Consider the following 72,089-nt stretch of genomic DNA (forward strand, 5'->3'; position numbering starts at 1 on the left):
AAAACCTCGGGTGATGGCAACTACCGATCACCAAACTTCAATATAAGAACAAAATGGTTACAACTTCGGATGATAATGAGCTGAATACAAGGATCACTATTGTTTCGAGTGTCTAAGTGTGTGAGAGTTGCGTTGTATGTCGTGTGTTCTTCCAAATGAGGAAGAGTGGTATTTATACAAGTGTAGGTGACCTATTTTAGGTAAAAAGACTAATAATCAGCTCATTACCCCTTTAGAAATAAAAGACAATCTAGCCTAAATTGCCGCCCTTAAATCAAGCTAAGTTTCCATATCCTTTGCAACGTCTATCTTTGATTAAGCTCGTGCTATAATTGTGAAGACGCGTCCCTTGATTATGATGCTAAGAGCGTATCCTGCTAGATGTTCCTGCAAAATAATGTTGTATTACACGAAGGTAACTATTAGCATGAGGATCCTTTCAATGGTCCATGATCCTGATCCTGAAGTCCTGCTGAGGATCACTGTCTGCCAAAGAAACAAGGATCACTGGTTAGGATCACGTATAAGGATCACGTATGATAAAAATCCAGCCCTAACAATTGCCCCCAAAATATAAGGAGTTTATTGTAAATAAGCGAATTATATTTTGCTCTGATCTTTATCTTCAACGGACTACTCGGATAACTAGCCGTTAATATCGAATTAGCCGTTGCAACCCTTACGTCATAGATGTGACAATCCCTGCAAATCATGATTATAAATAGGAGATAGGGTTAGGATCACTTTGCATTTAAATTCGAGATATCTTCCCTTTATAATCGCTACCGAAGATTGATCAGGTATTCTCTTCTTCTCTCTTTTCTTTCTTTCTTCTCTTGCTCTGTTTTCTGCTTTTATTCTGTTTCTGTTCCGTCACAAGCATGTTGCTCCGGAATTCTCCACACAAGGATTCCAAGAAGAGTAGTCCCCTAAAAAGCCAAGGGATCATCAAGGATTCTCCTACGGAGAGGTGTTGCTTTACTGACGCTCACGTAGACAGAATTCGTCATTGCTTTCCGGCGAACGCAGTTTTCAAATCCTTCACACCTACCGCTTTGAGCGACTTTGTTTCAGACGTCTGGGTGGCTTTTCCTGCTACTCCGTTTGCCATAGGGTACTCGTATCCTTTTCCAACCTTCACCCAATCTTTCTTTTCCTTAACCGGCATCTCCTATATCCAAGCCATGCCGATGATCTGGAGGGTCCTGTATACCTTCGAGAGGATCATCGAGCAGAAAGGAATTGATTTGGGGATGGCAGAGTTGGCTGCACTTTATGATCTTACCACGTTTGGTTTTTGCCGATATCTGCTAAAACGGAAAGCTGGGGAGGATCACCCTGTCTTCAAGGTTACTAAGAATGACACAAACTGGAAGCGTCGCTTTTTCTTTGTTAGAAGGGATACCATCCCAGATGGGAAGGATCTGCCCAAGGAATGGGCCACTCATGGTAGGGTAGAGGATCCTGGAAGGATCACTGTCAGACTTGTCTCATACGATGAGGATCACTAACGTCTTTTTTTTTTATTTTTTGTGCAGCTATATCCATTGCTTATCTTAAGTTAACCCCTGCTGCAAGAGAAAGAGTCTTAGCTTTTAAAAAGCTTAATCCTGAGGTCAGAAGTTTCCAAGTCTCCGTCCAAGATTCACAGGAAGTATCCTCCGCATCTGCCACTATGTCAAGTAAGTATCCTTGTAAAAAGTAAGTTATATGCTAGATTGTTTAATTAGTAAGGGAACTTATCTTGTTTTGATTGTGTAGGTGTTGGGAAGTCTGCCAAATCTGCCAAGTCTGCCTCCAAGTTCGGGATTGATGAACTTGCCAACGTCAAGTCTTCACGAAAGAAGGCTTCTGTTGCCAGTCCCTCTGCTTCAGCTCCTAAAGCACCTGTTAGAGGTAAGGGGAAAAAGAGGAAGGCTCCTGAGGATCTTCAAGGATTTCCCCTGATCCGTCAACAGTTTCTTGACTATGTCAATGAGGTAAGGATCGTTGCCCCTGTTGGTTATCCTTCTTGAATATCCTGCTTGTATATCCTGCTTTTTTGAGGATCACCTGATCCTGAAGTTACCTTTTTTCTCTTTTGCAGAAACTTGCTGAGATTGAGACCTACCTTGGCCACGTCGAGGATCAGGAGAGCCAAATCGCCGACCTCCAACAAATGGGCGTGTTAAAGGATCTCAAGATAGCCGACCTTGAGAAGGAGCTCCGGGCTACAAAGGATGAGGCTGCTCAAAGGCTAATTGACATGGATGGCGAGAAGCAGGAGATTATCCAGGATGCCAAGGTCTCTGCCGCAACTGCTATGTACAAGATACAACTACAAATGGCTGCGGAGGCTCAGGATCCTGCCTTTGACAAGAGCTCATGGGACGTGGAGGGTTGGAAGGCAAGATTGGCGGAGCTGGAGGATGAGGATGAGGCTGAGGAGATCCCCATGCTGGAAGGTGGTGATGCTGAGAAGGATCAGGATGGAGAAGCTGGTGGTGATGGAGCAGCAAAGGTGTGAGCTGCTGGATTGGGCGATGATGGATATTTCGAGACTAGGCCGGAGCCCAATTTTTTAGGATTGGTAGTGGTTTTTTTGTGGTTGTTGATGGTTTGTGAACAATTTCTGGTCTGTAATCTTTGAACAATAGTTTTTAGGGTAAAGGATCCTGGATCCTTCGAACAATAGGTAGGATTACGAAAGGTGGAGGGATCCTCTGTTTGGGGGATGAAGCCTTTGTGATCCTGCCGCTTTTACTTTCCTGCACCTGCTAAGACCGCATAGACAATGGACACCCTTTGCCAACCCATGTGGACGGGCCACGTTTTGCTGGTAGAAACGTGGGTTGGCAATTTTGACAACTTTTGAAGGGTTAATCCTTTCGTTAATAAATAAAATCTCAAACTTTTGTCGCTTATCTTGTGTTATTATCCTTTATTTATCTTTTTATTTTCCAGTTTGTTTTAGAAACATATTTGTTAGAGTAACGAGACTTGAGCAAACCATGTTCAAGAAATTTAGGATATGATCCTGGATCAAATATCCTATAATCGAAAATTTTCAAGGTAGTTTATTTTAAGGATCATAGGTTCAGTTGTCAAGGTCTAAAGGTTATTCAAATAAAAAAATAGTTAAGGATCATACCTGAGGATCCAAGTTAGGATCCTAACCTTTAATCGGGACAACCATAAGTAAGACTTTAACGGATAATAAGGATTAAGGATCCTTAATTGTTTAATCTTCGAAAACCTGAAAAATGGGACATATCTTGGGACTAAGCCATTGTAAAAGATAAATTAGTAGCTGGGGACATGCCCAAAGAATAACTGAGGATGATCCCGGAGGATCACTGGGGACAAGCCCAAAGGATAACTGGGGACAAGCCCAAAGGATCGTATGTAAACTGGAGTATGGCCCTTACTGGCGACTATCCAAACTTAGTGACATGAAAATGTCAAAACCTTAGCTAACGTGAAAACGTTAGAAACCTTAGGAACGGATGTATGGTACGTCTACCATTATACGTAGGATCCTAGATATAGCCAGTACGATGAGGTTGTCAGCCCCGGAAGTGGGTACTGGTCCCAAAGACGTGAACTATATCAGGATCATCGTGCGCTGCTGGCGGAAACTGGGGATAACCCCAAGGATAACTGGGGTTGGACCCAAGGATCTGCGGTGCTTTTGAAGATCTTTGACGATATGCTGAAGATACCTGAACTATCATAACTCAAATGGTTTGTGAGTAGAGGACGAAGGATACATGATCCTTATCCTTGGGTAAAAAGTAAGAAAATGTAATAGTTGTAGGATAAGCACGTTACCAGAGTAAGGATCACTGATATCACCGGGATCCTTTAAGGATACTTCAATATATGGGTCACATGCCTGAAGGATCATGGTCACATGAAATATTTCTTTAAGTGAACAGCATTCCAGGCTCTTGGTAACAAGTTTCCTTCCATGGTTAACAACCTGTATGCCCCCTTTCCTGCTTCAGCTTCAATCAAGTAGGGGCCTTCCCATTTTGGTGCTAACTTCCCGTCAGCAGGATTGATAGTATTTTGAAATGCTTTTCTCAACACCATATCTCCGACTTGGAACTTCCTGATTCTTACATTTTTGTTGTAAGCACCAGCCATTCTTTGTTGGTAGCTTGCCATCCTTATCCTAGCCAGATCCCTGATTTCCTCAATAGTATCCAAATCATGGGCTAGGATTGCAGCATTTTCTTCAGGATCACGAGCACTTGTTCTAGCAGTTGGGATCACCATTTCTGTTGGGATCACTGCTTCTGCCCCAAATACTAAAGAGAAAGGTGTTTGACCAGTGGCATTCTTGGGAGTTGTTCTATCAGCCCATAGCACATAAGGTAATTCCTCTGCCCATTTTCCTTTCTTGGATCCCAGCTTCTTCTTCAGATTGTTGATGATGATCTTGTTGGATGATTCTGCTTGGCCATTGGCTTGTGGATGAACTGGTGTTGATGTTATCATCTTGATTCCCCAACTGTCACAAAAGTTAGTGGTTCTGCTTCCAATGAACTGGGAACCATTATCACATACAATTTCGGAGGGAATGCCAAATCTAGTTATAATGTTTCTTTTAATGAAGGATATGACTTCCTTTTCTCTGACTTGAGCAAAGGCTTCAGCTTCTATCCACTTAGAGAAGTAGTCAGTCATGGCAAGCATAAATACTTTTCCACCAGGTGCTTTAGGGAGCTTGCCAACTATATCCATCCCCCATCTCATGAAAGGCCAAGAGGATGGTATGGGGTGTAGCAATTCAGCTGGTTGATGAAGGATATTGCTGTGTCTTTAACAAGGATCACATTTCCTAGCATATTCTACAGCATCCCTTTTCATGGTTGGCCAGTAGTATCCTGTTCTAAGGATCCTTGAGAATAATGCCCTGCCCCCAGTGTGGTTTCCACAATCTCCTTCATGGAAGTCTCTCAACACTTCTTCAATTTCAGGATCCTCAATACATCTTAAATATGGTCCTGCAAGGGATCGTTTATATAGCACATTATTTAAGATTGTAAATTGAGATACCTTGATCCTGAAAGCTCTAGGATTTTCTCCCACCGGGATCTCTCCATGTTGCAAGTATTTCATGATTGGTGAGACCCATGATCCTGCATAAGATTGAGCTTCTTCACTAGGGATTACTGCAGTATCCTCTTCTATTTCCATGGCCACTTGATTTTCAATAGCAGGAGCCAGGATATGGATGATAGGGATACTTATGTCTTCTGGAATTTTTAAGGATGATCCTAAGTTGGCCAATGCATCAGCTTCCGTGTTATCCTCCCTTGGTACCTGTGTTAAGCTGAAAGAGACAAAAGAGAGTGCCAATTCCTTGACTATCTCTAAATATTTGGTTAGTTTTTCACCTTTAACAGCATAGGATCCATTAAAGTGATTAGTGATCAATAATGAGTCTACATATGCTTTAAGATATTTCACCCCCATATCCTTAGCAATTTGCAAGCCAGCAATTAAGGCTTCATATTCAGCCTCATTGTTAGTTGCTTGGAACTCACAGGCTATGGAGTGGGGTATTATGTCCCCCTGTGGCGATTTTAGTAGTATCCCGAGCCCTGTGCCCTTGACATTTGAGGATCCATCAGTGTGTAGTATCCAAGGATCCTTGGTCTCATCCAGCTGTTGGACCTCCAATTCTGCTTCTCTTTGTAGATCACTACTGAAATCAGCCACAAAGTCAGCTAGTGCTTGGGATTTAATGGCTGTTCTTGGCTCATATCTTATATCATGGGCACTAAGCTTTACTGCCCACTTAGCCATTCTTCCTGACATCTCTGGTTTCCTGAGGACATTCTTAATTGGAAAGTTAGTTCTAACAACAATAGTATGGGTTTCAAAATAATGCCTTAACTTAGTTGATGCCATGATTAATGCAAGAATAAGTTTTTCGAGGTGTGAGTACCTGGATTCGGCATCAAGTAAACTCTTACTTACATAGTAGATAGGATATTGTGTACCTTCATGATCCTTCACAAGGACAGCACTTACAGCGGTTGAGGATACCGCCAAATATAAGGATAACACATCTCCTTTTTCGGGTTTTGATAATGCTGGTGCTGAGGACATATATTCTTTAAGGGCTTGTAAAGCATTCTCATGTTTCTCAGTCCATTCAAACTTCTTGTTCTTCCTTAGGATATCGTAAAATTCTTTACATTTTTCTGAGGATTTTGATATGAACCTGTTCAGAGCTGCTATCCTGCCTGTTAGCCTTTGCACATCCTTAGCATTGGCAGGGGACTTGATGTTTACTAGTGCTTTAATTTGCTCCGGACTTGCTTCAATGCCTCTCTGAGTTACCATATATCCTAGGAATTTACCTGCCTTAACACCAAAGTGGCACTTTGAAGGATTAAGCTTCATGTTATATTTATCAAGGATATCAAATGCTTCTTCCAAATCCCTTAGGTGATCCTCAGCTTTCTTTGATTTGACTACCATATCATCTATGTATACTTCCATAGTTTGTCCAATTTGATCTTTGAACATCATATTCACCAGCCTTTGATATGTTGCACCTGCATTTCTTAATCCAAAAGGCATGGCAATATAACAATACAAACCTGTTGGGGTCATAAAGGCTGTATCCTCCTGGTCAGATGGTTCCATCTGAATTTGTTGGAATCCAGATGATGCATCCATAAAGGTTAACAGTTCATGCCCCGCTGTTGCATCCACCATGGAGTCAATGTGGGGTAATGGGAAAGGATCCTTGGGACATGCCTTATTCAGATCGGTGAAATCGACACATACCCTCCACTTTCCATTTTTCTTTTGGACAACAACCACATTGGCTAACCATTTTGGATATTTTACCTCTCTGATCATACCTGCTCGAAGTAGTCTTTCTACTTCTTCTTGGATAATGGCATTCCTTTCTGGTGCAAACTTCCTCCTTTTTTGATGGATTGGTTTTATAGACCTGTTAATGCCAAGTTTATGAGTTATGATATCCTTAGATATACCTGTCATATCTTCGTGTTTCCATGCAAAGGTAGACTTTCTTCTCTTGAGGAAGGATATCATGTCTTCTTTCATCTTGCCAAGGATCCCTGATCCGGTGTAGATTTTTGATTCAGGATCACTAGGATCCAAAAGGATTTCGTCCACATCTTGTTCCCTTGCCTCCAAGACATTCCTCGGAGGATACTGTAATTGCTATTGCTCCCTTGGCTTCGAGGTTGGCTTCATGGATGAGGTATAACAATCCTTAGCCTCCTGCTGATCACTGTCGATCTTGATTATTCCCCATGGGCTAGGGAGCTTCACACATTGATGGTAGGTGGATGGGACTGCTTTCATATCATGTATCCAAGGCCTGCCAAGGATAACATTGCAACAAGACAAACAGTCAATAACGCAAAATTTCTGGTAATTATGTAATCCTTCCACGTAGATTGGGAGTTTGATGTCCCCCAGAGTTTTCTTCGTTTCCCCACTGAATCCTACAAGCACGGAGGATCTTGGTGTGATGTCTGATTCTGGGATTCCCATCTTCTTCAGAACATCAAGCTGGATAATGTTCACTGAGCTTCCTCCATCAATAAGGATCCTGCGGACAAAATGGTTAGAGATAAAGAGAGTGATAACTAAACTATCATGATGAGGATCCTGAATGTTAATGCGATCATCCTCATCAAACGTTATCATCTTCCCTTCTGAGACACTTGATGTTCTAATAGGCCTTTCTCCATTATCCATTTTTGACTCCTTTGCATGTCTTTTGGCCGCCGAGAAGGATGTACCACAGATGTCTGATCCTCCGGAAATAAAGTTGATCACTTGTGCATTTGCCGGAGGTGCTGGAGCCTTTTCAGGGATCCTTTCAGGATCCTGAGTCCTTTGCTTTTTTCTTCCCAACAATTCTTTTAGGTGCCCCTTGCTTAGCAGATATCCAATCTCTTTTCTTAAAGCTATGCATTCTTCAGTTAGATGCCCGAAATCCTCATGGTATGCACACCATTTTGACTTGTCTTTAGTCCCGGATGGTTTATCGTTCTTCCTGGGCCATCTAGCCTTTTCACCTAGATTCTGCATTGCAAGGATCAGTTCATGATTATCAACGGAAAAACAGTATTCTGAGATTGGAGGATAATCTTCATCATCCTCTTCTTGGTCAACAGCATGCACATTCTGGTTATCGTTTCTATGGTAGGATTTGAACTTATTGCTCTTGAAGGAGGATCCATGCTTCTCCTGTTTTGAGGATCCTACTTGTCTCTCCTGGATCCTCTTGTCATCCTCTAGCCGGATGAACCTGAGTGCTCGAGTTCTTACTTCATCTAGATTCCTGCATGGTGTCATAACAAGATCATCATAGAATAATGAATCCTTAAGCAGTCCCATTTTGAAGGCTTCAACAGCCGTAGCCATATCCAAGTTGGGGATGTCCAAGGATTCCTTACTAAATTTAGTTATATAATCCCTTAATGATTCATTATGATTTTGAGTTATCCTGTACAAATCACTAGTTAATCTTTCAAATTTTCTACTACAAGAGAATTGGTTATTGAATAAATTAACTAAATTAGCAAATGAAGTAATAGAGTAAGGGGGAAGACTTAGCAGCCACTTAAGAGCTGATCCAGTAAGAGTGGATCCAAATCCTTTACATAGGCATGCTTCCTTCAACTTTTCTGGGATAGGGTTGATCTCCATCCTTTCCCTGTATTGTGCTATGTGTTCCTCTGGATCCGTTGTACCATCATACAGCTTCATAGTAGGGATATGGAACCTTTTGGGTACCTCTGCATCACAAATTGGTGGTGCAAAGCGAGATACCTTGTGGCTTCCATCTGCAATCTCTGGGATAGGCTTGACTACCCCTGGAACACTTGAGATCATATCTTTTAGCTTCTGCAACTCCCTGGCCATAGCATGATTGGTACCTGTATCCTGCATGAATCCATGGTTAGTGGTAGGATAATTATTTAAAGTGTTACCTCCCATTGGGTTCAAGTTAGGGAATCCATATTGCTGGGATTCTGGAACAACGGAGGGACCAGTGGAAGCAATGGTCTGCATTGGAATGAAGTCCCCTTGATGGACATCTAGACTTCCTGTTTGCAAACTTTTTAGGGATCCTGGCATCTGGAAGGATCCTGGTGTCTGGGATGATCCTGGAACGAAGGAGGATCCTTGGCCCTGGAATGATCCTGGAACAAAGTAGGATCCTTGAAACTGTTGTGCCCCCGGATAGGCTCCCGGATTCATGAAGGATCCCAAATGCTGGGGGTAGGATCCTGCCGGCTGGAAGTGTGAGCCTAATGCCTGAGTCATTGCTGTCGATCCGTGGTGCAATCCTCTTGATTCTCCCATGATTTGCACGTCTGGAATTCCTGATGGCTGAGAAGTAATCATTGGAGTATCAAAGCTCAAGGATTTGGGCATCAGTGGAGAATGATCCTCTGTCGTTTTCTTCTGTCTTTTGAGATCTCCAATTTCCCTGAGGATCCTTTCATTAGTTTCATCCTGCCGCTGCATACGATCCTTCATCTGCAAAATCAAAGTAAATACATCACTAGTACTGGGAATATAAGAATTCATAGCAGAAGGAGATGGAGTTTTAGAAGTAGTAGGAGTTTGTTTCTTCTCAGCATTCTTCTGGGATCCTGCCGGTGGTGGAGGCAGAATGTTCTGGGACGAGGTGACTGCAGACATTGCCGTGGACATGTTTTTCAATGATGAAGCCATGTAATTCTTTGAAATGATTTCGAACAAAAGGTTTTCTTATGAATGAAGCACCAATTGTCCCACGGTGGGCGCCAAACTGTTTTGGTCAAAAATCACACAAGGATAATGTAACCAAACTTTATGTAAACGGGGTATGATGCTTGGTTAATTATAAAAGTAAAGGATCACTTTTATGAGAAATATGCAAAGACACAATGATTTATACGAGGAAAAAGCCCTTGATCAATATATGATCTCCGGCATAAAAAACCTCGGGTGATGGCAACTACCGATCACCAAACTTCAATATAAGAACAAAATGGTTACAACTTCGGATGATAATGAGCTGAATACAAGGATCACTATTGTTTCGAGTGTCTAAGTGTGTGAGAGTTGCGTTGTATTTCGTGTGTTCTTCCAAATGAGGAAGAGTGGTATTTATACAAGTGTAGGTGACCTATTTTAGGTAAAAAGACTAATAATCAGCTCATTACCCCTTTAGAAATAAAAGACAATCTAGCCTAAATTGCCGCCCTTAAATCAAGCTAAGTTTCCATATCCTTTGCAACGTCTATCTTTGATTAAGCTCGTGCTATAATTGTGAAGACGCGTCCCTTGATTATGATGCTAAGAGCGTATCCTGCTAGATGTTCCTGCAAAATAATGTTGTATTACACGAAGGTAACTATTAGCATGAGGATCCTTTCAATGGTCCATGATCCTGATCCTGAAGTCCTGCTGAGGATCACTGTCTGCCAAAGAAACAAGGATCACTGGTTAGGATCACGTATAAGGATCACGTATGATAAAAATCCAGCCCTAACATTGATGTTGCAACAGCTGTGCAAGCCTTTAAGATGGGATTGCAAAAGGACTCTCAGTTTTATCAGGATCTTGTAATGAATCCCTGCAGGAATCTTGATGAGGCTCGTAACAGGGCTCTGAGATATATTAGATTGGAGGATGACAAGAAAATGCAAGAGAGGATGAATGCATCCTCATCGTACGAATCGACTAACAGGAAATCAGAATCCTCATATAAGCCATATCGTTCCAAGCCGTATAGCAGAAATGATAACAAGAGAGTGAATGTTGTTGAAGACGAGGATCCTGAAGAATATCCTCAATTATCTGAATATTGTTTTTCTGTTAATATACCTGAACTAATGTATGCTATGCAGGGTTTAGGAGATAAAGCCAGGTGGCCTCGGAAGAATCAACAAAAAGCTGATTGGAAGGATAAATCCAAATGGTGTGCCTTCCATGAAGATTTCGGACATGTTACGGAGGATTGCATCGCCTTGAGGAAGGAAATAAGCTATCTTCTTAGCAAAGGATATCTGAAGGACTTGCTAGGAAGGAAGAAGAATAAAGGCCAGGATCCCGAGAAGGATCCTGAAAAAGCACCCTCACCTCCTGCGGATGCCAAAATAATCAACTTCATTTCGGGAGGATCCGATATTTGCGGGACTTCGTACTCAGCGGCGAAGAGACATGCAAAAGAAGCTAAGGCTGAGAGGGGGGATAAACCTGTCAAAATGACTACCCTCACAACTGACAAAATGATCACGTTTGACGCTGATGACAGGGATACTGTCCAGGATCCTCACCATGATGCTCTGGTAATAACGTTATATGTGGCTAACCATTTTGTACGCAGGATATTGGTTGATAATGGCAGTTCCGTCAACATAATCCAACTGGAGACTCTGAAGAGAATGAATGTGTCTCCAATGGATATCACTTCGAAGTCTACCGTGCTCGTTGGTTTCAGTGGAGAAGCTAGGAACACAGTGGGAGAAATAAAGCTGCCCGTATATGTTGAATGAGTCAATAAGATGCAACGTTTCTGTGTGATGGATTCTCTATCCTGCTATAACATCATCCTCGGGAGACCGTGGATTCATGATATGAAGGCCGTTCCATCAACATACCACCAATGCATCAAGATCCCTACCCCTTGGGGAGTTTTCAAAATCGATAGTGATCAGCAGGAAGCGAAAGAATGCTACTCATCCTCAATGAAATCCTCGGCTAAACCGAGTCCAGCATAGCAATTAAAGATGCGGGCCCAGGATATCATGGAGAATTCGGAGCAGGATGTGAAAAAAGTTATCTTGGACCAGGATAATCTTGATATCTCGGTGCTCGTAGGGACCAATATCCCTAAGGATATTGAAGAACAATTAACTAACTTTCTGAAATGCAGGATGTCTACATTCGCATGGAAGCATGAGGATATGACAGGCATATCGAAAGACATTATTACTCACAAGCTTGGAATTGACAGGTCATACAAACCTATACAACAAAAGAGAAGGAAATTCGCCCCTGAGCGGAATGCAATTATCCAAGAGGAGGTTGAAAGATTATTGAAGTCTAGAATGATTAGAGAAGTCAAATTCCCTAGGTGGCTAGCAAATGTGGTAGTGGTTCAAAAGAAGAATGGGAAGTGGAGAGTTTGTGTAGACTACACAGACCTGAACAAAGCTTGTCCAAAAGACCCATTCCCTCTGCCTCATATAGACTCGATGGTAGATGCCACTGCCGGCCATGAAATGTTAACCTTCATGGATGCATCCTCAGGATTCCAGCAGATTCAAATGGAACCTTCAGACCAGGAGGATACTGCTTTCATGACACCAACAGGTATTTACTGTTATACTGCTATGCCTTTTGGTTTAAAAAATGCAGGTGCAACGTATCAAAGATTGGTGAACATGATGTTCAAAGAGAAACTGGGGGACACCATGGAAGTATATATTGATGATATGGTGGTGAAATCTAAAAAGGCTGAGGATCACCTCCAGGATATAAAGGGAGCATTTGATATCCTGGATCAATACAACATGAAGCTGAATCCTGCTAAATGCCATTTCGGAGTGGGGGCAGGAAAGTTTCTTGGATACATGGTGACAAAAAGAGGGATAGAGGCGAGCCCGGAGCAGATTAAAGCTATCTTGAATATAAAGTCACCCTCGAACATGAAGGATGTTCAGCGGTTAACAAGACGTGTGGCAGCCCTGAATAGGTTCATTTCAAGATCCTCGGAAAAGTGTAAAGAATTCTATGATATCCTGAAAAAGAATAAGAAATTTGAATGGGGCGAGAAGCATGAAGCAGCCCTACAGGATTTGAAGCAGTATCTCTCAACCGCGCCTCTATTGATGAAGCCTGAAGATGGCGAACCATTATCCCTGTATCTTGCAGTATCAGGGAATGCAGTAAGTGCGGTACTCGTAAAGGATCATGAAGGTCAGCAGTATCCTGTTTATTATGTTAGCAAAAGTTTGTTAAATGCTGAAACTAGATATTCTCACCTAGAAAAACTAATATTGGCTCTAGTAATGGCATCAACAAAGCTTAGACATTATTTTGAAACACATAGGATTCATGTTAAAACTAATTATCCTATTAAGAATGTGCTTAGGAAACCGGAGATGTCGGGTAGAATGGCTAAGTGGTCGGTAAAATTAAGTGCCTATGATTTAGTATATGAACCTAGAAATGCGATAAAGTTTCAGGCTCTAGCAGACTTTGTGGCTGATTTCAGTAGTGATATTCAAAATGAAGTAGACCTAGAAGTGCAACAACTAGGAGAGAACTTAGAATCCTGGATATTATATACTGATGGTGCATCTAATGTAAGGGGTGTAGGTTTAGGTATACTACTAAAATCGCCACAGGGGGACATAATACCCCAGGTTGTTAGATGTGAATTCCCTGCTACTAACAATGAGGCAGAATATGAAGCTTTAATCGCAGGATTAGAATTGGCTAAGAATATGAATATCAAGAATTTGCAAGTATATGTTGATTCCTTGTTAATTACTAATCATTTTAATGGATCCTATGCAGTCAAGGGTGAGAAACTAATTGAATACCTCGGTATTCTTAAAAAATTAGCAGGATATTTCGATATTTTTACACTTGAACAGGTACCAAGAGAGGATAACGCCGAAACAAACGCATTGGCAAACTTGGGATCATCAATCAGGATACCAGAAGGGACCCCAATACCGATATTACATATCATGTATCCTGCAACGGATCCTCAGCATAAGGGAGTAGCTAGTATTCAAAATCCTGGAGTGGTGTATCCTGAAGGGGATCCTAAGTCCTGGACAACTCCAATTATGAGATATCTAAAGGAAGGACATATCCCCGAAGATGAAAATCCTAAAGCATTTAGGATGAAGGTATCACGATTCACTATTATAAATAATATTTTATATAAGAAATCTCTTGCAGGACCATACTTGAGATGCTTGGAGGATACTGAAGCCAAAGAAGTACTTCGGGATATACATGAAGGGGATTGTGGTAACCATACTGGGGGCAGGTCATTATTTTCGAAAGTATTAAGGACAAGATATTATTGGCCAACAATGAGAAAAGATGCCATAGAGTATGCTCGAAGATGTGATGCGTGCCAAAGACATAGTAACATATTGCATCAGCCTGCTGAACCGTTATATCCTATTGTTTCCCCTTGGCCATTTATGAAGTGGGGGATGGATATAGTAGGAAAATTACCAAAGGCCCTGGGAGGAAAAGTCTTTATGCTAGCAATGACGGATTATTTCTCTAAATGGGTTGAAGCTGAAGCCTTTGTCCAAGTTAGAGACCAAGAAGTAGTGTCCTTCATAAAAAGGAATATCCTGACCAGGTTCGGGGTACCAGCTGAAATCATTTGTGATAATGGGTCCCAGTTTATAAGCAAGAGGACCACTGATTTCTGCAAGAGTTGGGGGATCAAAATGATAACATCTACTCCAGTACATCCTCAAGCGAATGGGCAGGCAGAATCATCAAACAAGATAATTGTCAACAATCTGAAAAAGAGACTTGGGGCTAAGAAGGGAAGATGGGCAGAAGAACTACCATTTGTCCTATGGGCTGACAGGACAACTGTGAAGAATGCTACTGGGCAAACTCCATTTTCCTTAGTATTTGGAGCAGAGGCAGTAATCCCGACAGAAATGACAATACCCACTGTAAGATCAACTCTAAGTGATCCTGAGCAGAATCCTGAAGCCTTGTGTCAAGATTTAGACACTATAGATGAGAAAAGAGATGCGGCAAGGCTAAGGATGGCAGCATATCAACAGAGAATATCCAGGGCATATAACAAGAACAGTAGGACCAGAAGGTTTAAGGTTGGAGATTGGGTACTAAGAAAGGCTTTTCAGAATACTACCGATCCTGCCGATGGCAAGCTAGCCCCAAAATGGGAAGGACCATACGAGGTTGAATCAGAAGCAGGAAAAGGAACATACAGACTCAAGAATATGGAGGGGGATATGCTACCAAGGTCCTGGAATGCTATACACCTCAAGCTCTATTTCAAGTGAGTTTAGGATTTAATTTCTAACTCAGGATGGTATGAATTCTACCTTTTTTTAAATATGTTTGGTTTAATTTATTCTTTGAAACCCAATACTGACTTAAGCATCGGAGGGGTGTTAGCCAAGCTAACACCCACCTTAGTTTACAATTGTTTTGCAAGATATGTTTCAGGATGTAGCTCCATGATATGTGCTCAGGATAACTCGAAAGACTAGAGGATTGGCCCCCTCTCTCACGTTTAAGGGATACTGATCCCTTCACAGGTTTAAAGGTATTCACCTTTCTTCCGAATTGGGTTTAAACACCCCGCCTGGAGCGCAAGCTATTCAGGGATAGTTCAAGGTGGCGGGACCAGTCCATGTAAAAGTGGCTGACAATTTCGTCACTATTGGCTATATCCTGAATCCTAAAGGTATATGAGGATTGATCACCCTCTCACGAAAGGGTATTTTCATACTCTCTAAGGTTTATAGGTGTTCACCTTTCTAAGTCTTGGAGTTTATACACTCCCGCCTGTAGAGCATGAAAATTTGGGATTTTCCCCAGGATATAAGGATTTTATCTCCAGTATACCTTTGGGTTTTGCCCCTGGGACATAAAAAATTGCCTAAACGATGAAAACTAACATTCAGAAGATTTCTAAAGTATTTGAAGGCATTGTACACAGGGGACGTTCCCATTAAGGTGATGGTGCAAAAGCTAAAGAGATAGGATTTGGAACTAATGCACTAAGTACCTTGCACAGGGGACACCTTTATGGGAAGAATTGCAAAGGGATTGGAGTTTGGTAATAGTTTATATCCTATTTCTGGTATGATCTTTCCTTTGCGAACATCGTTTAATGACATTATGTTTTATAAAAAGGACAAATATCCTGATATATTCTCCAAGTCTTTTTCAGAATAATTGATTAGGATGTTTGAAACTAGTAATAGTTTGGGATTTTGATCATTTAAAAGTAGTTATTAATCAAAAACTTTCTACGAAGTTGAAGTGGTGTTCGTAAGTTCTAATAAAGAGTTTTACGATATATTACTGAGCATACTGATTGTCTTGGTCAAAAATCACACAAGGATAATGCAACCAAACTCTCTGTTAACGGGGAATGATGCTTGTAGTGATGGATAAAGTAAAGGATCACTTAAATGTAAATTGCACAAGTGACACAAGGATTTATACGAGGAAAAAGCCCTTGATCAATGAATGATCTCCGGCATAAAAAACCTCGGGTGATGGAAACTACCGATCACCAAACTTCAATATAATAAACAATGTTTACAACTTTGGATGGTAACGAGCTAGGTACAAGGATCACTATGGTGTAGTATGCTAGAGTGTGTAAGAAATGTGTTGTGTCTTCCGAATGCTTGAGAGTGCCCTTTATATAAGTGTGTGTGGTTGAATTTAGGTAAGTCACCTAACTACTAGCTCGTTACCCCTTTAGAAACAGAAGTAAATTTAGCCTAACTAAACGCCCGTAATTTGTGCTAAGTTTCCATATTCTCCACAACGTCTATTTCTGGTTATGCATGTGCGAAATTAGCGTGAAAGATTCCTTAATAACGTTGCCAAGACCAGGTCCAACTCGTAATTCCTGCAAAACAACATTAAATATAAAGAGAACAATCGTTAGTATGAGGATCCTTAGGATGATCCATGATCCTGATCCTAAAGCTCTTCTGAGGATCACTATCTGCCAAAGAAACAAGGATCACTTGTTAGGATATCATGTAAGGATCATAGGTCATTAAAATCCTGCCCTAACACTGATCAGGATATTTTATAAGATAACAGTATGAAATTTTTTGCAAAGCTAAGGGTTACATTAAGCAATGCAAAGTAACAGAAAATAGTCGAAAGATAGTTATATTATTAACAGGTCAAAAGTTGTGCTTTTGGTTTCACCTCAAACCGAGGCCCATCCACCAAAAGCACGATAAGTTCTTAACTAAATTTACTTAACAGATTGAAGGTTTCGTCTCAAACCGGGACCCATCCACCTTCAACTGTTATATTGTTCAAAATAAACTATAACTAACTAATAACCAAGGGCTTCGTCCTAAAACTCAGGATCCCTCCACCTTTGGTCATCATATTGTTTAAGTGCAGGAAATGTAAATTGTTCAAAAGCAGGAAAAGTAAATTGTTCAGACAACCACGACCATCAAATTAAAAAAGTGGGCTCCGGCCTAGGCATAAACATCCATCGTCGCCCACTTCGCTGCTTTCAAGGGGCAGTTCCCTCTTCCATCATGTCATCTCCAGCATTCATCCCAGCCTTATCAGCAGCATCTCCACCAGCATCCTTTGTAGCACCAGCATCACCTACCTTCTCGGTCACCTTAGTGGGTTCCTCTGCAGCAGGTTTGAAGGGAGGCTCCACGGGGTTGCCACCAAGATCCTTCAGTTTCGTCTCCCAGACCTTGATGTTCCAGGAAGGGCATTCAAAGCCCAAAGCCTTGGCCTCATATGCCATTTTTAGCCTGGCCTGGAGGAGGGAGATGACAACTGAATTCTTAAGGCTCTCCCGGTATGAGGCCATATCCTGCTCATGTTGAACCTGGGCTGCGTCGTATTTGGCTTGAGCTTCCTGGGTGATCTTCTGGATGGTGGACTAATGGTCTTGGGTCATGGCCTTGTACTTGGCTTCATAATGTTCCGATTTTGCAGTGGCGATTGCTGCTTGGTCAGCAATGGTAGCCTCAGCCTTCTTCAGTTGGCTCTCTAACATGACGTTCGAGCCACATGCGTCCTCATAAAGGAATACCAGACGTTCAAGGCCCAGTAAGGTAGGTAAACAGGTATCAGCCTAAATTAACATTCACAATTAGCATATGATGCAGGATATAAGCCGGGATACTAACCTGATTGAGGAAACCTGTCATGAATTTGCTGGAATCCACGAACCCATGATCCTCATATGGGAATACGTGGGGAGTAGGAGGATGATCTGCTTCTTTCCTCTTCCGGGAGCTAGAGGCCCGGGTCCTAGATGATGGAGGAGCTTTGGGAGCACTGATGGTCTTTGAACTGCTAGGCTTTGGAGTGTCGGTCGGCTTTGGGTTGGTTTCTTGTTTGACGGGTGCAAGGCTGGAGTAACTGTCCAACTCATCAAGTTGGAAGCCTTCAAGGTTGATGACCGGCGCTGTGTCAAGGGAGAAATGTTTAATTTATGTTATTTATATCTTACAATCAATCTGCTCACTTATACTTACCAGACATTTCTGAACTAGATTTCTAACTTGAGCTTGTGAGAGACAGGGAAAAGGTTCTTTCGACGGCAGGAAGACGGTAAATCTCTTTGATCCTGGATTGTGATTCTGCACTTGGGGGTGCTAGGTCTCTGAAATTCGCTGCATGAAAATTAGGATATCGGTCAGAATATAGTTAAGAATATATTTGGGGGTGCTCCTAAAACCCTAAATCCTACCCTTGGTTAGCCAACTAACTGGCAGGTCGAGACCTCCGTCAATGGAGTCCCTCTTCACGAAAAAGAACTTTCGTTGCCACTGATCTTCGTTCTTGGTGGCTTTAAGTATTAGGGGATTTTTGGAAGTGGAGAACAAGAGAAAACGCGTTGGAAGTTACGATGTGATCTTGACCGTCGCTTTATTTTAAATGCCATGAGTTATGGGATAAGATTTTCGAAATATATCCGTTGGATTGGTACACCAACAGATATATTTGGGGACAATTGTTATGGGTCATTTTCTAAGCATGCATATCCTGACCAATATCCTGCCTTTGTTTGTTCGCTTGTGGCCAGGATGCTGGAAGAGGATATTACTGACATCTTGGGTAATATCCTGAGATTCGTTAATTAACCACGTGCAGGTTGAAGACTAAGACTTACCAACGGTCAAAATGACTTCTTCTCCTCAAGACTCGGAAGAAGTTGTTGAAGAAGAGACGTTGAGCCCGAGAGACCAGGTCTACAACGTTCGATGAGGGAATATCCGGTGGATCCCGCAAGTTTAGGGTAGTTAGTTGGTTTATCTTTACTATAAATAGATGTGGTGGATCAGTTTAAGGCACACACTTTTACACGAACACTTCCATACACTCTTGCTCTCTAGCTCACAGCAATCACTACACTTGTACTCAGATCGCATTGTAACACTTAGTTGATCCGCACCACATCCTGCACTGTATCCTGATATTTGAAGCAATAAGAAGAACAAGGCAGCTGCGATTGTCAGCTCCCGAGGTTTTATGCCGGCGATCTAGATTGATCAAGGGCTTTCCTCGTACATCTCGTGTTATTTACTTTACTTTTTGCTCATTGTTTGATCAATAATACAGCTCGATATCCTGAGCCGTATCCCAAACACTGTTTTCATAAACAACTCAACAAGCACATTTTTAACACCAATTTCTAGCACACTACCTCACTTAACTAATTTGATCATTAAATTGCTTAGGTAATTTTTGACCAAAACACCTTCTATGAATGACACATGTCCAAAACTTGGTTTCTTTTATTATAGTAGATAGATATTGCCAACAAATAATTATTAATATTAAAATGGTAAATAATAAAAAATATATAAAAGAATAAAGTTATTCAAAACAAATATATATTTTAGAGTAAACTGCCATTTTGGTCCCTGTGGTTTGGCCAGTTTTGCCATTTTAGTCCAAATCTCAAACTTTTTACATCTGGGTCCCTGTGGTTTGCATTTTGTTGCCATTTTGGTCCAAAATTCAAAAACCCTATTTTTTGACTGTTACAACCTCCTATTTTGTCTTTTAGTTCAGGGGTATTTTGGTCATTTTGCTTTTCATTTTGCATTTTCTTTATTAACATCATCCCCAAATAAATAAATCATAATCATCATCATCATCCCCAAATAACTGACTCTCTCTCTTCTCTCTCTAAATCGATCAGATCCAGATCCAGATCCACCCACCATCGTCATCATCATCTCCGGCGTCGTCCCTACCGAAACTCAGATCCACAATCGTCATCGTCATCTCTGCGTTCCTCTCTCTCTCATGTTTCTCTCTCATTCGACTCTCTCTCTCTCTCTCTCCTGTTTCTCTCTCTCTCTCTTTCTAGTGGAATGTTGTTTGAAGGAGATGGTGTTGTGATGTAAGAGAGAGAGAGAGGTGCGATGGTTGCAGGGGGTGCGAGAGGGTAGTGGTGCTTGGCGGCGAGAGGGGGTGGTGGTGGTGGCAGGTGGTGGTGCTTGGCGAGATGGGTGATGACGTGTCGTTTGTTGATTTATGCAAGGTTACTTGAATCTGTGTTGGATTGGTTTTTGTTACTTGAATCTGTGCTTTTTAATCATTAACTTGAACCCCCTGCATCTGCTATGATTTATCCTCGACCCGATGAGTTGCAGGTGGTTTTTGTTTTTGCTCCACATGATATGTGCTCCACTCCCGCATCTCCACTCCCGGATTGAGTTGCAGGTGGTTTTTGTTTTTGTTTTTGCTGCATCCGCATCTCCCAACTTTGTTACTTGAATCTGTGTTGCATCTCTGTGATCTCGGTTATTGCTGTTGTTGTTCTGGCAGTGGCATTATTATTTATTAAGTTTGTTTCAAGGCTATGATGATCAGAGTATCCTGAGCAAAATTAAAGGGACATTGAAGATCCAACCCGCATCTTGGCGCGGCAAAATCCAGATGGCATAGTGAAGAAGAGTTTGACATTCTCTCACCAAGCAACTGTGTATTCTGCAGCCATGGCGGAACTCGTTTCTTCTTTGTCCCCATCCCCCAATTACAGATCTGAGCCTGTCTCCTTGCATTTAATTTATTTTCTCTTGAAAATATGATTTTTTTTTTAAATCCAGGTTGTGGTGGGTTGTGATGGTGGAGGAGGTGGTGGTGTTTGGGTTGTGCAGAGGTTGAAGATGACGAGGTTGAAGATGATGATAATCAGGGGTTTTTATATTTGGGTGTTTGGGTTGTGCAGAGGTTGAAGATGACGAGGTTGAAGATGATGATAATCAGGGGTTTTTATATTTGGGGGTTTTTAATAAAAGAATTGCTTTAAAAAAATTAAATGACCAAAATGCCCCTGCACTACATGACAAAATAGGAGGTTGCAACAGTCAAAAAATAGGGTTTTTGGATTTTGGACTAAAATGGCAACAAAATGCAAACCACAGGACCCAGATTTAAAACGTTTGAGATTTGGACTAAAATGGCAAAAGTGGCCAAACCACAGGGACCAAAATGGCAGTTTACTCTATATTTTAAAAACATTTAATAAAATGGTCATCCAATCCAATCCAATCATGTCAATGGTGTTAAACCCCAATTTAGAGGGTGTATATTTCCAAAACCCCTTAGGTTATGGGGTGTGGGATAAAATCCTTAAGGGCTTTATCAGGACACATCAGTGCCACGTCAGATCCACGTCAGTCAGGGGGCTTTATCACGCCCTTCCTTAACTTGCAGGGTGTGACATAACACCCCATATTAAACAAAATAAAAAAAAAATTATTGGATGAAATGCATGTCGGCCCCACCTGAACACAACTTCTTCCTCGTTACCATGGTGACAGACAATCCATGGCGTCCCGGTTTAAGTTGCAAGGTGTGGGCGCCCGGGGGGGGGGGGGGTATCGGAGGTGAGGTGGCACAGTGACGCCCTCCATGCCCTCCGCCTTAGAGAAAAGCAGAAAAAAGTTGAACTAATTTGAGTCTCTTTCTTTCTTTTTTTACGTTGCTTTATTTATTTATTTTATTTAATTATTGACTTGTACACTACATCTATATCTATATATCTATATATCTAAATAAAGCATCTCCCATGGATATGATGGTAATTTCTATCCCTAATTTTAAAATGGCATATGAAAAGGTAGTTAAAATCCCTAATATTTTTACCTTTTTCTTCCCATTATACCCCTCTTAACCTTCTTTCATCAATTCTAACCTATGATCAATATCAGAGCACGAGTCTCCATTTACAATAGTTGCTTCAGATTCCCTTCACTCTAATCAATTCAAGCCATTAAATGCCATAATTAACCATCTTGAATGCTAGAATCAACAAATGTTGCTTCAATTTCTCTTCACTGGTATCGATTCTTATCATTTTGATGTTATAAATCAGAGTGAGTTGTTAGAGCTTCATCTTTACTTCTATTTGTTTCAGATCGTTTGCGTTCTTGGACACCCACAATCTCAGGTACTATCATAATCACTTAAACCAAACTCGAAATTGTACAATTTTGGGGTTTTTGGTTCTTTAGTTATGTTTATGTGGGTTGTATATTGCTAATTATTATCTGATTTTTGTTGGATTACCCTTGATGATGTTCGACACTGAGAAGAAACTGGGACGACGTGCACTCAGGTAACGTTTTGGCTTTTGATAAGCGATCCTATTTAATTTTGTACTTTTGGCTTTTGATACTTCTGATAATTATCACCCCAGTTTATATTGGATTTTGTAGTTATTTATATGATATCTATTAAGCAGTCTCCTTTATGGCTTTCATGTATTTTACGTTTCTAATTTGTAGATAATCCCTAATTTCAGAATATACACCAGGTATGCCTTCTGGCTCAAAACATTCGAATTAGATGAATATGTATATTTGTATTTATCCATCATGCCACATTTAATTCCGTTATTATATTCATCAATCGCATATATGAGTGAAACCGTGATACAGATACTTGAAGTTAACGATGATATCAATTATTCACATGAATCACATACATTTTAAGGCTTATTTATGTTTTGTGCAGTTCCTGGTAGAACTAGCTGTATTTGGGTATGAATACATCAACTTGTACAAATAAATCAAAAAAATAAGAAACACTGGAACCGTTAATCAGTTTGTAAGGCTGCAATTGATTGCACCCTGACCCACCTTATGTTCTTTGCATTTTGTGGGGTCTTGGTGGGACTTTTGGTGGCCTGTTGGGTTCATTCTTGGACCCTCTCTTACTTGAGATTGGGGTCATGCCACAGGTACACAACTTGTATGCCAGCTCTAATTCAAGTTAATATTAGAAAAAATAAAATTTTATGACATAATTATACCATGTGAGAATATTGTTAGTTTGTTCTATCTTCTCATGTTACTATTAGGTTTAAAGTTTAAACGTTAATGGTTGACAAGAATTAATAGACGAGCTGAAGAACAATGATATCCAACTGCGGTTGAACTCGATTAGAATACTATCAACAATTAACCAACTGGGGTAGCCCAGTTGGCCACCGACACCCACCTCTTCCCAAAGGTACCGGGTTCGAGTCTTGGGAGTGGCATATGTCACCCAGGGTAAAAACTCGGCATGGGGAAGTCACCGCGGAGCTAGCTTGGTCGGGTAGTGGCTCCCGGAGTGAGATCACTCCGGCGGTTGGGAGGACCGTGCACTATCCCCCCCTACTATCAACAATTGACGGGTGATTATTGTTCAGGGGCATCAATCGACACAAGTAATGGTGTTGGGAATTGAGCATAGGTATAATTTAATCATACAGTCATTAACGTTGTCCGTTCGTTATTGTCTTCATTGTTCATTCATTTCATATTAGGTTCAAGATCGATTCTATCATATTCTGCTTGTTGTTTTCGTTACTAGGAGAAAAGCTTACCAGGTGGCCTAGGTACTTTTTTAAGTCCTGTTAACAAGTTTGAAGAAGTTCCTGCTAATGTGAGCTCCTGCCTTTTTACAAAATTGGTTATAATGTTGCTTTATACATCACTCAATGTAAGTGGTCTTCGTACTCATGGATCATTGCATCAACAAGAAATATGCTCCTTACAACATTTTGCTTCTATATACTGCTGGAGAATCACAGTGCATCATGCAGATGGAAAAGGTACCCCACTTTTTATCTACTTTGATTCTCATGGGGAAGTTTGTACTTTTTAATTATCTATTTTTGTGATACCGTGGATTAAGGCAGCATTGTTTGCTCTCCGGAACACACATGGCATAAATCGGCCACCCTTTGTTGAAGCTTATTCCTCTGTCTCCTTTTAATTTCGGTTTAATTTTAACTTTTTTTTTATTTTGATCTCATTGTGAAGCAGGAACATACAGAAGCAGTCGGTTTATGCTTTGTAAGGTGAGACCTCATGTTTTTGTATAACTTTTTATATAGAACCACTAATGTTGGTTTATGCTTTCACAAAAGTTAAGCTTTATAAAGTTGATAATACCTTCTTTAAATCAATAAAGAAACTGTGTTTTTCTTAATAATCTCGGTTTTAAATCTTCATATCAGGTGATTTGTTTTATAAGCTGAGATTATGGGTCTAAATTGGCTCACACTTTGCATTGTCTCGTTGTTTTTGAAATTTTGCATACAAGGTGCTTGATGAAATGCGGCGGCCAGAGCCAATGTAGGAGAAGGAGCCAGGGTGCATCAGAAGAGCCAAAGGTGGCTGTTGTTTATTTTATCTGTAAAAATCGACAGCTTCAACGGGTGGCATCGAAGTCGCTCTTGCGTCATCAGAGGGTTTTTTTTCCGTAATAACTGTTGCATTTGATTTGTAGTTGTTGTTCATTAAGTCACCATCTCTCAGTGGCGGCAATAAGTGGTTAGTGTCGTTAACTTATTGAAATGTTGGAGGTTGTGGATTAATAGAAATGATAAAGCTTTTAAAGGCACATCATCTTCTTTATTCAAGTTGGTTGAAGACATAAAAGAAAATTCTTAGTTGTGGTTGAAGAGTTGATTTCTTTGCATTGCTTTTTGGTTCATTTTTATCTTTTCTTGAATTGAATTCAGGACTACCCATGCAAATATTGACCTGTTTTGACCCATTTTCTGACCCACCTATTTATATACTCTTAAAACAAAAGGTCGGTGGGTCACATCATAACCACCGCCTTTTGTTTTTATATAAGATATATATTTTCCTAAACAATATAGGATAGCAATGTGCTCTGGTGGTTGGTTTGTTCACCTCCAAAGAAGAGGTCAGGATTTCGACTCTTGCTCCCTTATTTTTTAAATTTTATAAACTCACATGCAACTCTTGACTTTGTTAAAATTAGTTATTTGCATGTAGTTTAATATTGATTTATTTACTTTTTTTAACAACTTATGTTTCCTTACACTTACTTACTATATCTTAAAAACATTACAAACAAAGATTGGTTCCTACACTTTCTAAATTGACACCTTATTATGTTTATATTTGTTTCTTACGACGTTACACCACAGCGCGTGACACATGATTATACTTCGTTTTTTATCTATGTCTAACCACGTTAATGCCTAAATTACTTTTAAGACTTTACATCGCTATCTAAATTACTTTTATCACTCTACACCACAACGACCGAGACATATTATTTTTTTATCTATGTCTAATGATGTTAATGTCATGAACGTAACATGTGTAATTACCTCTAAGACTTTCCATTGCTATCTAAATTACTTTTACGACTTTACACCGCAACGATCAAGACATACTCTTTTTTTTTATCTATGTTTAATGATGTTAATGTCACGAACATAATGTGTATAACAAAGTAAAATAAATGTGTAATGTCAAGTGCGGGCACCACATGTTAATGTCATAATCGTACGCAATGACCGCAATGCTTATATATGTTACACTAAGTTAGATCGTATACGTCAGAACACGTGTTTTTATATAGTTAACGCATCACATAATGTGTCGCCAACTATAAACAACTAAGACGTCGCCGACGCAACGCGCGGCCTGTGACAAAAATCTAGTTAATCTTGAATATTAACTACTGGAATCAAGTGAGTCAGTTAAGTTGGTGGGAGCTTCTAAATCTCAAATGTCTACTTTGTTAATTATACCAAAAAATATATCACCACCATCATATGACCATAAAATTCCTTGACAATTATTATTTTCCCTTCTTTTTGTTTATACTGAGGTTTATAATTATTCATCTGATTCTTTTGCATTCATGTGATGTGTAAAGCTAGAAGACGGTGAAGTCGAGTTGCAATCTAGACTGTAGCAAGAAGAAGAAGCTAAAGAAGCTTTGTTAAGCCGAATACAAAGACTGACAAAATTCTAGACTGGCACTTATGGTTATATTTACAAAGCTATACTCTTGAAATATGAAAGAATGATATTTCACTTACTTTTTAAGAGGCACAGTCTCAGCTCGTGTTTGGTGATTTGCATAGCTATTCTTTTTTACCACCAAACATGCAGGCAAGAATTTTCAAGAAATAAGGCTCATTGAAGAATAGGTTCCACAACCTTTTTTTTTCTTTATTTAAATTGGTTAGTGCAATCACCCATGCACACATGTTACAAAATGGTAGTTTTGACCCGTTTAATAAAATGGTTATTTTGACCCATCTGTTAACTAATATCGATGGGTAAGCATGGCAAAAATGTTGAGTTCCTATGGTGACTTGTACTCGTTCCTGTCCATGGGTCCTAAATGGGTCAATAGGCTATTTTTAAACATAGAAGTCCAATGTTCTTTCTATTTTTTACACAGAGAATACCAATGTTCTTTCTCATTTATCCCAAATGGGTCAATAGCATTTTTTTTTTGGAATTTGAGGCTTTTTGTTAAGAAACTTGGTTAAGCATGCCAACTTCATAAGCATTAGTCTCTTTCCTCTTAACATCACCAATTTATACAGGATTATTTTTTTTACTTTACTATTTACATAGATAAGCATTAGTCTCTTTCCTCTTAGCATCACCAATTTACACAGGATTTTTTTTACTTTACTATTTATATAGGATCATGGGAAACTTTCATTAACATTCTTTTTGTGTTTTTGTGTCATACATGTTTTTGCAGCCCAAAAAACATAACTACCCGCCGCAACGCGCAGAATGGCTTGATCTACGGCAACTTACGGGATGTTATTACCAATTCTTTTAAGTATTTCGGAGCCTCACAAAAAACCGCAACTATTAATAAACAAAAGGAAAATGAGTACAACACTGTAAATTGTTGACTCCGCCGCAACGCGCAGATTTCCCTCTAGTTATATTATGTAAATAACATTTGGCCAATTTAATCTTTTATTTGCATTACCTACAACAACGACCAAGTTATGACATTAATATTAATAATTAATAAATATGAACCAGTTTCAACGCATTGTACTTTATGTAAAAAATATTTGGCCAACTTAAGTGTTTATTTGTAAGGCCCCAACCGCATCATGACGGACCTGCTATCTAGTTTCACTAAAAACTTAATAATGTAACGTTAAATTTCTTTTATTAGTTCTTTTACCACATCACGGCGGGCTGTTTGTTAGCTCTTAATGGTCCAGACCTCTTACTGGTTCAACACTTAATGGTTCAGACTGTTTGTTTCCCTAGTAGATGTCTGAATGGTTAAGATATTTGTCTTTGAATGGTTAAGCATTATACTGAGTATGAATGGTTAAAACCTCTAATCTGAATTGGTCAGACATTTGTCTCAGAACGATTAAGCATTACACTAGCTCTTAATGGTTCAGAACTCTTACTGGTTCAACACTTAATGGTTCAGACCTCTTACTCGTTCAACACTTAACCATTCAAAAGTTGTCAAACGGTGAAGTAACGTCAACGCATATTTTTTTTGGTTATAACTTTTAAAATATATTGTTTATAAGATTTTAGATATACGATTGCGACGTGTTTAATTCCTAGCTTTTGCATATGTTCGACCGACTACTTTAGCAAAATATAGTTACGCTCAGTCCTTTCTTTTATGCACATATAATGGGCATCAGTATTTTATCTTCTATGCACATATATTGGGCATCAATATTTATCAGTATTTATCTATTTTAGATAATGATTGGATGACAAAATCGTTATCTTTCGCGGGTAGGCTGCAGTTAATCAGCTCAGTCCTTTCTTCTATGCACATATACTGGGCATCAGTATTTATCTTACCAGTTTCGATCATTAATGAACTAGAAAAAAGAATGCGGCGTTTCTTGTGGAATGCAGGTAGTCAGGGTAAAGCTCGAGCTAAAGTGGCGTGGAAAGATATCTGTTTGCCTAAGCATGAGGGTGGCCTGGGATTAAGGAGCATTTCGGAGATGAATAAAGCTCCTCTTATGTCTAATCATGTGTGGAGTATCGTCAACAATCGGCATTCGTTATGGGTTCAATGGATTCATTCTTGTAAGTTAAAGGGTAATTCGCTTTGGGATATTCCGACCCGGGGGAACATGAGTTGGAGATGGAGAAAGATTTTATCAATCCGAAATCTCGTGCGTCCTTTCGTTTGGAAGATTATCCGTAGCGGTGCTCAAACAAATGCGTGGAGTGACAACTTGTGTACGGTTAGTCCGATCAGGTCTTTTATTACGCCGCGAGCTATTGCCAATGCATGATTCACGCTCAATTCTACTGTCGCATATCTGATTGATGATAATGCCCAGTGGAGATGGCCTCAAGCGTGGTTTGACGTATACCCGGTCCTAATAAATGTTAACGTTCCAAACTTGGTTCATAATCAGGAAGATCGGACTCTTTGGAAAGATTTGGATGGCTCTTTTTGTCCGTTTGGTTCTTCGGCGGTGTGGAATAATATTCGGACCGTGAACGATTCCTGGGATTCTATTTTTGCTTGGATGGAAAGCAATTCAAACTCTAAGAAGATTGATCATATTGTTTGTAAGTTGGTGGTTGCAGCTTCCACTTATTTCATATAGCAAGAGAGAAATAATCGTTTATTTTCTCTAAGCCAAAGCAGTGTTTCTACAATCATTAAAAGGATAAAGAACACGGTTAGATTAAAATTAATGGGGTTCAAGTTTAGTGGAGACTCAAACCATAAGAGGTTGTTGAAGAAATGGCAGATTCCTTTGAGTGGAGATGAGGACGACCCGGGTTAGAGTCTAGGGTTGTTGGTGTTTTGTAGTGGGTGTTTTTGGTCTAGTGCTTGGTTTAGCTCGAGTTGTGTTCTTGTCTGGTTTTTTGTTTCGTTTGTTTTCCTAACCTTGGTATGCCAAGTTTAGTCTAGTGTGCTTTTCTAGCACACTCGTGTACTTTTATTGTTCATTTATAAAATTCACCGGGGTATCCCCTTTAAAAAAAATAATAATAATATATAGTTACGCTTTTTGACTACCCGATGACGATGAAGAGTAAAAATTAACTTTTTTTTTTTTTTACGTTTGTGTTAAGCCAAATAAAGTATGTAAACTACAATTTTTAATCAAATATACTATTATTAATGTATGTAAACAAATTTCACGCGTGCTTGGATCAGTAACTTATGTAGAATATAATCACGCACTTTGATTACCCGATGATGTGCTATATATTATCTACGACATGTAGATATTTCTTTGGGAATATAAGGTTTTTTTTTATATTTATTGCTATACTATACCCGGTACAGTGACGAACAAAATCGATATCATCTAATCAAAATGTGTCCATGATCATTTTATCTCTTTCGGTTGCTATAACAACTGCTAGTATCATACTAATATTGTAACGAAGCAAACTGATACCGACCGAGATCCCGCCGCAAAGTGTGATGATCACACACTAGTTTATTTAATTTAATAAAAAGTATAAATCAAACTCATAAGAAAATAAAAATCTAGTTTATTTAATTTATTTTCCCTATATTAATTATCAATTTTACTTCCCCTCACTAAATTACTGTTCAATTTCTCTCTCTCTAGTCTCTCTCTCTTCCTCTCATTTGCTCTGGTGAGTGGTCCAATATTGTACTACCATTTACTTTAGTACACATAGTCCTCTATCGACAACATTTGATTCTCACTCACTGAATAAACACCACCCTTCATTACTCACCATTTGATCCAAATCACTATACAAATCTTCATTAAATGAATCGTAGAGAACCAACTCAACACGGGATTTTAACACAACAAGTTGTTGGTCACGGCGGCGATGAGTGTAGTGGTGCGTTGAAGAAGTCGATTGCAGTTGGGTTGGCGTGACGGAGACCGGTGGTAGGAAGAAATCGGTATGCGGGTCACGACAACGATGAGTGTAGTGGTGCGTTGAAGAAGTCGATTGACGTTGGGTTGGAGTGACGGAGACCGGTGGTAGGAAGAAGTCGGTATGCGGGCTGACCAGGCCGCTAGGTGGTTGTTCTATGATGGCGATCGTGGTGCTATGGTTGTCTGCCGGAAATAGGCGGTGGTTAAGATGAAGAGAAGATAATAAATTTGGTCACAACAAGTAATAACCTGTGTGAGATTAGGATCTGTGGAAGGTGGGTTTTTAATTGAATTTAGGGGAAAGTGAGTGTTATTTATTCAAAATGATGACGACGATGGATATAGTGAGTTGTATATCGAGAGAAAGAGAGTACAATATGTTATTTATTATACATAATGGACCAAGTACACTATCTGATTAATACTTTAATATTGTATAAATTTCTATATCGTATTCTTATTATTATATTTACAAGACCGTATTGAATATTAAAGAACAAAATTTATATCCTACTCATAAATATTAACATTCAAGTTTGATATTATAACTATAAGCCTATATATATTTGTTTACAAACTATAAATATATAAATGGGTATAATATCAGTATTCGTTTTTATCTCTTTTAATTGCTCTACTTAGTATGTGACGGTACTGTAACAAACTGAACTGATACTGGCCGAAAGTTCACCGCAAAACACGGTCTTTAAGTCGTAGTCATTAAATTACTTTTTAGTGTTTAAGATGTTAATAATCTTTAAAATTGAGTATTTTTTTCTATTTTCTAAATTTCATTTTTTTTTTATAGTTTAACGTTGTGGGTTTACGGTTTCGATTTTATTTTATAAAGTTTTTAGCACTTTATTTATTCGCATGGTTTAGCGTGAAACAACATGTGCAAGTCCATAATATTTACTATTCATCTTAATTTGAGTTTTTCTTCGACTTTTGTTCGCTTTAAATCTCATTAGTTGCCAATGAGGTGGTGGTGGAGTGGTAAGGGAGAGTCTTGGTGTTCTAAGGGACCCAAGTTCGATTTCTGCCCTCCCCATTATTTTATGCGGCACCTGGTGATGATGGGAGACTAGGCGAATAGGTGGAGATCGCTAGTTCGATCCTTGAACTGAGCGGGTTTTACCTTACCGCACTGTCGTGCCTTCGAGCGAGTGTTCACGGGCTTCGACCCTAGGTGAGGGTTTTCCCCCGGTTCGGAGGCGAATGTATCCCGATGTGGTGAATTACGCCAGTAGCCCGTTTAGAGGATTCGTTGCCCGTTCAAAAAAAAAACCTCATTATTTTCAAGTTTAACAAATTGTCACAATTTTTTTTTCTTTTTAACCTCAATAGTTTTCTAAGTTCAACTTTGTTTCCTCATACTTTTCACGTCGCAACGCATGAGTTATAATCGACTTAATTATTCTTTTCTATGTTTTACAATTCAGTCAAACTTTTGCGAGTTAACCACCACAAGGCGAGTGTTTGGTTCCACGTTTTTATGTATACTTTTTATTCGATTTAACGGTCCCGTAAAGCGCGGGGTCCTAAAAACTAGTAGACTACTATTATAGACAAAAATCGATCGGTTTCTTAAAAATCTTATAAAAAACTAGTTTAATAATTTAATAAAAATTATAAATCAAACTCATAAAAAATCAAAATCAAAATTTTCATTTTATTTTATCAACCTATAAAAAAGTCATTTCAACCTCTATAAATTGTTCAATTCTACCAATTTCTTTATTTATACCCCCCGTCTGCAACTTCAACCACCATACTTCCAGCCCTAACCCTTTCTTCTACCTTCTCGAATTCACACCTAAATTCCTCAAATTGGACTGTGATTTCGATGCATTTAACCTAAAAGCACGACCGATTTGAACACAAATCGAATCAACCCCACCGAACAACAACCATATATGGCTGCAGGATAGATTATTATCGCGATTATACGTTTCAAAACAAGTGATCAATCAATCGACTTCATAAGTAGAATTCAGAGCACCTGATTTAGGTGCACCAGGTGAATTAGCTGATTTTATGCTTAATTGCACACCAATTCCTGTTTTAGCTGTGTTTAGGTCTTTTTATGGTACTTTGAACTTTGAAACCCTATTTTTTGAAACATTTATTGTTAGTTGTTACAGTATCTGGTTGTAATTGTTGGCGGTAAATGTTTGTATTCAAATGGATTGTGTTGAATAGAATCATAGATATGTGTAGCAAATATGGTTAAGTGATTTATTTGTTGCTGCTGTTGTTGGTATGTTGTTTACTGTTGTACTGAAACTGTTAAAATGTTAATGTTGTAGTGGTTAGAGTAAATATGGCGGCGACTCCGCAAAATGTTGAGATGGAAGCAGCAAAGTTTCTGCATAAGCTTATTCAGGAATCCACTGATGAGCCTACAAAATTGGCTACAAAGTTACATGTGGTATGTTGCATGTATGGATGTGTTTGTTTATATATTTTTGTTCTTACTGATTTGAGTTTGTGTATATTTCTACGGTACCGTGTTTACATTCGTCATGCATAACAACTAACTTTTCTAGAAGTAAAATATAATCAAAATATTTCTACTAGTCAACGTGTTCCAACTTACTGATGAAATGAAGATGAAAGTAAAATATAATCAAAATTTGGATTGATCACCTAAAAGTTGAACACGTTGAATATCCGTTCCAAATCTAATCTAAGATATAAGATACATGATATCTTGTTAAAGGTTTTAGAGGCATAACTTGTGTGCTAGGAAAACAACTTACCAGAATTGCATTACATACTATATTTTATTAAATTAGGTGTGCACTCAGCTTTATACTATTGAATCATCACTAATATTTGTTTGATTGGTTTCTAAGTTTGAAATTATAATAGTTTGGGAGATACTTACATATCAATAGTTTATTAAATTATTTGATCTTTTGTAGTACTTTAGAAGCACACATGGAGTTCATGTGATTGATTTGTATGTGTAAGGTCTCTTATGATATATTATTGAAGCGCAGTGCGCACAACTCTGTTAACAACTGATAAGCCTTAGGTCAACAATAAGATAATGAGTTGGTCCATTTAATCCCTTATGTGCAGTGCAAGAAATTCTTTGGCTGATGCAGTACCATTGAGTAATCAATTAGGATGCCCTAAGCAGGAAAAACACATTTTCTTTTGAGACAAAAGTTGTAAATGTGATGGCTTTCTCTTGCTTTATAACATTTTTTTTTTCATGGGTTCACAGATTTTGCAGCACATGAGATCCAGTGGAAAAGAAAATTCAATGCCGTATCAAGTTATATCAAGGTAAGATTCTCAACAGCATGACTGTATACCCGGACCGCCAGTCCAATTTGTGGGTTTTACAAAGACACCACATGTCGTTTCTTATGTAGGATTGACATTCTATCTTAAATTAAGCAATGATCACCTTTTTTTTAATCTTATTATTATCATATTCAGTCATCTTGTCACACTATCGTACGTATTTAACCAACCCTCATGCTCTGTGCTTCACACACTACTCTTTGCCTAAATTTATTGTCTTCTTGCAAATACCAATTAGACGACAATAAAATATTAGGTCGTGGTTCACTGGTTAATATGGATTATTCCATGTATTTTTCCACATGTCTAATCACCACCTCTGGTAGTCAAATTATGGTTGCTTCAGAATTTAATTGAGCCCGTAACTAGTATTTTAAGAAACCTGCTGTTAGTTCATTGCAAATAGTTTTGAAGGTGATTATTGCTTGAATAAGGAGGCGCTTATGAAAACGACACTCAGTCTTTGGGTTGTTAGTTTTATTTTCACAGCTTCGCTAGTTACTCTAATGAATAAAATGCTACTTCTGCACATGGCTAAAACTTTGCAATGTAATATATATGTTTCTAAATCCCGGCTTTTATTTCATCCGATCCTATACTTTTATTTTCTAAAGGGCTATGGAGACGGTTATAAATAGACATGGTCTTGATATCGAGGCTTTAGTATCATCACGACAACCGGTGACCAGTGGGACTCAAGCTGGAGAATCATCCCTATCCCAAATTGCAGGTACAAAACTATCATGTTCTGGTGGTTATAACTTTTTTCTTGCTTTATTTTCTTCTACAAACTAAGATGATATTATTTATATTCAGGTTCTTCACAGCAAACTGCAGTGGAAAATGATATGAAGAAAAAATTAACGACGGAAGACACTGCAAAAATTTCAACATTTTCAAGCAAACCGCTGCATGTTCCTAGCGGTTTAGGGCATGACATCTATCAAGGATCTGCAAGTCAACTTCCATGTGAGTACTATACTTCAAAGCCTTTACGTATAACGTATTCCTAAAATTTTGGCAAATTTTTAGGAGTTTTGTATGCTTAGTGTCCTATTTTGTACTCATTCATATTTCCCTGCTTGGACTGAAGCACTATAACGGTTATATTGACCATAACCCTTAATATCATGTTTGGTACATATGTTTAAAGTTTGATATATGCAAGGTTTTGAAAAACGGAAACGAGTTTCTAGGCGTTTTCCTTTTGCCTCACCCTCACGAGGCGTAAGCCTCGAGGCGAACCGAGGCGTGAGCCCAAGGCGGAATTAAAAAATAAATATAGTAATTATATATCTTATAAAAAAAAAATAATAATACTAACTAAATTCATTATCAAATTCATCAAAAACACACATAAAAAGACATAAATTGCTTGAAATTGCCACAAAAAGTTAAAAACATCAAAAACAAATATCAGAAACCCCTGAAGCGCAGCCTTTTTAGGGCCTCAGCCTCTCTGAGGCGCACGTACAATAGAAACCCCCTGAGACGCGCCTCAGAATCGTTTTTTTGGGCGTTTTGCCTTGAGGCACGCCTTGAGGCACGCCTCGAGGCGCACGCCTCAACGTTTTTTTTAAAACCATGGCTATATGATGTTGTAGCGTGCTAATGGTTTATATGAATTGCTGCATGTGATACTTTTGTCCTCGAGGGCAGGTGCGTCTATATATATGCATGCATATTGCTTTGGTCAAATGATTGATTTATGATGTTATCGGTTGAATCACACTTTTTTATTCAAGGAAGTAGTTTTGTAATATTTTTCTATCAATTACAGCTATTAAGAGTCATGGATCAAATGCCGGTACTTCTGGTTCATATGAATCAGCAGAACCTGGGAACCCAAGATCCATGCAGTTCAGCAATTCATACGATAACCAGAGTGCTTCAATGTTGATGCATAAAGGCCCAACTGGAAAGACATTGGATCATGAAGGTGGCCTTCCAAATGTAATGGCAAGTGCAAGTAAGACCGTTCAGGTATGGCTATTTTTATCTCATGATCTGCTATCTTTATTTAACCATATTTTTGTTTTGTTAACTATGGTCTTCGCATGACCTTTTTTGACAGGGTGGGATCTCAAACAATGTTGCTGAAATGGGAATGCTTCAAAATGAAGCTTCAAGAGATGCTGGAAAATTACCAGCTTTACAGTCTTCTTCTGCTGGACCTTCCATGCCTTTTAAGGAACATCATTTAAAACAACTCAGAGCTCAATGCCTTGTATTTTTGGCTTTCAGGTTGTACTAATGAAACACATTTCATCCTTACATTGTTCAATATCTGATTGTTTACGGATGCTCACAGCTATAACACAGCGTTTTCTATATACAGGAATAATTTAATGCCAAAAAAGTTGCATCTTGAGATTGCACTGGGGAATGTTTTTCCAAAGGAAGGTAGCTCTGCTTATTTCAGCTCTTAACTAATAGACATTTTACAAAAATAACATATGAGAGCATGTTATGAGCTGTCTAGCTATTGACTATATGCAAATAACAAATGGTATTGCAGATATATCTAGCATTGAGCAAAAGGGAAAAGAGCAGTCTATGGGCCCTGGTTCTTCGAGCAGTGTATTTGTTTCAGAAACAAATCTTTTGAGAGAAGGCGAGAAACTTGATAGGATGATAGATAAAAATGATCCACCTTCTGGTCTTCCTGAACATGGGAATGCTATGATTTCCAGGAAATTTGAGGCAGACATTCAAGAAACAAAAGAATCTCAGGCTCTTGCCACTAAATTGGCGCAATCAGATCCTACTAGCATTGCACCACATGCAGAAAATCGGCATGCTCATACTCATTTGTCAAGTTTTCCTTTGAGTGAAAGACAGATGATGGTGCCAAAGAATGCTAATATTCTGGAAAAGGATGTAATACTTGGTGAGAATTCTCACTTTAGATCAACAATCACATACATGTATTTTTTAAATTCTTTATTACACGTTGCAAGCACAGAGCTAATAGGTGGAAACCGGTCTTCAGACATATAGAAAATTCAACTAATTTGGTTTTTGAAATTACCTAGTGTACTCAGATCTGAGTGTTGTTCTGATGTGGGTTGGCTGATCATATTTTTAAATATTTTATTCATTTTGTAGCAGGAAACAATCTTGACAGGGAAAATACATCTGAACTGAGTACATCACCACCATCACCAAAGTATACTACATCTGAAAAGTGGATTGCAGATTGCCAAAAGAGAAAAGTTGCTGCTGAACAGAACTGGGCTGTTAAAAAGAAGAAAACAGAGCAAAGGATCTCAGCTTGTGTTGAGAAATTAAAGGTTTGCTATTTTAAATCTTCCTTAAACAAAACGGAAATAGCTGTTTTGCTGGCTGCCTTGGGATAGGACTAATTTAATTGTTTTTAATCCCTTTCATATCTGATTTTTATTAATCTAACAGCGAAGAATAAGCTTAATATCTTTGTTCTAGACACTATAGGGATATCTTTATTTGTCAGAGTTCAGGGCCGTAATGATTGATGACAGATGACCTTGTGTGGATCTTTTTTTTGTGAATTATATAAATGCTTATATATATAAGAAGGTGATCTATCATCTACGTTCCTAATTTATTTTCAACAATGGCTATGCAGGAAACAGTTAGCTCTTCTAAAGACATTTCTGCAAAAACCAAAAGTGTCATTGAATTAAAAAAGCTTGAACTCCTAAATCTCCAGCGTCGCCTCCGGAAGTAATTTTTCTATTTGATATATATGTGTGTGTGTGTGTGTGCGCGCACGCTTTATTCATCATATTATTTTTTGTACCTAGTATTTTTGAAAGAGCTTGAACACCTACATCCAGTGTTTCATCTTAACTATCCATTCAATTCATATTTTTAATTTTGTTGCAGTGAGATCCTGACTGATTTTTTTCGACCTATATCGCATGAGATGGATCGCTTAAAATCAATTAAGAAACATAAGATAGGCCGAAAATCAAAGCAAGTTGAGAGACATGAACAAAAGATGAAGGAAGAACGTCAAAAGAGAATTCGAGAAAGACAAAAGGATTTCTTTGGTGAAATGGAACAGCACAGGTGCGTGTATAATTAATTTTGACTTGCTAAAGCATGCGTTGATATTTGTGTGAAATATTTTAACTTTCAAATACTGTTTCAGGGAACGACTAGAAGATTTATTTAAGTATAAGAGAGAACGGTTGAAGGGCTTTAACAGGTATGCAAGAGAGTTTCATAAAAGGAAGGAAAGACTTCATCGCGAGAAAATTGACAGAATTCAACGGGAAAAGATCAATCTGTTAAAAATCAATGATGTGGAGGGTTATCTTCGAATGGTTCAGGTAAAATGTGACTTAATAGATCATTAATAGAATTCAACCAATATACACATTTTGGTAAATAAGTTAAATTAATTTTCATCACAGGATGCAAAATCGGATCGGGTGAAACAACTATTGAAAGAGACTGAAAAGTATCTTCAGAAGCTTGGATCTAAGCTGAAAGAAGCAAAAGTTCTGACAGATACGAATGGTGTAAATGACAGTGGTGAATTTACAATTGAAAATGAAGATGAAACAGACCAGGCGAAGGTGCTTCATCTGTGGTTGCAAATTGTTTGTTTGTTTTTCTATGCTACTAAATATTATCTGGTCTTTTACAGCATTATATGGAGAGCAATGAAAAGTACTATCTCATGGCTCATAGGTATATAAGTCTCTTCCACTTCTGCTCAAGTAGTCATGGTGGACTGATAATTGGCCTTGTTGAGATAAATTTTCATGCTTGTTTTCAAAGTTGCCCTTCTGTTTCCTCAATTTTTCTTCTCTATCCATGTGATAAGATAAATTTAAGAATACTTTTGTTTTTCTTTTTCCCGAGCACATACTCATGTTGTTAGGCGATATTTGAAAAACCTGTATGGCCTTCTTGTTTTGCATGATTTAGTTCTTGAACGTTTTGGCACGGCGAAACTTTTAAAACTGGATGAACATGACTTTTTCAAAAGTTAATGGATTTAAGCACTTGATAAAGGGCCTTTCCGTTAAGTTTTGACAATCTAAAGTATGTAAATTATGCAATTAAACAATTTGTGTGCAAAATGTGGAGATACATAGCGTTCTTTCTGAATTTTGCTCTAATTTTAATTGGTGATTTCTTCTGTCTTATTAATAAAAACTTGGATCTGTCTTAATGGGTATTTATTATTTTGTTTATTCAATGCCAGCATCAAAGAGACTGTAGCGGAACAGCCAAGTACTCTTGTTGGTGGAAAATTGCGAGAGTAAGCTATAGAAACGTTATTCTAGTAGTCACTGTCGTCTATTCGCTAAAGTGACTGACAGATATAATTTTCGAAAATAAAACAACTGGATGTGTTTGTCACTATGCTCCTTTTTGAGTATTGCATGTTTATATACTGTTTGTCCTCAGGTATCAGATGAACGGGCTAAGATGGTTACTGTCTCTATACAACAATCATTTGAACGGAATTCTTGCAGATGAAATGGGACTGGGGAAAACTGTTCAGGTGTTCTATTCTTTATCATTTTCGTTTGTGGTATGTAAAGTAAGAAGTTAGTTATTAGTCTGATATGTTGTTTCTGCAGGTTATTTCCTTACTCTGTTATCTCATGGAAAACAAAAATGATAGAGGGCCCTTTTTGGTGGTTGTCCCATCCTCGGTTCTGCCTGGGTGGGAGTCAGAAATTAGCTTTTGGGCCCCAAGCATGAACAAAATTGTCTACTCTGGGCCTCCTGAGGAGCGCCGAAAATTATTCAAGTATGCTATCTAAACTTGTAGTTGTTTGGACCCTCGGTTCAATTAAATTCTTAATTATTAGAGCCTTGTTTGAATAACTGCAGGGAGAAAATTATTCAGCAAAAATTCAATGTTCTTTTGACAACATACGAGTATCTCATGAACAAACATGATAGACCAAAACTGAGCAAAATACAGTGGCATTATATTATAATTGATGAAGGTCATCGCATTAAGAATGCTTCTTGCAAGTTAAATGCAGACTTGAAGCATTATCGTAGCTCTCACAGATTGCTTTTGACTGGAACTCCTTTGCAGGTTTGACTATGATTTTAGATCTTCATTGCAGTTTGGTCGTTTTTTAGTATTTTTTTTTTGTTTTATGCTTTTTAGTCATGTGGATGCTTTATCCTATACTTTAAGAACTGCAATTGAATACACTAAGTATCTGCAATTCACGTAAGCATGCCATTCTTTGTAATAAATCATGGTTTACCATCTCATTTTGCAGAACAATCTTGAGGAATTGTGGGCACTTCTCAACTTTCTGTTGCCAAATATATTTAATTCGTCGGAGGATTTTTCTCAGTGGTTCAACAAACCGTTTGAGAGTAACGCAGATAACTCCCTTGAAGAGGTGAGCATTGTTGTTATTAGCTAAACACATTGTTGTTTCATAAATGTTGTTGAATTCTTACCAAGATTGTGTAACAATAATGTTTGCTTATTATGTTCAGGCTTTGCTTTCTGAGGAAGAAAATTTGTTAATCATAAATCGTCTTCACCAAGTTCTGCGACCATTTGTGCTTAGGAGACTGAAGCACAAGGTTCTTTATTTTTGCGTTTAAGTTTATAGTAACTATTAAATGATATCACATGATAATGCTATCGGTATCTTCTTATTTGAATGCTTGGTTTAAAAAGCGCGCCTAGGTGCAAGGCACAACAAGGCTCAAGCCCTACTCTTTTGGTAGCGTAAGGCGTGTTTTTTTTTTTTCAAAAAGCACACCTGAGGCGTGATTTCTTGAAAAAAAAATTGACCATCAGGCGCGCGCCTCATGTATTTCCCATGTTTTTGTGCAGTAGGTTGTTGTACAACATGCTTTTCATGTTGTACATGCATGTAATTTCCATATTAAAACATATATAAAGCTTACTTGTCTCTAAATATTGGGTAAACGACACTAGAAGCCTAGGAAATATATAAAAGTTAAAATATAATTATATGCGTCCTGGGTACGAAAAACAGCGCACTTCTGCGCTTGGCGCTTCGCACCTCGGTTATAGACCTTGTCGCTTTTGTGCGCTTCTTGTTTTTTAAACCAAGTTTGAATGTACTTTATGCGTTCAATTTCTAGATTATTGCCACCAGCAGCTTTTAGGTTTACGTTTCCAGCTCACATCTATGAGTGTTATCAAGCTGAGTCGAGTCAAAAAGGCAACTTGACCTTGGACCTCAAAGTTTGTAACTTAACTTGAGTTTGATTGAGCCTTCATTTTCAAGCTCGAGCTTGATGAATTAATTGATACTTTTATGCGTGGATCAACTATGCTTGACTCAATGGATTTGTTATGTAAATGTATACACACGAAGGGTAAAAATGTAAAATAACACAAGTTTGGTTAGGCTCGGGACCTTTATGGCCTGGTATAGTCAGATTGTTTCAAATATTGGTTTATCCTTTGAGAACAACAAAAAGGATAACTATAAAAGCAAAATTTTCGCATGCTTTTGTATTCTGTGCTTAAAATTTTTGCTAAGAAGCTTCTCATCTCTTTTCTCAGTGATGATTCTTATTTTATTTCGTTTTGTTAGGTTGAGAACGAGTTGCCTGAAAAGATAGAGAGACTTGTAAGATGTGAGGCTTCTGCATATCAGAAGCTATTGATGCAGAGGGTAGACGACAATCTTGGTGCATTTGGGGTTTCAAAGGTTCATTTTGCAATAAACTAACCATTTTTTGCTATCTTGAGCATGATACACCATTATCAATTCAAGCACAATTCAAAATGTCAAATTCTTGATAATTGTGTGTTAATAACATCTGAGATTTGAAACAAGATTACTACAGGAAATATGTTGTTGTATTAGCTCACTAATATAATAAAGTTGCTTTTTGTTTGTAATAAGCTTGTTTACACGTCTTTGTTTCTTATTTTTTTTCGCTAGGCTCGAGCAGTGCACAATTCAGTCGTTGAACTACGAAATATATGCAATCATCCTTACATCAGCCAGCTACATAATGAAGAGGTTGTTCTTCTCTTTCTTTCTGCTATAACTGATAGGACTTCTTATTGGTGCCATGCTTTGTTGCTTACTGAAGCGATTTTGTTTTCTTTAGGTTCATGAACACGTTCCCAAGCATTATCTTCCTAATATTATAAGGTTTTGTGGGAAGCTTGAGATGTTAGATCGGCTACTGCCCAAGCTTAAAGCCACTGATCATCGGGTATAATATTCTCACCGAGTTTTGATGAAAGGAAACCCAATGTAGATAGGATGTTTAGAGTTGTTACATGTTAGCTGAATGCTTGATTTTTTTTTTGTCCTTTTGCTTTCAAATTTTCATAGCTTTAGCTGCAATAGCTGGTGTGGTGTGGGAGTAGAAACAAAATTATACTTTTAGTAGAGGCGCTTGAAATATGTCAGCCAGCCTTCTGTTTTTAGATACTTATATTGTAAGTCCTATGTGCAGATTCTTCTATTTTCAACAATGACTAGGCTGCTTGATGTTATGGAGGATTATTTGTATTGGAAACAGTACAAGTACCTTCGCTTAGATGGACATACATCTGGTGGAGACCGTGGGGCCTTAATTGATCAGTTTAACAATCCAGGATCACCATTTTTCATATTCCTGCTCAGGTGATTGGCCTTTTTGTTGGTTGAAGATTCTCTAGAGTGATGATCATAAATTTTTTAATTTATTTCTCGTATTTCATTTTTTGTTAATGATTTATGTTTTTTATTTAATTTATTTCTCATATTTCATTTTTTGTTTTTGATTTATGTTTTTTATTTATGGCATCTGGTTGTATGTTTGTAATTACGCTGAGCATATGTCCTTGTTATTCCTAGCATTCGCGCCGGAGGTGTTGGAGTGAATCTTCAAGCTGCGGATACAGTCATCATTTTTGACACAGATTGGAATCCACAGGCAATACATATATACATAACATATATATACACACACACACAAAATACATAAAATATTCCAATTATGTAGTTCCTTGAGTTTTTTCTTATACTCACTGCTTTTATGTCCCTTCCTATGGTTAGGTTGATCTGCAAGCACAAGCCAGAGCTCACAGAATAGGTCAGAAGAAGGATGTACTCGTTCTTCGGTTAGAAACTGTATGTAGACCTCAGGTCTTGGTGTATCTTTATACTGTGATATGAAAGTTTACTCATGACTATTATACTGTGATATGAAAGTTTACTCATGACTACCAGAGAATGTTAAGATTCTTTGTTAATTTTAGCTCATAAAAATGTGTTGGTGTTAGGTTAAATCGGTGGAGGAACAAGTTAGAGCTTCAGCCGAGCACAAGCTTGGAGTTGCTAACCAGAGCATAACTGCTGGCTTCTTTGACAATAACACGAGGTAGCGTCATGTTACCTCTATGGTGTTCTCTGTGATGACATTATACGCACATGCAATGTGAATATATATATATTATGCATACGAATCATGTGTGCTTGTGCTCTTACTTTTAATATATTTGTATATATACACACACAAACAAATATATATAGGGGATGGTTATCTTGAGAACTCTAAATATTATGAGAACCACGAGAACTCGCGAAAAAACCAATTAAAATCAATTTTTTCATTCTATATTATTTATTATCATTATAAAAATACAACATTTAAAAAACAATTTTCTCTTAATTAATTCATCTTCCCTCTCTAAATTAGTCTTTTAACAATTTTTCTACACGTGTAAATGATAAGAACTTACACATGTGTAAATGGTAAACTCACACGTGTAATTATTTTTTTGATTTTTGAATGCATGTAAATGTAAACACGTAACTTTTTTATGTCGTTCTACTAATAATAATGACAAGTGTAGTTTTTTTATTGAATTGCATATATTAGATGTTCATTAACTTTCAAATTGAAAATTACATCAAAATAAAAGGTAAACGGGCAGCTCCGCTACCCCTTTTTGAATTTGAATGGTTTTTGACCAAGTTCTCGTGGTTCTCATGAAATATACATATATGTGTGTGTGTGTATATATATATACATATACGTATATAGAGGAGGGTTGATATGAAAGCCTACTTGAGTTGAGAAAATCTAGTATAACAATCATTTATTTTTGTTTTTAACATATGTTATTATAGTTATTACAAAAAATTGTAGGTGATTATTACACGTGTAACAAAACGTTATTGTAGCCTTGGAAACTGTGTAACAGTTAAACAACATTTTATTATGCATGTGTACAGATGGCTACACTTTTTTGTAATAACTATATCATATATTACATACATAAAAAAATGATTGTTTGATAGGGTTTCTCAACTCAAGAGGGTTTTCAAAATATACTTTCCCTCTATGTATATGTATAGGCGAGTACGATATGCATATGAATCATGTGTGTAACATGTATATCGACCATGTGTTTTATGTATACGAATAATTTTTTTTTGCATACGTATCATGTGTATAGCATGCACAAGAATCATGTGTGTGCAACATTCATACAGATTATGTGTGTAATATCTTAGTATTGCATACATAAATGCATGTAATATGCACATATCATGTGTGTGTGTATTCATATTACACATAATATCATAGTATTGCATACATAAATGCATGTAGTATGCATCATATATCATATTATCATGTCTGTTTGTGTAGTGAGTGTGTGTAATGCAAATGTATCAATGTGTAATATGCATACATATAGATAAGTTGACCGTGCCATTAATTATATCATAGTGCGGAAGACCGAAGAGAATACTTGGAGGCCCTGCTGCGGGAGTGTAAGAAAGAGGAAGCTGCTCCTGTTTTAAATGATGATGCTCTCAATTATCTCATAGCCCGGAGGTATGCACTTTGGCTATACAGGGACCTCAAATTTTGAACCTATTTAAGTGTAATGCGATATAGAATTCTGAACACATGATCTCATTGTTCAGATTCCATATTGCATCAGCTATCTATAGACTGATTACCTGATGAACAACCAAGCAGTTTAATATGATGAATGCACACCTTGGTTGGTGCATGCACGGACAATCTCAACAAACCAAAGAGAACAACAGCACTCGTCTTTTTTGACTGGCAGTCGTCAAATTTACTAAAATCTGGTTCCACATATGTAACTTGTCATACTGATAAAAAGATAATTAAGAGAATGGTTTAATTATCAAAGTCTTTAATTGCGTACCACCGTAATCCATAGAAGTACTTGTCGATTAGGATATTATATTCCACTAGTGGAAGAAATTCAATTTCAAGTTTCGCATTCTTAATTATCTTTGTAATTTGATGATGACAGCGAGTCTGAAATTGACATATTTGAGGAAATTGATAAAAAACGGCAGGAAGAGGAGCTGGTATGTTTACCCTTTTAGATCATCTTCAGTCTCACATTTTTTTGTTGTGTTTGATTAACAATTTATGATGTACCATGCAGGCTGTATGGAAAAAGTTGGTTTTAGAACAAGGGGGAACAAGTAGGGAATCCATACCTCCCCTTCCGTCTAGGCTTGTGACAGAAAACGAACTGAAATCATTCTGTGAAGCTATGGAGGCAATTGAAGTTCCCAAACCTGTGGTTTTACCTGGTATCGCGGGTAAAAGGAAGGGTGAGCTTGGGAACTTAGACACTCATAATTATGGAAGGGGAAAACGAGCAAGAGAGGTTAGTTAATGTTGTTACATTATTGCCAATTTTGATTCCTTTATTTAATTTAAAAGGCAAACAAATTGTTGCAGAAAGTATGCGGTAATATTACCCATGTGCTCATTTTGTTTGTTATTATCTGTGGTACTTAGGTGCGTTCTTATGAGGAGCAATGGACAGAAGACGAGTTTGAGAAGTTATGTCAAGTTGAGGCACCTGGTTCCCCCAAACCTAATGAAAAACCTAAAGAAAAGGGTTTGCCTATTGGTGCAGAAGGTGTTGGATCGTCAAACATACAAATCAAGGCAGAAGGTGTTGTTGGATCGTCAAACATACAACCAACACAACTTCCTGAAAGTGCAACCGTTCAACAAATCAAGGCGGTAAATCCACCACAAAAACGGGGCCGTGGAAGGCCTAAAAAGAACAAGACAGGAATTGCTTCATCTCCAATTGGCCTTCCAGTTTCTCCAGTAACTGTTTCATATGCTGTTAAAAGTGAAACTTCTGTTAAACTACTTGGAAAACAAACTGATCCTGGCTCTGGCTCTCAGTTGAATGTTACTAGCCTTTCTGGCTCCAGTATAAACCCCCCTGATAGTAAGTCAACGGTTACTTTAACATCTGCTGCTACTAATGCCATCCTGGCGCCCCCTCCTGGGTTTCCGCCAACAACAGATCATCCTCCTGGTTTTCAGCCCACCGTTACTCCTCCAAGTCAAAAACCGTTAACCGCTCCTCCAGGCTATCAACCATTGACCACTCCTCCTGGTTATCAGCAAATTACCCCTCCACCCCCTGGATTCCAACCGAAAATCACGTCAACCTCTACTGTTCTTCCTAATTCTCCAGAAAACCCCACTGTTCTTCCTACTCCTCAAACAACCCCTACCCTTCCTGCTAGTGTTCAGTCAACACCTACTGTTCTTGCTGGGCCCCAGTCAACCACAACTATCACCACTAGTATTCCTACTGGCACACTTTCAAGCGCTACATTAACGGTGACTCCTGTCTCGCTGCCAATGCTCTCCCCAACCTCAACCGATTCTCAGTCTGCTATATCTCCTTCTGCAGTCACACCTGGTCGGGGTCGAGGTAGGGGTCGGGGTCGACCTCGCGGCCGAGGTAGAGGTCGTGGTCATATTGTTGAAAGTGAAGTTGATACACCCATGCCCCCACAGCGTAGGGGTAAAAAGCAGAATCATATTGTATTAGCTATTCCTGGTGTTCAGAGTTCTCCAGTCGGTAAGCCAGAAACAGGTTCTGCAGTTATTAAGCCAGAAACGGGCTCTGCAGTCGCTCAGCCAGAAACGGGTTCTTCTGTCAGTAAGCCAGAAATCAGTAAGCCAGAAATCAGTAAGGCAGAAACAGTTTCTGCAGCTGGTAAGCCAGAAACGGGTTCTGGAGCTGGTAAGCCAGAAACAGGTTCTGCAGTTAGTAAGCCTGACACGGGTTCCGCAGTCGGTAAACCAGAAACCGTCGGTAAACCAGAAACGGCCGGTAAGCCAGAAACGTGGTCTTCTGTCAGCAAGCCTGAACCAGGGTCCTCAGTTGGCAAGCCTGAAACTGGTTCTCCAGCGGCCCCATTTACTGCTACTGAAACAGGCAATGAGACTTTGGTTTCTGAGCCAACTCCTGTAACTGCGGTGACAGTTGCCACTCCTGTAATTTTAACTGCTTCTGAAGTCCCCAGATCTGATATAGCATCGCCAAGACCACCAGTTTCTTCTGTCGCTGTGGCAGATGTTGATGTTGGGACCACACAGATGCCGGTTTCTGGTTCTGTTGGATCTCAGCCCAGTGTGAGTTCTCAGACAGCCACACCTGTCACCGTTCCAGTCAGCTCTCTCCCAGTGTCTCCTGATTCCACATCGAAGAAAGGTAGAGGAAGGGGAAGAAAGGATCAAAGTGGAGTGGACCCACAGCCACAACCACCCCGTCGCAGGGAAAGGAGGAAGAAGGATGATACTGTAGATGTGCAGGATCAGAAATCTAATGAACCTGCACAGAAGAGAACACGAGCTTCTTCTGGGAGAAAAACTGTTGCTACAAGAAGTATGGCACGGAATCAAGCTTCTGAAATAGCTGAACCATTGCCAAAGTCTTCGTCAAAAGTGAGAGAAAAATCAAGCATATTAGTAGAAGTTGATACATTAAGCAAGTCCGTTGGTGCTAGCAGAGTAGATGATAGTATAAGCACCCGCAAGGAGAAGGTTGAACCAAAAGACGTTTTGGTAGCAGATAAACCAGGGTCAAAGTCTCACGATGCTGTTGAAATTGCCAAGCCCAAGGAAGATTTGGATCCCAAAGAATCAATAAATTTGGTGGTCAGTAGTTATGCTTTTATTAATACATGCTTGAGCTTAAAATTATCAAACAAGCATGTAAATTTTATGCCATATACTAGAATCAGAATCACCCTCTCTTGGTTCAGTTCTATAGCTTTGTTTTAAGGTTGTTTTTATCTGTACTGTGCAGGGAGAAAGAGAGTCCAAATCAGAGGCTTCAGCGGGGAAAGAGTCCAAACCATCAAAAGAAGTTGAGCTTTTAACAGCAGTAACTGAGAACGAGGAACAAGCGACAGAGTGCAGTGCTTTAGAAGGCGGTGGCAAAGATAATAAAACTGAATCTGTCACGTCAGAAAATGAAGTTTTAGTTGAACAGAAGGTTTGAATCTCTTTGCTCTTGGTTTCTGTATCTTGCTGCGGCGTTTAGTATGTATGCAGTTTCTTTCTTATCTTGACTATCTGATTTGTTTATGTGCAGACTGAAGAAAAAGTTCCTGCAATCAATGATGGAGACACTCTGGAGGCTAACTCAGCTGAAAACGAGGAACAAGCGACAGGGTTCAGTGCTTTAGAAGACGCTAGCAGGGATAATAAAACTGAATCTGCCGCATCAGAAAACAAAGTTTTGGTTGAAAAGGTTTTAAATCTCTTTGTTCTTGGTTTCTGTATCTTTCTGCTGCATTTAGTATGTATGCAGCTTCTTTCTTATCTTGACTATCGGATTTGTTTATGTGCAGACTGAAGAAAAAGATCCTGCAATCAATGATGGAGGCACTCTGGAGGCAAACCCTGCTGTCAAAAATGATACTGCAATCAATGATGGAGACACACTGGAGGCAAAGCCTGCTGAAGAAAACATTGTTGAAAAAGATCCTGCAATTAATGATGGAGACACTCTGGAGGCGAACCCCGCTGAAGAAACTGTTGTCGAAGATGTTCAGAAGGCACCAACTCCTATTGTGCAGGTGGTAAAATTTAACAAAATAACATGCATGATTCTTTATTTTTCCTGTATTATATGTAACGGTTTTATGTATATCACGGTGCAGACTGGGATCACTGGAGAATCCCCATCGGAAACTGACTCCACTTCCTCTAAAACGACTGAAGCAATTTCCCAGGGAGAACCTGTACACGAGGAGAAGGAACAAGAAGTTATTGATCCTATAACAAAAGAAGTGGATGATCCTAACATTACACAGGTTAAGGTCAAACTCCCTTGAGTTATTAATTTCTTGTGTTGGTGGGAAGGTGGATGGGTTTTCATCTTTCCACCTGTAGCTTTGGAGCTGTGTGTCTTATTCCAAGTCACCCCACACCGCAGACTCTTACCACCTTTGTCTAAAGACGGAACATGAACCTCAACCACTTGGTTGAGGAACGAGGAGCACCAAAAATTTATCTTGATGCCACTAGGCCCAAGGCTCATTTGTTTTGTTTCATAACCTTGTATGTAATATGTAATATTCATAAACCTCTCAAAGTTTATAAACATAGCTTTTGAAAATTGTTAAAAGGAAATGAGACCAACATTTGATTTGCCATGACGAGGTTCATAAACATGAACCCTCTCATGTCATCAATCATATACATCACTCCTCACATTGGGAACTCAATTAATGAAGCTCATCATCTCTTTTATGCTTCTATAATAGATGCTCTTCTTAATACTTACATAGAAGATTTTAACTAGCAATGAACTGAAGCCAATAAGCCTCCGCAGAGGAGAGTGGTCAACATTGTGTGTCTATTTATTGGTGTCGGGCTCAGAGGCGTGTTTTGCACCAATGGCCATTTTCTTTGTATAACTATGAAGTGTGCAGGATGGTAGAGATGGTGTTGCAACCATTGAAGGAAGGGACGTGGTTGAGACAGGTGCTAAATCTGCTGAGGAATCTGTGGATGCCTTCCAGGAAGAAATAGCAAGTGACAAAGCAACATTGGAAGCCAGTAGTACTATGGTAGAAGATGTCAAACCCTCCGAAAAGGTCGAGGATGCCTCCCGTTCTCATGAAGAAAGTGAACATGAGAAACAAGTGGGAAACAATGATGGCATTAATAAGGTAATTGAGAAGTAGTCATCAGTAATGTCACTTGCTATCTGATTCTGCCAAGTAATGGTGTGACAAAATGGGTGGGTCAAAACAGGTTCAGGCCAAAATGAGTAATTTGGTTCTGGTCAAAGTCGGTTGGGTTGTGTTGACCCGTAAAATTTGTGTGGTAATTTTAAGAGTTTTTTATTTGGCGACAAAATGGATGGGTCAAAATAGGCCAAAACTGTAATTTTGGTTCTGGTCAAAGCCGGTTGGGTTGACCCGTAACACTTTTATGCGGAAACTCTAAGTCAATAATACAAGAGTGGTATTTTTGTGATGAAACCATTAGGAAGTTATATTCTTTTCGAATACACTCCGGGTGACTTTCGACCCGTTTGGCATGTTCCACCCATCTGATAGATCTTTTTTAGTCTATTTAATTACCGGTAAATCAAACTTTCTCCGGGGGTTCTCAAAAAATCTACTTTCTAATCTAATTTTGCATTTTATGAAATGTGTAGGGGGAAAAAGAAGAGGATGGGTGTACAGTGATGGAGATAGATAACAAATCCCCTGAAAAGATGGAGGATATTGGTCAAGATGATGCTGACAAGGATTTGATCAAAGAGGAAGAAGCTCCTGCTGCACAGGTTTAGAACATACTGTTAGTCTGTTTGTTGCATATTACTTTTTGTATTTTTTTTATTCTTTTATGACTTACATGAATCTATGTGTTCTCAATTTAGGAGGAAATAGAGGAAGCCTCTGTAACTATCGACACTGATAGTGCTATGCCGATGGAGATGGATGCCAAACCTTCTGAAGAGGATGCTGATGCCCAAATACAGGATGAAACAGGAAAACGAGATACCGATACAGAAAATGTTAACGGGTCAGAATCCGCCATGGAAGCGGAAATCAATAGTGATAACCCGAAAGAACGAGATGCTGATGTCGGGCAGGTCCAAACCCTCATCCGTTGATACAGAATCTTATCTTTCCTTGATTTCCTATCATTTTACTGTTTTTATCTTGTGAATGTTGCAGAACACAGAATCCCAGGATAATTCACTCACCGACTCTACCTCCAATGAACTAGAGAATTCTTTGGAGGGCAAAAGTGGCAATGATGAAAAAGAACGAGATGTTGATGTCGGGAAGGTCTGAACTCTAGCACCACTCGTTCGTTGATACAGAATCTGTCAACTTTCCTTGATTTCCTATCGTTTTATTGTTTTCATCTCTGTGAATGCTGCAGATCGACAACTCTACCTCCAATGAAGTTGAGGGCAATGATGAAAAAGATTGCAAACCTCCTGTTGAATCCATGGAAGCAATAAACGAGGCGTCTGTTGCAGAAGAAATATCGACAGATGTGAAATTAGACATATCAAGTGAGCATCAGAATCTTGTAGCAAAAAGCCCAGGCAGGGAAGGAGAAGGCAAAAGTGAGAATTTGGAAATAACAGAGGAATGTAAAAGTACTCCAGTTGCGGATGAGGTAGAAGTTGCTGCTGCAAAAAGCCCAGGCGTGGAAGGAGATACCAGTGAACTCCAACAGGCTGATGATCCAGCAAGCAATGATGTTACTTCAGTAGCTAAAGAAGCAGACTCAGGGACTGTTGATTCAAAAATTGAAGAAGGCGGTGGTATGGACAAACAACAAGATGACAAAAAACAGGAAACTGCTCCTGAAAGCTCTCCAGTTGAAGTAGCTGCTGCGGCTCAAGTAGAAAAATGAAGAAGTTGCTGCTGTGGAGGTTGATGATTTTAAAACAGAGGGTGCAGTCAAAGAACAGGTAGCTGATGAGTGGGATTAGTTATTAATTTAAGGAACCGAGCATTAGCTGTAATTAAATGATTGATGGTTTAGCTTTCTGTAAGCGATATAAATATTAGGACCTCAGTGCTCTATAATCTAATATGATATCTTGTTATTTTGGTATTCTGATGACATGGAGGTTTAGTATTTAACCGAAATTATGATTATATAATGTTAAGCTGTCTTATTATTTATTGTTACATCATAAAAATGATTATTGTTATACAAATCTAACACCCATGATTATCCCTCGTTTTGTAAATTGATGCAACGAGTACACATGCTACTCATCACATTGGTTCACCCGAGCGTGGTCACAGACATATTACATAATTACAATATTACATCGTTCAAGCTGTCAAGATCCCCATGCACGTGTTTCAATAACCAGTAAATTTCTCGTTGACTACTCATAACTCGCTTCAATAACCTTTATTATAAATCCGGATAATGTTCGGTCATGTCTAGTTACAATGCTTCCCATGTTGAGAACTATCTATGGGCGTCCTAATGCATGCGATTGAGAGATGCCTGTGATCGACCCAATCTTTAGTGATAGCAAATGCTGCCTATATTCATTTAGTGAAAACAATCTCGATAAGCTAACAAAGAACGAATAAATATCAAAGAAATTGTTTGCAATAATGATTGTGAGAGGAGGAATTGCATGTGTTACTTCTATAATTGTAGAAACTTGCTTTGTAACACTTCTTATTACATAATTCCTTAAAGTTGTGTGGTAACTGTCAAATCACATAAATCCACGTGTTTAATAGCTGATGGCTAATCTTCATGTTGATCTGGACGCAATATGGTTGATTCTATGAATCCTTCGGTCTTGATATTTGATATTGGTTGAAGCGTACAAGTAAATACAACGGCAGAACATTTACTTAGTCATTTGTTCTACTAATTAAAACAACTAGCATCTAACATGTTTAATATTTACTTGGTGATGAAACACTGGTTAACATTAGGTTATTTCAGCCGGTCGTCTCGTAAAGGGTGGTTCAATCTCTATCTTTCACTCGCCGTTAAGCTAATCTTCCAGAAAGTGTCCTGCAAAACAACACCACCGGTGACTCGCCACAAGGAGGGGAATATGGGAGTTCTCCTTGTGACAACCCTCCGGCGTGAGAATAAATATTTGTTTTGAGGATAAGTGTGTGTTAAGAGTAATAGAGTGAGAAATCGAATCCTTAAACCTGGAGGTGGAGTCCTCTATTTATAGCCGGAGAATGATGAAGGAGGAGGCCTGCCAGCTAGCCCGTGCTCGCCAGCTGTCCGACCAGGAGGAATATCCTTTCTGTCCCCTTCGGCGTCGTCAGTCCAAGAGGTGACGTGGCGCGTGGTCATTCGTTCCAGTTGGGCGCTCGCTTGTACTGGCTGTCGGCCTGTCCTCCAAGGATCTTGCAATCGCTGCTGGCGTCTTTCCATTGGTGCCACCTGTTGTCCTTTTTGTCTGCAGGAGCATCTTTTTTGTCACCAGGTGATTTCTTTCGGGAGGTTCTAGAACCTTCTGAATGCGCTCGTGTGATGTGGACGCCAGCTTGGAAAGTGGTGTGGTCCCCGTGACATGTGTGCACTTGATTCGGGACCATACCTATTCAAGTTCCCCAGTCCAGTGTGGCTTCCAGGTGAGTTTATCATCTGGGAGGGATTCTGAACTCAGAAAAAATGAGATTGTGTTGTAGCAGTTGTTATGTAAGCCAAACGTCGCTTGGGTTTGGCGTGTAGGATTTAGTCAAAGCCGCGCGTGTACTTGGCGCACAGAAGTTTGCCAAAAAAGCACATGGGCTTCGGCGTACAGAAGTGAGCCAAAAAGCGCATGGGCTTCAACGTACAGAATTGAGCGAAAAAAGCGCATGGGTTTTGGCGGACACGTATGGGAGTTTCATTAGGGTTTCTTCAAGGAGAAGTTTCTTTTGTTGGTTTCCATGTTTGGTGAGATTTGACCTCTGACGCCTGTCGCTGTCCTTCTACCGTCTGATGTGGCTGTCTTGTCGGAGAGGAACAGTTGCCTTTGCAGGGATGTGTCAGGAATGTTTTTCGTATGTGTTAGGCGTGTTTTTTCGTATGTGTCAGGCGCATGGCGGCCATGCGCCCTACATAGGCGGCGATTCGGTTCTCTCTCCTGATGTGTCGCCCTCTGATTGGTGGCTTTTTACCTCCTGACGGTTCGCTTCCCCGTCGCATACAATACAATGCGATGGGCATAAATACAAGAAATCTTTGACGGTTTCTCCACTTTTCGTAACCTCCAATTCAAATTTCTCTTTTCTTCATCATCTTTTTCCTTTCTTTCTTCTCCGATTCAACGTCTATTTCTTCAAAGATGTCTACTTCTACTAAGCCAGGAGGCTCAAAGAAAAGACAATCAAGACCTAAAGACCCGATGGGGCCGGACCGTGCAGTCATCAACTAGAAGGAGGAGGAGTTCCACAATCTTTGCCAAAGATTTGAGTTTCCAGCGGAATGGGGAGCCCAGTTTCAACCGCCGGGGACACTGCTTTGAACGCTCCCCCTTGGGTATATGACTCTATATGCTGTATTTTCAGGGAAGGAAATTTTCATCTGACGATGACGAAGTTCATTGGGGAGGTCCTTACCCGGTATGTGTGACAATTCGAATTTCCAAGATTTCTATTTCGCATTTATTGCACGTTCATGTATTGTTTAGTTGGTTATTTGCACAATTGATTGCTATGGAATTGTATACGTTTTGATTCAATGAAGTGTATTGTGTGTTTGTGCATGGTTATGTGTTAATTGTGATAGACTTGTCAAATATGTGAACTTGGTGGTGAAACTGTGAAATTGATGTGAGATGGTGTGCTTGTGTAAGATATAGTAATTCAGGGTGTGTAGAGTAATTAGTGAAAATTAAACTATACTTAACCCTAATCCCTTGTTCACTAATCATTTTCACAAAACCAAAGCACGTACTGTATTCTCTAATCCCTTAGCAATCATTATCACCATCATCATTGGCAAGCTATTCATCACTTTTGATTCCGCATTTTCTCTAGAATCAACACAAGGTAAATGATTATTGATTATTTGATTGCATCAATTCTTGATTCTTGTAATATGTGAAAACCCTAGCTCTCATATGATACTTCTGTGATTTTGATTTGATTCTGAATTATTGGTGATGATGATTAGTTGTATGTTTGATAGATTGTTCCTGTAATGATTGTTGTTGTTGATCATAGGTTGATTGATTATGATTCTGCCGTCAATATGTATGAAATTAGGGTTAGAAACCAAGAAACGTAACTGTTACAATCTACTTGAATGTTTCGCATGTTTTGATGATTGGCCAACCTTTGAATGATGCTTAAGTCCGAGCTTTAGATAGAGTGCACATAGTCCGAGTTTTAATAACAAGGATATCTAGTCCGACCTTTATCCCTGTAGGATCGTGTGTTGACCCAACCGAGTCGTTCAGAGATTTGCTCTTGCTCTTCAGATGCGGAATAATAAGAAAAACAAGTAGAAATAGCACGATCTTTCTTTTAACTCTCTTTTGTATTGAATATAAACGTTTTACAGCTCAAACGTCACACCGGCAGAGCTTCGGCGTGGAATTCAAGATCTCTACTTCTGGAATCGCTCATGGACCTATTTATAGTGTTCTGGAGCCGCTCATGTGGTCAAGTGACACATGAGCGGTCCATACATGTACACATAAGCGATCCAAGGTGACACATGAGCGACCCGACCATATCATGTTCCTAAAAGCGACCCGACAATCTAAAACCTATACCGACTCCTGTTTTCTCGTATTTCGAGCCCTATGCTATACAATATGGTATAAGACATGATTCTAGACACTTAGACGGAATCAACAGATGTAGTGCACCAACAATCCCTAGAACATTAGAGGACCGATCTTCTTGTGATTCCTTGTCTGACCTTTTAGTTATCACGGAGTCCGAGTTCCTCCCCATTAAGTGAGTCCGAGTTTTGTATGGTACTCTAAGGGTCCGATGTTTTGATTAAGTGGAGTCCGAACTTTTTATATATAACAAGCAGGGTCTGAGCTTTTAAGGGACTTGGGGTCCGATTTTTGACTTGGATACCCTTGTCCGAGTTTTGTTGTAACATGGATCATGTCCGAGTTTTATGACCTTAAATGGTCCGAGTTTTGTGGCCCAAACCCCATGTCCGACCTTTGAACCCCCACCCACTTTGGTCCGAATTTTAAACCCCAAACCCCCATATACTTGTCCGAATTTTAATCCCTTTTCTCATGATCCGACTTTTAAACAGGGGAACCCCCCCCCCCCACTTCTTGTCCGAGTTTTAAGGGCAAGGCCCTGTCCGAATTATATGTGTAATGATAATCTGACTTATGAATGCTTTGTACATGATGCATGACCAAGTGCTGTTAGTTCCGTTAAGTGTGTAACCCTGACTTAAGTGGGTTGTGTTGTTAAAGTTATTGATTCTGTACGTATGAATAAATAAATAAATAAGGATTGTGGATTTTGGCAAACACCAGTAATTAAGCTTTCTGAATGCTTCTGTATATAAGTGCATGCAACTGTTCATTTCTGCATATAACTGTATGATTCGATATATGATTGTATGAAGTTGAATGCAACTGTATGATTCTGCATGCGTGAACATTCTATGTGATATCATCATGTACACAATAAACACACAAAGCACAGTTACTCGAATATCAAGGATTTGTAAACCCTAATTTGATGCAAACACTTACATCGTATCATGTGCAACATATCCTAGGTCGTGTGTAACGGACTTAGACATTTGATAAACCCTAGAGCATAACATACCGAGCAAACCAAGGTGAGTTCACACCCTTACTAAGGCATGGGATTCCCAGGGTTTGGGAATGGGATTGAAGAAATAAGGTTGAATAGATTCATACATACACTGTTACTAGACTACCATACCATCGTCCTCGGTTGTGCAGGACACATACGTAAAACCTACGTATACTTATGCTACTCGCTATCCTCGGTTGTGAAGGATACTCACGTAAAACCTACGTGAAATTATACTCACTACTGCCTCGGTTGTGTCAGGCACTTACGTAAAACCTACGTAAACCCCCACGTACCCCTATCCTCGGTTGTGAAGGATACTTACGTAAAACCTACGTAAACTTGTACGTATTACTGTTCTCGGGATATGTAGAACACATATGGTTACGAATAGTCTAGTGGATATACAACATGGGAAGCCCCCACCAATAGAACGTACTACCGGCCCAGTAGAGCCACATGTTACAAACGAACTTACTATTACGCATTTACTTCCTGTGAACTCGCTCAACTAGTTGTTGATCCTCTGTTACATGCCTTGCAGGTCGTTAGGTACATGGAGTTTGCACAGGGAGGAGCTGGTCGTTGTGGGCACGGATCGTGAATGTTTTGTTAAACACTTTATGACATTTCATACTTTATTATGTTGGGTTTTACTTATACGCTTCCGCTAAACAGTGATAACATATTTATGTTTTGGAACACCTTTCATATGGATTGGTTTGGTTAAATTGCAATTACTTTTACTTTATACATTGTTCTATATGATTGGTGGCTTGATCCTGGTCAGTCACGCTCCCAAGCGATGATACTCCGCAGGTGGATTTTGGGGGTGTGACAGTATGGGTTGCACATCTCACAAATCAACGCGTTGGGTTTGCTTCGTGTGACCCATTTTAAGTTTATTTGCCGAGCCCAACGGTTGGTTCCGGCGGTTGATATGTTCAACGTCTTTTATTATGTCACATATACTGGCGGTTTTTACCCCTTCAATTATAGAACTGCAAACGTTCTTCCATGTAGCAAGGACCCGCCCAAGAGTTTTCATGATTGGAAGAATAAGTTTTTCTACATTCGCCGTGGTGTGATCCCAATAGACATGCACTACCGTTATGAAGGTGAAGGGGTGCCGAAGATGGTGATAGGAGGTTAATACGATGATCGGGACTGGTACAAGACCCTGACTAGGGTTCTTACTGCCATTTTGCAGCTCGAGGAGAAAGCATTGGTTGCCGCTGGGGGTTCTGAAGGATCCCATGGCAGCACCGATATATGCCTACAAGGGCAAAGGTAACCCTTGTCGGTCATTTTCCATTGATTTGCTTTACCAAGTGCCTTTACTTATTGGTTTTCGTTTTTGCAGGTTACAACGTAATGAATGTTTTGGACCCTGAGGTCGGTGGCGAAATAACGGCCAGGTTGTTTCCAGAAGGAGAGAAGCCTTGGGTGGATCAGATCAGAGATAACTTCCTTCACCCTTCTTCTGAGAGTTTGATTGCTTACATTGCTACCCCTCTAGGTGCGTGTCTCCCTGTTTCCATTAAACCTCAAGTTGGTGAGCCTCCTGCTCGGGGTGAGGCTATTCTCTTTTCGAGCGAGGAGTCTACCGGATCGTCACATGGGCTTATACATCGCTCGACGCGTGCAGGTCAACGCGCACGACCTGCTCAGGCCTCTGGGGGTGATGCTGCATCTAAGCCCCCAACTGCGGAGCCCAAGGTTGCCACCGTTGAACCTGGGCAAAAAGAGCCTTAGAAGAAAGATCAGCCCGATGCGCAGATTCGTAAGCATTCCTCTAAGCCACAAATTTTTGGACTATGTTGTAGTGTCTGGCTCGTTGTCTGGCTTAGACGTAGGAATGAAACGACATGCTACTGGAGACGAGGAGGATCAAGCCACTCTTACCCAAATGATGGAGAAGAAACGGAAACTTTTAGCTGATGAAAAACGGGAGCTAGATGCCCAGGCTGCCCTTGACTTCTAGGAGAGGAAGAGGAAAATGATGGGCCAAGTTACAGCCCCTTCTGAAAGTGAGGTAGATCTTGGGGTGTTCGCCAAGAAGTCTGGCAACATCCTTGAAGAGTTATATGAAGAATTCTCCAAGCAGAAAGGCACGAACTTTTTTAGCAACTACTCCTTGCTTGTATTTGTTTCTTTTTTCTCCTTGGATTTAGTGGATGTGAGTTTTGATTGTTGTTTTCTGTAGCCTCTTTGAAGTCTACACGGTCTACCTCTCGTTGTGCCAAGGTTGTTGCTCCTAATATTTCCACTATCCCACCTCTGACGTCTCCTCCCGATTGTTTATGGGGAATCTCCCACCCATGCTGTGACAGTTGTGCCTTTACGACCATCATACAAATACGAATCCAATGAAATCTTGTGTTTCATTCTCGTGATTCGTACAATTGCATATGACATTTACACATATCAATCCTTGTACGATTCGGAACTCTCGTGAAGCTTTTTTCTGGAAGTTTTTCATAAACTATTACGCAAATGTAATCAGTTTAATGCAACGTACACTCCGGAATAGTGACATAAGCTAAAAATACCCTAAATATCCTTTACATAACTTAGAAATAAGTTTTGAAGGGTTCGGTATGGCAAAAACAAGTTTATTCGATCATAGGGACTATTTGCGACAAACTGCAAAAGTCTGCCAATTCGCGTAGCAACGTACACTCCGGAACAAGGTCATAAGCTAAACATACCTTAAATACCCTTTACATAGCTTAGAAATAAGTTTTGAGGGGTTCGGTATGTGAAAATACGCTTATTTGATCACAGGGGCTAAAAGCGTCAAAACTATGAAAGTATGCAAATGCGTGCATATCTTGCGTTCTAACCATATCGGACATCCAAAAATTTTTGTAATCACTAAAATATTGTATTTTAGTGATGGGAATGCAAAAGTACCATTCGTCGCGTAATTTGGATCGTTTTCGCGTCCGTTTGAGTTTCGTCGTAATTAACCGAAAAACGCGATCGTACGACCAAACGAATTGACATCCACAATATTTCAAAGCATATTTCAAGTCCCCTATGCTTTAACATCCTTATAAAGCCTTGAAATTGGGTTAACGGGGTTAAACGCGTCGAAAAACAAGTTTTGGAGCTGCAGGGACCTGTTTTGCCAACTTTGGAAGGTTCCTCAAATCTCCACTGATTCATCTTGTAAATCCACAAAACAATCAGAATCAAACACTCAATATCAACAACACAGTCATCAAACATATTACACGAACAAATATTTTGAATTAAGAGGTTGATGATGGAAGTCTATGAAGAATCAGGGACGAACGGCGTTGAAAAGTGTGTACCGATTTCAAAAGATACACGATAAGAGAGATGATAACAAAAGGAAAAAAAGGGAAGGAGGTTTTGAGCGGGAAAAGCAAAGAAAGGATGCCCTAATTTACTGACACGTGGCCCAAATAAATTTCATTTATTATATATAATAGATTAATAGATTAGAAACTTGGGTATTATACGTGGTTGAATCAATTTAATATTTAATAGTTATTAATAAGTAGAAAAATAAAAGAAAGAATTAAAAAAAGAAATATTATGAGTTGCTGTAACGAGTGTAGGTGGCGTAACAAAACAAACCGATACCGATCAAATTCCCGCAGTATACTATTAATAAACAAAGTTCATGAACAGTAAGTATATTTGTTTTAAAGGTTTTTTTATATGTGTTATTTAGTGGTTTTTTATATGTGTTATGTGGTTCTTTTATATATCTTATGTAATTTGCGTTTGTTTTTTATCGATGTAATTGACGTGTCAGTATTTTTTGATCATATCAAGATTTTTTTTCTCTATGGGTTGCTATAACGAGTATAGGTGGCGTAACAAAACAAACCGATACCGATCAAATTCCCTCCGTGTTGGTATATTTTTGGTCATATCATGATTTTTTTCTCTATTGGTCGCTATAACAAGTGTCAGTATCATAGTTAAACAAACTAATACCCACCCACCGGGCAACGCGCGGATTTAATAACACTATTTATTATTAATAAATGACCCTTATATATTGATTGACACAACAATCTATTTGTATTAATTATGTGGATAGAATATTCAGATGTTTCTTAACTAAAAGAACACATAAAAATATGTAGGAATAATATATGTCATGTAAATAAGTGAGGATGAGAGGAATTAAAAAAAAGCTGGTGGAGAATAATGAAAATTGAATGTATTAATATTTTATTTATATAATTTAAAGATAAATTTATATGAGGTGAATAGATAATTTTTATATATTTTTGAAGTCTTATCATTTATTAATATCTATATATATAATGAATAGTTTTAATTATAAAAAATAAGCATTTATAATTAAGTAGGAGATAATTAAGGGGGATAATGAAATATTTTTAATTATATAAAATATGTATTTATAATTAAGTAGGAGATAATTAAGGAGGAGAAAGAGGCGGGAAAATAACAAAATAGATAGCTCTAATGAATGACACGTATCCTCCATTGGTTTACTTTATTATATGTACTAGCGGTAAGACCCGTGTGCAAACACGGGTCGTTTCTTAGAAAACCATGCATAACACATATTGACAGAGAGTAAAAAAATAATTAGTGTAGACTTACAAAATTGATATAAACTAATGGTCAATAGGTTTATTCAACAGCAATTCAATTATGTTGATAGCAAACCACTGTTGTTTATTAACTGTTAAAAACCTCTGTTGCTTTCCAACAAACTTTCCTAAAAACTGTTATCCATTATCTCCAACAGAGCTTGCCAGATGGATAGATAGTAAGTATCAGATGTTAGTCAACCCACGTTAAAAAGGTCAGTCAACAGAAATTACAAAGGTTAGTAAACAGATGTTAAAAGAATAATGTTATTAACTGTGGAATTTAGTACTCTCATTAAAAACGAGTGCTGCAAACAAGGGTCGTTTCTTAGACAACCATGCATGACACATATTAATAGAACATATAGATACGTGCTAAAAGACAACTATAAACATATATTATCGGTTAATATATCAGTTACATACAATTTAACTGTTTACCCAAAAAGACAATATAAACTATTTATAGACATAGGTACTTAATAGAATTTGAATACAACTTAAGGTTCAACAAACGTTAACTACAAACACACAATCACCTGCCTCAACAACTTTCAACAAAACTAAATCAAGGAATCAGCAGATTTTAGAACTCAACAGATCTTTATTCTCTCATCAACATTTCCTGGATTTGCCCTTTGAATTGGAGCTCAAAATCCAAGGAATCAGTATCATCTTCATCCCTATCAAGCTGAAGGTTAAAATGATCTTGGAGGTCAACTGGATTCAGACCAAGTGCATTCTCCCTTGATATCTTTTCAACACTACCATCAGACTTGATCAAAGTCAATTCATGGGTCTGTTTGTCAGACTTCCACTTTACTATTTTTGGATCTGATGGGTTTCTTGGGAGAAGTTTTATTTGAGAGGAGTTTGGCGATTGAGGCCTGCTTGCCAACTTCTGAAATGCTTGAGCAACTTAAGCTTGTAATTGCAACGATGCATCATCCAATCCATATCGTAACTGATTTCTGATAGACTCTTTTCTGTACTCAGCATACCTATTTTCATCTTCCTCATCCATCAGTTGTTGTCTTTTTCTTTGGTTCAAGGCAGCAATGGATACATCTGCTGATGAGAACAACTTTTTAGATGTAAGGGTCTGCCGACGTATAATAGTGGTTTCATCTTTGGATACAGGCTTTTTAGGAAGGGATGGATATGTCTTTCTTCGCTCTTCTAACTTATTGTAAGCTCGATCAATATACTGCCTAGACCATTTTCCAAATTGTCTAGCAGTCCCAACCTTAGCTGCTAGAAGTTCTGCCTTTATTCTCTTGTACTTCAACACTTCATCCACTTCAACCTTTTTGTATTGTTTCCAGTTGGGAGCAGATTTTGGGATTTGAGGATCTTTATTCATCTTTTCAATTCTATTAACTTCCTCATTAAGAGCTTCAAGGGGCCAGTCTTTGAAATCAGAACTGTAGGCTTCGTAGGGCTTGGTATCCATGATAGTGTTCAAGAAATCATTCCTTAATGTCTTTTGTAGCTCAGCATTTGGTGACAGATTTGACATATTCTTACTCAGGTCTCTAGCAAAATCTTCCAACTTCTTAACTTCACCAAGCCAATGTTGCATGCGAGCTGAAAACTTAATGTCTCCTAGCCCTTTACACTCTTCTTTTGCCTTATCTTCTGATTGCTTGCCATTTAGCTTCAGATATTCATAAATATTCTTTGGAGTTTCGAATCCATGAAGAGATGGGAAGGTTCTTTTGGATGGATCATCCTCTGTGTAAAATTGAGTCATTTCATCTTGAACTGCAAGCAGTTCTAGAGAGAAAGTTACTGCCAATGGGTTGATCTTTGTTGATGGAGGTGGGACGAATGGTTTGGGTGAAGTTTGAATGAATGGAGTAGCTGATAACGGAATTGGTGCGGGTATATCTTTTTCTTCCTTCTCTTCTTCATGCACCATGAATTTTCTCTTTCTTGTGTAAACAGATTTTGGAGAAGGAGGAGTTAGAGAAGAAAAATGTGCTATGAGTGTAAGAGTTGATTGTGATGGGAATTGAAATTGGGTAGAATCAGTGGATTGACTAACAACTGTTGAAACAACTGGTGTCTCAACCGTTGTTGTCTTAGCATGTGTTGAAACATTTGTTGCATCAACAATTGTTTCAGGGGAGGTTGGCAGTGGTGATGAGGATTTTGTATTCTGCTTTTTGACAGGTGGTTTTTCTGGTGAGAGTTTTGTTTTAGGTGTATCAGAATCTGGCTTCCTAGGTTCAGCAGTGGTTTTAAGTTTCGTAACAGTGGTTGGTTTTTCTGGTGGTGATATTGGTTTAGGAAATACGACAATAGGAGATTCGTTGTGTTTGTGTGATTTTCTTCTATTTGAAGTTCCAATGTTGAGCACTTCATCTTCCTCTTTTGTATGATTCCTCTTCTGCTTTCGTTCAATCTCCTTATCTATCTGTTTGTTAACGGTATCATCGATTCCCTTTTTCTTACCAGTATCAGATTTTCCAGGAGATTTTGCAGAAGTTTGCTTGGCAGGCTTTGGATTTTGTTTTGGCTGATTCCTTGCTGTTGGTTTGCCAAAGTTTTTCATGGAATCCTTTTCCCTCTTTTCAGCATCATCTTCATCGTCTTTTTCAAACACAGGTGCAGGGGTAGTACCAGCTAACTTTGCAATGCATTCTTTTATGCCCTTGATGTCAGCCTGTGTGTCTTTGTATCTTGCTTCAACCATAACTCTAATTAGCTTCATGTGGGAATTAAGTTGAATCTCAGCCAGTTCCCTTTGAGCTGCAAGAATAGGTTGTACCGAATTCCAAAGCTCTTGGCATAACTGCTGATGAGAAGGTCGACTTTTGAAAGCATCCGCCAACTGCTTCAATTGATCTTTCATATCAACAACAGTTTTTTCCAAGTTAGATATCATGTCCGTCAAATCCTGGTATTTTAACCCATCACCTAACTTAATAGGATCATCTGAATTCCCACTAGAAGTGGTTGTATCTGCTTTTGAAAGAGGAGGTATCTCCAAATTTTCATTAGCAGATGCCCCTTGTTCTTGGTTCTGGGGGCTTACCTCTGCATCAGTGGTTACCTTAGTGATCTCACCTGTGGTTAACTTGAACTCACCAGTGGATACCTTGATAGACACAACAGTGGTTGCCTTCAAGGGAGTCTGACTGATGAAACTACTGTCGAAATGTAAATAAGTGGATTTGACATTTGTAGTAGCTGGTCCACTTGAAATACCATCAAGAATTTGCTGAAATTCAAGAGGTTTAGCCTCCTCAACTATTTCTGGGTTAGGTAATTGAAAAGGTTCAGACATAGCTATTGTTGAAGTTAAACTCTCAGTAAACTGTTCGTGGGAGGGATTGCTATCAGTCTGAATGTCAATAGCTTGAAGCAGTGTTACAAATTTGGTGGAATAGAAGATGAAGGGATTGTTGTCGAAAGAGACATCGCCCCAGGAGAAGGGCTTTTAGGTATACTCTCATATGAGGGTCTGACATCATATTGTGGTGTCCCTATGAATACAACATGTTCCTTTTGTGAGGAATCATGAGGTGTTTGGTTTCTGGGTTGAGATCTTTCCACATGTTGTAAGGAAGTAGCAACAGTGGTTTGTAGTGACATCTGTGTTGTCACAGGGTTAACCTCTGGGATCTCATCTTCCAAAGGACCCGTTTTGCTGGTTTCGGTGAGCTTTTTAGATTTTATTTTGGTCTTTTTGAGTTTTGTTGGTGGGGGTTTCACAACACTGGTTGTAGTGCTGTGATCACCAAGAGAAGTGGGCTCAGCAACAGACGTTTGAGGAGCAGTTGTGGACTCATCTAACATTTCCTCATTCCCCTCTGCTTCAGTTTTGAAAACATCTGATTCTTTAGCCATAAGGCGAGCAAAAGTTTCAGATGTTAGACTATTCATTTTAATAGCTTTACCTTTTTCGAAAGCTTTTTGAGAAACATGTTTTTGCAGGTAGTAGCTTAATGGTCTAGGAAACATAAGAAAACCAACAGTTTTCCCCTTTTTAATAGCAGCAGTTTTCCCCTTTTTAATAGCAACAGTTTTCCCCTTTTTAATGTTTTTTAAATTTGCAACCAAATCAACAAACAGTGCCTGGGAGTAGTTAAAATCAGTATTTGTCAAAATTGCATACCCCAATGACTGAATTTTCAAAGGTATTTCATTAAAAGAAGTAGTTTTATTTGAGAGACAGATTAAGAGAGTATGGAACAAGAATTTCGTTGGTGGTGGAAAATTACCTTTAAACATAGTTTCCTGATTCAACTGTCCATCATATCCCCTCCCAATCAAGTATCTTTGAATCTCATTTTTCGGCAAAGAGGTCTTACCTGCCAAGTCGTTTACCTCAAATGTTGTTGATATGGTACTAGAGGTAATGCCAACCGATTCACCTCCGACTTTTGAAGTTATACTTACGGCCACATTGTTTTGTTCTTCAATATTCGCATTTGCCCAAAAATCGCGAAGCGTCTCTTGGTAAATGGGTGCGTCGGTTGTAAGAATGACCTTATATTTTGATGTTGTAAGAACATCAATCATTGAATGATATAGAGTATTGTTCTCGGTTTTCTCAAAAATAGCCAGGTAGTTATGCGAATTTTTCAGCATCAAAGCCATGATCGGAATTGAAAGTTGGGAGAGGTTGACGAAGAAGTGTTGAAGAAGAAGGTGGAAACCGCTCTGATGAATTTTAAACTCGAGACGAAAGTAAAACCTCTGTTTGGGGATGAAACAGGGGTTTATAAAGTAAAAAAGTGAATGCTGACGTGTCAGAAGTTACAAAGATCTGATGGCTAACATCTGTCCATGTCAGAACCTCTGCTCTGATAATGGACGACAGTTGTTTGAAAACCATTGTTGGCTAACAATAGATGTTAGGCAACATTAGTAAGTCAGCAGTCCTCAGATTAAACAGAACCTATGAGAAGAGACAATACCCATTCAGCAGTGTTTGGAAACCACGATTGGGCAACAACAGATCTTATGCAACAATAGTAAGTCAGCAGTCCTTAGTCAAACACAGGTTTGGAAAACAGTTGTTTTCAACAGACTTTTAATATAAACAAATAAATTGATATTAAATATCAGCAGCCATTTAATGCAAAACATTTAAAAAATAAATTTTCATGGGAAAACTATAAAATTAAATATCAAGAAACTGAAAAGACAAATTTTAAACCACTGCCATAATTTTTTTTTTTAAAAAAAACCTCTTCATTTAAAGACCAACAATAATCCACATGGCAAACAAAGGCTACTACCACTTCATCGGGCACAATTGTTGTAAACAATGGTAAATCAATAGTCGCTAGGATAAACAACACTTATTAAAAAACCGACAATTCCTTTCAGCAGTGAATGAATTTTTATCCAAAAAGAAGTTGATTCAAAACATCAACAAATACTATGAAAACACTGATAATCGGTTTTAAATTGATTTTATATATTTAGACTTATGATTATGATGCAATAATCACCTAAAAAAAGCATTGTTGATAGAGTTTTCCAATATTTAAAAAATAGCTATTTTTGAGAATTTTTTCCAATATTTAAAAAAAATAGCTATTTTTTAAGAATGGAGTTTTGATGTTCTGAAGACATTTTACAAAGATCTGTTGAGCAATAACAGATGTTCAGAACTTACATTGTGTTAATCGTTGGCAATTCTTTGGAAACTGTTGTTGGGAATAACAGATGTTGGCAACAGTAGCAACTCAACAGTCGTTACAAAAAACAGAAATTATGAGAACAAACAGTACCTTTAAATAGTGGATGAATCTTTTGCCAAACAGATGTTTTAAAAACAGTTGTTTTCAACAGACTTTTAAAGATTTTTTGTCAAATTTTTTCAAAATACCTATTTTTTAAGGATGTTCAGAACTTCTATTGTGTTAATGGTTGACAATTCTTTGGAAATTGTTGTTGGGAATAACAGATGTTGGCAACAGTAGCAACTCAACAGTCGTTACAAAAAACAGAAATTATGAGAACAGAAAATACCTTTAAACAGTGGATGAATCTTTTGCCAAACAGATGTTTTCAACAGACTTTTAAAGATTTTTGTCAAATTTTTTCAAAATACCTTATTTTTTAAGAATGTTCAGAACTTTTATTGTTTTAATGGTTGACAATTATTTGGAAACTGCTGTTGGGAATAACAGATGTTGGCAACAGTAGCAACTCAACATTTACAATAGCAGGTATCAACTCTAACAACTGTTGATGCTCAAATTAGTAAAAATAAAATGTTCTACAAAGATTAATAGAATTAAAATTTACATATCACATATGACGATAGATCAACAATTACATTGAGAACTGAACAAAGAAATTTAATAATCTTCAGCTCTTGAACAGTAGCCCTATCCTCATATACTTGATCCTCAACTTGCTTGATAAAGGGATACTTTAAATCATAAGAACCTACAGAAGGGTATGATGACATTTTTAACTTGTATATTTCTTCAAGTCTGATGTAAAAGAAGGATATAATGGTAGTAAAACGTGATGAAAAGCTTATGCACTGTTTTTGAAGTCTGAAGTGAAGAAAGACATCACCATCAGGTTTCTGGACACTTAGTCTCTCGTAAACAGACCAAGATGCAGTCCATCAAAACACCTCTTCAGCTATTGAACAGTAGCCCTATCCTCATATACTTGATCCTCAACTTGCTTGATAAAGCGATACTTTAAATCATAAGAACCTACAGAAGGGTATGATGACATTTTTTAACTTGTATATTTAATACAAAAAACGTGTACATTGAAGAAATAACAACAGCCATTCAATGCAAACCCTCTCAAAAAAGTTTTCATAGGAAAACTAAAAATTTAAATATCAAGAAACCGAAAGAACAAAAATAAAAATAAAAAAATAGGCTCTCATAATTACCATTAACTTTTTCATTTATCATAAAGATGCATTTTAAACACTATAAAAGGCTAGTGATTAGGTTGATTGAAGAACTAATATATAAAATGGACATCATCAGTGATAATAAATACAAGAAAACCTGGAACAACATCAGCGCTTCATGAAGTACTCCACTTTCTGCACTTCAGACTTCAAAAACAGTGCAGAAGAACTCCCCACTGCTCGCTCGGAAAAAAACAAAGCTGAAATATATCAACACCTTAAAATAAATATTATCAACATATATCAACAGTTTAAAAGAATCCACAAATCTAAAATAACCCGCAACTGATTGTTTGAATTTTAAACAACTATGATTAGGCTGAAATATAAATCGAGAATTAGAATAGATCAGTTCAAATTTTAAGATTCAAAATCAGAGAAGAAAACATACCCTCAACGATGTTGCAACAATGATGTTGGAAAAATTATGTGAAGTACAAAAAGCTGTAATCGCAGATGAACAGACTGAATATGCAAGTTTGGCATCCTGTAATAATCTATCTATACTTTCTAAAAAAATAGAAAACCAAGTGACATATGAAAAGCCGAGGTCAAACGTAGGTGTGTGAAACAGAGCTTCAATGAAACAACGATGTTGGAACAATGATATTGGAACAATGATATCGGAACAATGATATTAAAAGGATAATGTGTAAACAGAGCCTACAACTGTTCGAACAAAGAACTGTAATCGAAGATTAACCAGCTTAATCATGAGAGCTATGCATTTGAGTAAGAGAAATATGATCGCAAGTATAAAGAAGAGAGATAAATTGAAATTTGAATGTGGAGCCAAATTCATCTATGTTATTTATAGGGAGCCAGATTCATATGTAGTTTGAATTTTGAATTTGGAGCCAGGATTTTAAATTTTGAATTTGGGCAGATGTTTATAGTAATTTAAAAATGATTTTCTAGATGTGGGCCAGACCTTTGAAAATTAAAGTGATTTTATATATTAAGGATTATGATGCGATAATGACATAAGAAAAGCCTTGTTGGACAGCCTTTATGGCTGCCACCTCAGCTTTTCTTATGTCACTTGATTTTCTCCTTTTATAGAAAGTATAGATAGATGTAGAAGTCTTTTTAATAAAAAAATTCAAAAACTAAAAAAATTTTAAAAAAATATTAAAAACAGTAAAAGAAAGTAAAAAAATTACAAAAATGATTTTTTTATTGAAATATTTTCCACACATCTTTATATGCAAAAGCTACAAAAATATTTGAAAAAAAAGTTTAGCATTTTAAATTAAATTTTTAGATATATTTAACATGTTAAATACACTATTCCCGGTTCCCCACTTTTTTAGTGTTCCGATTATTGATTATTGTGTTAATTTGAAATACATGTGCCCGTAAATATTTTAATCTAAAAATTAGAAATATATGTTTTTATGTTTTATTATTTCATATGCAACTGTTATATTTTTATTTGGTTTAACGTATTTTGCTTTTTAAAAAGGTTTGGAAATTGTGAGGATGGTGTTCGTTGGTTTAAAGATGAAAATGATGAGATGGAAAAAAATCTAATATGACTCATTTATATGATATGGAGGATAGTCTTAGGATGGTGATGATCAGAAGAGATTAGAATTAACAAATAAGTAGAGGCAGGTAGTTGCGGGTTGGGTGAGTACTCGTGGGTACACAGTCACAACCCAAGCGAGTAAGGGGAGCGGGTACTTGTGGGTTCTAAGAGGAGAAATTTAGAAGGTTTGGCAAAATTAAAACGAGGTGTGTTATGAATGCAACCATTTTATAGCCCAACTCAATGTTTATGGGCTTTAGGTTTTTAGGGATTCCATTGTACTAGTATATATATACTATGTATATGTCAGATGAATGATGAGATTGAATCAATTTTCTCCCTATATTTCTCTCTTGTTCATAACACGTTATCAGCACAAAGCTCTAACCATTTCCATTAATTCTTCTGTAAAGACTCTCCACTCCCTTCTAATTTGTTATGTTTTCGATAACATATCTATTCAAACATGTCAACCTCTTTATCCATCTATTGGTACAAGTAAGATGAAGATATCAAGGGATATTCAGAAAATTACCATGCATGTTATTGAAAAACTAGATCATGTGTTGCATTTTCATTTTGATTTTGCCTCTACTCAACAAGCAGAGGTCGGCTGTATCCATCAATTGAGGTAACAATTCGAACCTTTTTCCTGATTAAATGCGTAATATGTATATACTACATATATGGATATACATGATATAAATTTACCGTTATAGTTCTGCGACTTAATTTTTGGTTTCCGGCCATGAAGAGTATGCATATTAGAAACTAAAAGTCAAGAAGATAGAATCATAGAATACAAATCTAAGATATCCAGAAATCAAATCTATGAAATCCCCACATGAATTTTTTTTAGAGGTTGAACATACACGTAAAACTATAGTGGTATGAATAAAAAAAGGATTTTGGAACGAGTCGGTTTCGATGAATTCGTTGGCAAAACTGTTGGTGATGTTACCACGAAATTCTATTTTCCAGGATATAACTTTGACCTAGTCTTGCATGATATATTTTACTTTATTGTGAAATTAATTATTAAATGCTCCATCAGTTATTATTTCTTTTAAAACGTTCTTAATTATTAAATGCTCCATTAGTTATTATTTCTTTTAAAACGTTCTTAATGGTGTGTGTAAGGTAGAAATAATGATAAGATATAACTATGATTTCTGTGTTCTGTTACAAGTTTTAAGAATATGCTTAGCAAATTAATGGCACCCTATCATAAAAAAATTATCTTAGCATTGAATAGAATAATTGTCCATAATGAGTTGGTTTATTCATAAAGTATATCAGATTTGTTTTGAATAATAATAAAAAAATCATCGTATAGATAGTTATATAAAACATACATACCTTAATGATTTCACGGAAATCACGGTTGTCATCATCATTAACAATAAATCGGTTCTCATGGCTTCCGCCAGAGAAAACCGGTTACGAATGGGAAAACAGGACTGGCGGTTACGATCATGACAAAGGTATTCATTTATCAATTAATACTATCATTAATAAAAAGTCAAGTCAACAAAGGTGAGAATTACATACATCTCTTTGTTTTTATATCGTTAATAATTAATTAACATGGCATAACCATAAATTAATACTATCATTTATTAACCTCTTATAATCTATATCTATATATTATATCTAATAAAGCAAACCAATGGGGGACACATGTCACCCATTGGTGCAAGCCAACTAAGCAGCTATGTCATCATCCATGTGGCACACCTAATAGTTGAGGATTGAACATACAATCTCATTTACGCTTACACGGTTCTCTCTCCTCTCAAAACCCTAATTCTATTTTCCTCTATTTTCCTCTGTGACGAACTCGGCAAACACGACGGCGACTAACATCGATCCGATAATTTTGATCATGATTCAACGCATTTGAAGACAAATCATATACGGTATTATCTAATTTCAGTATTTTATGATGGATTATAGGTTTTAATAAGGTTAATTTTGCAGGAAATCAAATCGGCCCTAAGCAAATCGTTGATTTAGCGAAGAGGTATAAGCAATCTTTATTACATAATAGTCTTCATCGACGGTATTCATGCTTGATTCCGATAATCTCATCTGTTACATACGATTTCGTTTTATTTAATCCGATTTTCAGATTCAATGGTTTTGTTACATTGTTTGTATGTTAGAGTATCGTAGGAGGTTTATGTTGAAGTTTTTTTGGTGTGTTTTAGGGCTTTAAATTCGTTGTCCGTTTATTGTGAGTTGTTGATGTTACTGATGTTCATATCCTATTAGGCTTTAAATTCATTTCTAGAGTTTTTTTTCTCATGGTGTCTAATTTATTTGAAGTTGATGTTTTTACTGATGTTCATAGCCGATTAGGGTTTTAATTCATTTGTACAGTTTCTTTTTCATGGTCTCTAATAGTTGATTTTGATGTTGGGTGTTTTTTTTTTGTGTTTTAGGGTTTTAAATTATTTGTTCATATATTGTGATTTGTTGATTTTACTTTTGTTTATATCAGATTAGGTGTTTAATTTTGTGGTACATTTTCTTTTATAGGGTCTGTAATAGTGTATTTTGATTATTAGGTTCGATAGATATATGTTACTAAGTATATTGTTCACATGTTATTTTTTGTATCAATTAGTTGATGATTGAGTGTATGTGATGTTACTGATATTATTTTATTTAGTATCCATGTTTGTTTGTTTATTGATTTAAATATGTAATAACTGAAACCAAATCATATACGGGAATCTCTAATTAGGCGGTTTGATGATCTATTATAAGTTTTAATAATGTTAATTTTGCAGGAAATCATTTCTGCCCGGATCAGATCGGCGATTTATTGAAGAGATACAAGCAATCTTCATTAGATAATAGTCTTCATTCAGGGTATTTATGCTTGATTCATATAACCCTATCTTTTACATACGTTTTTGTTTTCTTTTACCCGATTTTCAGATTCAATTGTTTTTGATAGATTGTTTGTTTGTTAGATTCAATGCGTCTCTTATAGTAGATTTTGATGTTGGACCCTTTCATGTATTGTGATTTGTTCAACTTACTTTTATTCATAGCTGATTAAGTTTTTAATTTCTTTGTACATTTTTTATGGTATGTAATAGTCGATTTATTGTCAGTTGTTGTTTTTACTGATGTTCATAGCCGATCAGGGTTTTAATTCATTTCTACAGTTTCTTTTTGACGGTATGTTATTTATTGTCAGTTGTTGTTTTTACTGATGTTCATAGCCGATTAGGGTCTTAAATTC

General features: G+C 38.1%; 1 protein-coding gene across 3 annotated transcripts; it reads left to right on the top strand.

Annotated features, from left to right (window-relative positions):
- Window positions 1–31,671: 31,671 nt before the first annotated feature.
- LOC110921860 (chromatin structure-remodeling complex protein SYD) lies at window positions 31,672–51,195 on the top strand. 3 transcript variants are annotated; one of them, XM_022166180.2, is made up of 41 exons: window positions 31,672–31,946; window positions 32,236–32,357; window positions 33,162–33,223; window positions 33,859–33,974; window positions 34,061–34,213; window positions 35,025–35,227; window positions 35,319–35,488; window positions 35,583–35,647; window positions 35,763–36,134; window positions 36,353–36,537; window positions 36,852–36,949; window positions 37,112–37,297; window positions 37,380–37,560; window positions 37,645–37,809; window positions 37,881–37,924; window positions 38,445–38,501; window positions 38,651–38,747; window positions 38,827–38,999; window positions 39,083–39,296; window positions 39,490–39,615; window positions 39,716–39,805; window positions 40,795–40,911; window positions 41,149–41,229; window positions 41,321–41,428; window positions 41,675–41,844; window positions 42,058–42,136; window positions 42,259–42,333; window positions 42,486–42,583; window positions 43,940–44,047; window positions 44,502–44,559; window positions 44,640–44,867; window positions 45,002–47,176; window positions 47,328–47,516; window positions 47,616–47,774; window positions 47,875–48,102; window positions 48,187–48,339; window positions 48,961–49,200; window positions 49,695–49,823; window positions 49,920–50,135; window positions 50,221–50,334; window positions 50,432–51,195. In XM_022166180.2, the coding sequence occupies exons 2-41, from the start codon at window positions 32,250–32,252 to the stop codon at window positions 50,912–50,914; spliced, it is 8,073 nt and encodes a 2,690-aa protein (XP_022021872.1). In that variant the 5' UTR covers window positions 31,672–31,946; window positions 32,236–32,249; the 3' UTR covers window positions 50,915–51,195. The 3 variants fall into 3 exon arrangements, with proteins under 3 accessions (XP_022021872.1, XP_022021873.1, XP_022021874.1); XM_022166181.2 differs by having other exon boundaries at window positions 36,356–36,537; window positions 50,432–51,185; XM_022166182.2 differs by lacking the exon at window positions 47,616–47,774 and having other exon boundaries at window positions 50,432–51,185.
- Window positions 51,196–72,089: the final 20,894 nt, after the last annotated feature.

Source organism: Helianthus annuus, chromosome 17 (genome assembly GCF_002127325.2).
Source record: "Helianthus annuus cultivar XRQ/B chromosome 17, HanXRQr2.0-SUNRISE, whole genome shotgun sequence".
In the NCBI taxonomy this organism is placed as follows: domain Eukaryota; kingdom Viridiplantae; phylum Streptophyta; class Magnoliopsida; order Asterales; family Asteraceae; genus Helianthus; species Helianthus annuus.

Excerpts from the sequence above, each read along its gene's own strand:
- LOC110921860 (XM_022166180.2), top strand. The coding sequence starts at position 32,250 with ATGGCGGCGACTCCGCAAAATGTTGAGATGGAAGCAGCAAAGTTTCTG. Across the intron at positions 40,912-41,148 it reads GTGCATTTGGGGTTTCAAAG|GCTCGAGCAGTGCACAATTC; the intron begins GTTCATTTTGCA and ends TTTTTTCGCTAG. Across the intron at positions 44,560-44,639 it reads AACGGCAGGAAGAGGAGCTG|GCTGTATGGAAAAAGTTGGT; the intron begins GTATGTTTACCC and ends TGTACCATGCAG.